At 39.3% G+C, this 60,948-nt stretch overlaps 2 protein-coding genes across 5 annotated transcripts; both read right to left on the bottom strand.

Annotated features, from left to right (window-relative positions):
• Positions 1–789: 789 nt before the first annotated feature.
• TCEANC (transcription elongation factor A N-terminal and central domain containing) lies at positions 790–13,563 on the bottom strand. 4 transcript variants are annotated; one of them, XM_050975732.1, is made up of 3 exons: positions 12,471–13,563; positions 9,977–10,077; positions 790–2,113 (listed from the first exon to the last, which is right to left on the bottom strand). In XM_050975732.1, exons 2-3 carry the CDS (start codon positions 9,987–9,989, stop codon positions 1,023–1,025), a joined length of 1,104 nt encoding a protein of 367 aa, XP_050831689.1. In that variant the 5' UTR covers positions 9,990–10,077; positions 12,471–13,563; the 3' UTR covers positions 790–1,022. The 4 variants fall into 4 exon arrangements, with proteins under 4 accessions (XP_050831689.1, XP_050831692.1, XP_050831679.1 ...); XM_050975735.1 differs by lacking the exon at positions 12,471–13,563 and adding an exon at positions 12,249–12,453; XM_050975722.1 differs by lacking the exon at positions 12,471–13,563 and adding an exon at positions 11,984–12,218.
• A 7,801-nt stretch (positions 13,564–21,364) lies between these two features.
• EGFL6 (EGF like domain multiple 6) lies at positions 21,365–52,472 on the bottom strand. The gene is made up of 12 exons (XM_030235205.2): positions 52,405–52,472; positions 48,612–48,721; positions 46,385–46,477; positions 43,486–43,605; positions 42,541–42,660; positions 41,727–41,861; positions 39,847–39,969; positions 32,425–32,751; positions 26,531–26,611; positions 25,278–25,364; positions 23,657–23,922; positions 21,365–22,484 (listed from the first exon to the last, which is right to left on the bottom strand). Exons 1-12 carry the CDS (start codon positions 52,470–52,472, stop codon positions 22,389–22,391), a joined length of 1,626 nt encoding a protein of 541 aa, XP_030091065.1. The 3' UTR covers positions 21,365–22,388.
• Positions 52,473–60,948: the final 8,476 nt, after the last annotated feature.

The following is a 60,948-nucleotide window of genomic DNA, read 5'->3' as shown; positions in this document are numbered from 1 at the left end:
CAGTTCGCTTACTTTAGTGAGATTTTTTTTTTTTAAATAAATACTTCTAGTGAATGATGAGTGAGAATCCTGTTGACTCTGGAACAAAAATATGTATCAAAACTTTAGCTATTGGATTTCCTTCTATTCATTGTTTGTGGGTAATGTGTGCCATATAGAAACATTAATTTTCTCAGTTCAGGACAGATGTCCCAGTTCCAGAGAGGATATCATGCCTATTAATTTTATTTATTAAATAAACATACATCCAATATTATTTTTACATAATATTACATGAAATGATGTAATATTTCAGTATGTTCTGAAATAATTGTCTGATCCTGCACTAATTTCTTTGCAGTAGCAGGACACACCATCTTACATTGTAAATCTAGCCTGCATACTGATAGACTGTCACAAGTCCTCTTTTCCTTCTAATAGCTAAAAACACTAAAGCAGAATCTCATTCTTGCTTTCATTTGCCAGCTGCTTTCTACCCCCTTTAACACTCTGCTTTTAGTTTCTTTTTCCCCTTTTAGAAATCACCTCTCAAATCAACTTAATAATCTAATGCTTGCAAAAAGTTATTTAATTAAGGAGTGAATCCATGCTGAACATTCTGCAATGCACATAAGTATGTGATGTGCAGTCTTAGAAACAGTTTGTTTATTGTAACTGAAAGTTATGTTCCATGAAAGAACTCCTCCTGAAGTTAAAAAAAAATTTCAAGTATCCTGTCCCTTCAGGAAAAAACTCAGCACTTGGAATAATTTTAATGGATTTAGTAGCAAATGTGCTACTCAGATACAGTGTAACCATTTTTTTCCTTTTACCCTTTATTTCTTTACATATTTACATTACTTAAAAACACGCAAGATCCATTCAAGCCATCTTTAAAAATACATCAACAGTTTTTAGAATTGATATTGCAGTTTTTAGTGGCAGCACCCACACAATATCAGCATAGAATTTAAAATTACAGAGTTTCAACAGAGGTAAGTTGTCATACACGTTTCCAAGCCCCTTATTATAGAGGGACAGCGTTACAAACAAATCCATCTGCTGTGATACCACTGTTCTCCACATTCATTACAAATAACGTATGTCAACATTTGTTCATCTGGATTTGTGTTTCGCACCCATGCTGGAAGAAAGAGAGTTCCTCTGGCAATCATAGTGACAGTGCAATCAAATTTTTCACAGCGTCTGCACTTTATTTTGTTTGTCTGTGTGCCATTAATCACCTGTGGAAGCTGATGTTCCTGAACAGATGATTTTGTGTACAAAGCCCTGAGCTGTTTCAGTTCATCACTGGCCATTTCCATCACTGTCATCTCAGCAAACACCTTTGGGCTCAAAGTTCCCGAAAAAAGGTTATGCTTTAAGTGGCAACTTTTAGGGTTCTTAAGGTTAGAGACTTTACTTCTGATGCAATTTTTATACTTTTTATCATTTTTAGCATGAAGAGCAAAAATATGTTCTTCAATTTCTTTAGCTAACTCTAGCCATTTAACAGTTTCTTCTTCATCTTTGGTAGAACCAATCAAAGCTTTGAAAAGAAGATCCACACACTTACACCTCAGAGCTCTCATCAGGTCCTGCTGCAGGCTTGCTTCACAACCAACAGATTTAGAATCTTCATGAACAGTGTGTTGCTCCTCAAAAGAAGAATGCTGATTAATACTGATTTCTGCATTGTTATGTACCACATTTTTAACAGTTTGTGATGGGACCAAAGTGTTGGAGCTAGTACCATCTAATGCCTCCTGCTGACATTGTCCTTCAGACAGCAACTGCTCTCTAGGAACTACACTGAGATGCTCAATTTCTTCTTTCACATACACAGAAACTGACTTTTTAACTTGCATTGACTGAGCACAGTTATTCTTGTAAAGTGTTTTCCACCTTGACAATAACTGCTTTGCTTTCTTTTTCAACTCTCCTGAAGGGCAGCTCTTGAGTACTCTATATACAGCCTTGGTAACTTCTGTCCTCTGAAGATATTCTACAGTCATATCAACATCTGCAAGTTCTTTAAGATGATACTCAATATCTTGCAAATTGTTCTCAGACAGCAGTGTTTCAATACAATGGGTTTTGTGTACAATATCTTTCAGATCAGACATTTTTAAACCTGGAAACAAACAAAAAGATCATCACTTTTCGTGCAGTTACAACATTAATTCATCTTCTGTATATTCACACAAGGTCTTCTTTTCATTTTATGCTATTTTACACTATTTTATTTGTATATATCACTGGGTTTCCTATAATTTTCTTAAAAACACCATTCTGGTTTGTACATGACCCTCAACTTTTCACTTGCTGTACAAGAGATCATCTCTTTCAGAAGTTTCTCCTTACAGCTAGCAGAGAAACAAGTCAGTGTCATGACTTTTACCTGAGGTCCCACTGCTGCCCTTCCCCTCACAGTGCTAGCAAATACTAGCACTGGCATCATATTACAGATGGATTATCAAGATGGGGCAGCTCAAAAAACAATGACACCTGCAGTGTTTCAAAACACTGACATCTACAAATTTTGAAAATTCTTAAAGGTTAAAGACAGATCCCCCTATATTTTCTTTCAGCTGTAGCATTATTAAAGCATGCTCCCATATATTCTCACACATAAAGGAATATCAAACGGGGTCTTCAGAATGCACAATCTCATGGTTTCAATAGTATTTCCTTTTGATTCCTTTTCATTAAGCCCTTTGATCAAAAAATGTTCAGTGCATTGTTATTGCAAATTCACATGCAAAAATAATTTTATATTCCTAACATTATTATTCTTCTTGCTGAAAAGGAGAATTACATGTAGAACGCAGAAATTATTTGTGTGTCGTGTTGTGTCCTTCATTTCTGCAATTAATCTAAGTTTATGCACAAAATCAGTGTTTTGTCTGAAACTGCATCCATCCTGATTCTACTCCAGAAAAACTCCTCTGCCTGACAGAGACAAGGCTAGCTACACACATCCCTATGGGAAGAAGAACTAGGACCTCAGAGCTCCACAAAAGAAAAGGACAGAGAGGATAAGACTTCATTCTTTTCTACAGGAACAGAACCAACCCATCCTCCATATTAAATGTTCTGAGCATTCCCTTAAGCTATATTTAAACACTCTTCTCTTACATTTTGAAGTCCTGCAAAACCTCAATAATGGGACTTCAGAAACCAATTTATTACTCAAGAAGTTTCAAACTCAGAGAAACAGGATGCAGTTTTCACATACTTAAGTTGAGCCCTCTGCATCATCATACTAAAAAGAATGTCAGTGCATCCACTACTCTGCTCTTCTACAGGAACACAGAGGCTGTGAACAGAAAGAAGAGCTTTGTCATGTAGGAGAGCCAGCAAAAAGCAAGAACAGTTTCCTGTCTCCAGAATACCAAGAGGGAGAAACTTGAAATGACTGATGTCATGGTAATATTGCAGTGTATTTTCTAGCCAAAGCTCACTGGGAACCCAAGTATAGCAAGCCTGAGTTCTTCCCTGCTCAGACTCCTGTTCTTTGAACCATGATGTTTCTGTTATAAATCAGATAGAACAGTAAGTTGGGAGAAGCCCCAAAACCTTTTGAAGAGAATGAAAGTGTGTCACAGAAATCAAGCTGCAATTCCAAATGGAAAATTATTCTACCACTTGAGGGAGCTGTGGCATAGAAAACCCATGGAATCTTTGGAAACATGCATGAAAAACTCGAGCCTGTGGAGAAAAAAGACAAAATAATTACGCTATGAACTTCAGGAGACTTCACATTTTTAAGGTACATATTTGCCTCATTTTGGCAAACAAACCGTTCAGAGTCCATAGATGCTGGGATACAGACAGGAGGGAAAGAGTATATCCCTTAAACAGTTATTGTCTGTACACTGAGCTCTGTTTTTTTTTAATTTGGAATTTGACCGCTTTTCTATCTGATTTAATGCAATTTGACAAATGCTGCTGAGCAAATATTTATAAAATTAACTGAATCAAACTCAGTCAGCACTGTTCAGCTGTGTTCCTAATTCTAAGAGACAAGAAATGTGAGAAAGACTACTTTTTTTCTTAAGTTACAAAATGAATCATGCATCTTTGTTAAGGTGGAGCTGCAAGAAAAAGAACGAACAAAAAATAGTGTCACAATTTTGTGCAGTAGAAAACAAACATCCTCAACCCTCTCACAACTGCACAGGGCATTTCAGTTTAGCAATGACAGAATCACAGAATGGTTCAGGCTGGAAGGGACCTTAAAGAACACGTAGTTCCAACCCTCCTGCAAAGGGCAGGGATGCTCAGAGACCCATCTAACCTGGCTTTGAATACACCCAAGAATGTGGCAGCCACAACTTCTCTGGGCAACCTGTTCTAGCGTGTCACCACCCTCTGCATAAAGAATTTCTTCCAAACATCTAATATAGATCTGCCCTCTTTAAGTCCATTGACATTTGGTCTGGCACTATCTACCCATATAAAAAGTCCTTCTCTCTCCTTTTTATAAATACCCTAAGGTACTGAAAGGCCACAGTAAGGCCTCCCCAAAGCCTCCTCTTCTCCAGGCTGACCAAGTTCAGCTCTCTAAATCTGTCTTATTCATGGGAGAGGTGCTTCAGCTCTCTGAGCATCTCTGTGGTCCTCATTTGGACCTGCTCTAACAAGTCCATGTTTTTCTGGTGCTGGACCCCACAGCTGGATACAGCACTCCCAGTGGGGTCTCATGAGGGTAAAATAGAGGGGGAGAATCCCCTCCCTTGACCTGCTGGCTGGGCTGCTTTGGGTACAGCCCGGGTGCCATGGGCCTTCTGGGCTGCAAGCGCACACTGCTGGCTCATGTCCAGCTCTTCATCCACAGGAACCCCCAAGTCCTTCTCTGCAGGGCTGCTCTCAGTGACTTCTTCTCCCAGCCTGTGCTCATGTCTGGGATTGCCCTGACTCAGGTGCAGCACCTTGCACTCGGGCTTGTTGAGGTGCTCATGGGCCGACTCCTCAAGTTTGTCTAGGGCCCCCAGATGGCATCCTGTCCTGCTGTGGTGCCATCTGCAAGCTTCCTGAGGGCGCACTGATCCCACTGCCCATGTCACTGATGAAAATACTAAAGGGTGCCAGTCCCATGAGCATCCTGAGGGACACCACTCACCACTAGTCTCTACCTGGACACAGAGCCACTGACCACAACTCTCTGGCTGCATCTATATAGCAACTCCTTATCCATTGAATATGAATGAGTCCATCCATCAAATCCATGTCTCTCCAATCTGGAGATAAGGATGTCATATCGGACTATAATAAAGGCCTTACAGAAGTCTAATGATGACATTGGTCAGTCTTCCCTTGTCAACCCTGCTGTCACTCCATCATAGAATGCCACCAGATTGGTCAGGCGTGATTTGCCTTTAGTAAAGCCATGCTGGCTACCTTGAATTACCCTCCTATCTCTTCTGCGCCTTAGCATGTCTTCCAGGAGGCTCTTCCTAGGCACAGAGGTGAGTCCCACCAGTCTGTAGCTCCCTGGATCTATCTTTCTCTCCTTTTTAAAAATGGAGGTAACGTTTCCCTTTTTCCAGTCAGCAGGGACTTCACCTAACTGCCATGACTTTCCAAATATGCATGAGAACATCAGTTTGAATTCCAAGCTACACTGAAGGTTACAAGGCTCATATTCACAATGATACTCAGTAATGCTGTGCTGATGAGGCACTTTCTTGCCAAATCATTACAAGCTCTCACTCTGACTGCACTGTATAATGAGTCACTTGTGTGTACAAGAATAAATGATGACAATCAATAAAAATCTTGTAAGCCAGTTTGCTTCCAAAAAAAAAATAAACATCAGGCTACCTCAGGTTTAAAATATGGCCATCCTGTAATAATGCCAAGTTGAATCAGAACATTTTTAAACAGTAAAATGACTAAGTAAGACAAACCAACAAACAAACAAAAAAAAAAACCCAACCCAGCCCGAGACACTTGCTGTTAAGTGCAAATTCAATCCCTGGGAAAACACTGCCTTCTCCAAAAGCATTTGGGGTGCTTTGTCTTTGCTTTACACCTTATCTTGTACAAAGCCATAGTCCATTTTGTCTTAACCCTGAAAAACCAAGACAAACTCAGAATGCATCCAAGCAAGTGTATATGTATGTCTTTGAAGGATGAACACCTGTCCTTTTCTCCCTCATTCCAAACTCCATTGTAGGTGAGCTTTTCTCCAAGAAATTCTATGTAATTGGAAAAAAAATACAGACCACAGCCCAGACAAGGATCAGAAGTCAAGTATTCCTAACAGTGTGTCCTGGTTTCCTCTGGGTGGCTGGTATGGGGCTGTGCTTTGGATTTGTGCTGAACACAAGCTGATGATATGGAGATGTTTTTATTATTGTTGAGCAGGGCTTACACACAGCCAAGGCCTTTTCTGCCTTTCCTACTGCCATGCTGGCAAGGAAGCTGGGGGTGCATGGGAGACTGAGAGGAGACACAGCCAGGACAGGTGGCCCCAACTGACAAAAAGGATATTCCAGACCATCTGACATCATCTTCAGCATATAAAGTGGGGGCAAGAAGAATGAAGGGAGGGGACATTCGGAGTGATGGTGTTTGTCTTCCCAAGTCACTGTGACACATGGTAGGCTTTCCTGGAGTTGTCTGAACACCTGCCTGCCCATGGGAAGTAATTAATGAATTCCTGGTTTTGCACTGCTTATGTGTGCAGCTTTTACTTTTCCTGTTACACTGTGTTTATCTCAACCCATGTGTTTTCTGGTTTTTACCTTTCAGATTCTCTCCCCAGTCCTGCTGCTGGGGCCATGAGTGAGAGGCTCTGTGGGGCCTGGGGTTAAACAATGACACAGGGGAATAAATGTTCTGCAAACATTGTGTTAAAAAATGGTAATGCTATAGAAGAGATGGTGCATAGCATAGTCCTAGAAACACCAGCTTACTTTGGGCAACCTAAATCCCATATAAACAATTAAAATTACTGAATGCTATTTTAAATTCAAGAGCCTAAGCTGAAATCAGAGAATTCTCTCAGCCAGCTGCCAACCCCAAAAATATTTCTTCATCCTACCTACAGTGGCAGAGCAGGTATCAGTGATGTCACCAAGAAACTATTTACTGTAGCTTTTATTTCATCTCAGCAAAAATCAGAACTCTTCCTGCTTCTCCACAGGACTGCCACCCACACCTAAAAAATTTAGAACTAGACAGAAGTTTATCTTCAGAGAATAGCCACATGAATAAAGCTAAGTGAATACAATGAGAACTGAGGCAATACAACAGTATAATTTCCAGCTGTCCATGACCACTGACACCTCACTGACCAAGAGTCACCTCACACTCACAGATCCAGAAGCACTGGAGTACACTGTATTAATATGGAGAAGTAGCTTTGTTCTCCATCTTTTACATAGTGACTCCTTGAACTACAGCACTCTTAACTAATCTGGAGCTATATTGTCTCAACCCTGTGTCTCCCAGTGAAATCCTTCTCCCAAAGCTTTCCTCCCAAATTAGCAAGTTTGAAGAAGAGAGATTGTAGAGTGTATCACATTCATGTGAAGATGCACATGTGAAGAGTATCCTCTTTTACAAGGCCAAATTTTAATCCTTATTTGGAGTTGCTTCTTCTAGACCCCTGAATTTTTAATTAAAATTGAATTCTTATATTCTTAAAAAAAAAAAAATTAAACAATCAATAGAGCACATAATGAAATTCTCAAGCCTCAGGGATCAATCCCAAGGCAGAGCTGTCAGCACATTTTTTCTAATAAGATCAAACATGCATGGATTTAATGAGACTGTTAAAGAAAACTTTTGTCCTTACCAGACTGCTTAGCCACTGGCTTCATTTGACACCAGTATGTAAGCCAGAGCTCATGAAAAGGTTCAATATATTACAGCTACACCAGAAAAATTAAACTCTGACTTGTTCCATGGCAAAAACAAGATGAGAAAATACTTTACAAATTGAACAGCTACAGCTGTTTTGAGTTCTAGGATGCTCTGCTGATGTTAGAGAGGATGCACATCCCAGCAGACATTACCTTGCTAATAGCTCCTTTTAATAATTTCATTTACAGTTAAACTGATTCACACTGGATGATATTTTACCTTTCCCTTATCCTGTCTTCCTTAGCCATGTGAATTTTTCTACTGAATGAAGTAGTTAACTACTTGAAACACTGAAAATGTTACAAGTAATGCATTAGTCCACTGACAGGAAATCTTTATTTTTACTGATATTGTTGACCTTGTTAATAAAATTTTATGGAGTTAAAAAAAATTACAAAATTTACTTTTAACAAGTTACAGGTTACAAGTGTCGAGTGGAGATATTAGCTAACCTCTTCCACAACTGGACAGATATACAGACTCACAATACATTCTAATACATTATCATTCAGGGGGCAATAATAAAATGTATATATAGTTCTGAGAGATTTGTCATCAACAGTTCTATTGGTAATTATGTATAAATAAAGTGGGTGTCTACTTGCTTAAAAATTTCTACCATTTCACATAAAGAAATAGGGTTTCTCTAAGGTACAACCAAATTATTTTTCAATATTAACTAACTTTATTCTAAAATCCATTTCCTAGTTTGGGCACAAGGTCACAGAAATGTTCCATGGAGTTCCCTGGTTTTTCAAATTTTCAAAGCCTTGTCAAAGCTGGCAGAGGAATCCCTTTTCTCTCAGCCACTTTCCACTACTTGTCAGTATGAGGTACTAGCTGGGGCTTCAAGCAGGTCAAAAGTCAGGCTTTTGACACACAGGGCACATTTTCTAAACATGAACTCCCATTTTGGCCTCAAGTGACAATACATAGGAAAAGAAGTGTGTTGAATGGAACTTCAGCAGATGACTGAGACATGACTTAATGCTGCTACAGTAAAGTTTATCATGAGATTCAGGCTTTTGGGGCAGCTGCACACAGTTTTCAACAAACCATACAGTAACTTTAGTGATTATATATTAACAGAGTCTCCTGCAAGCTAAAGAGTACAACTTATTATCTGCATAAAAATCCAAGCTTGTTAGAAACACATTTGGCATTTTCCCAACACATCTCTATCATGAAGAGCAAAACTTAAGCTGAGCCAAGCAGAAAATGCTACTATCAATCCTTTAACATCACCTGCCTCAGTATTGAACCAAAACTCACTGTGCAAAAAAGAGTTCTTTGCACTTTGTGAAACTACTGCTTCATTTCCTAACATTCATGTTTTTTCAACTGTAACAGAATTTAGAAAAAAAAAAGAATTGTTACATCTGACAGACAACATCAACAATGTTGCTCTATTTTCCCACAGCAAGAGCATACTATAAATACTCTCCCTCAGTCGAGAAACATACCTGGCAATAGAAATATAAGTGGATTTGTGTAATCGTTTATTAAATAACTACTTTTATGCAATATAGTTTCATCTTCTAACTGTTCATCTGGATGGATGCAATTGTTCATATTCGTATTTCCAATCACTTCAGACAGCAAACTAGCCAAAAAATTCCAGGAAAGCTATGGCATCTCCAAGTAGAAGCCAGCTTCTTCAACATACCTTAACAGTATTGCCTTATACAGGTAACAGTTTCAGTTCATTGTATGTTTTGGTGTTCTTTCAACACCCCTGGAATTGTATCACTCAGCTGCTCTGCTCCCTCTACTCAACGTCTGTGCACAAGAAGCATTTGCAACATCGTCCCCCAAAGACTAGGAAACCATAATTCAAAATCCCTTATACATTGAGATTGGCTTATACACTATGATGCTCTTAGAAGGAAAAAAAATGGGAACTATTCTGCATTTCTCGTGAAGTTGTAAGCCTCTAGTCTTCCCATCTTTCCACTGCAGACAAAATGATTGGGAGTTTGCACCTTTTTTAAAAGGAAAGGTTACAGTATGCACAACATGCCTCCAGCAGCCAGTACTTGAAAAAAAATCCAGACTTTTACATGCTGTATTATAACTATAAAAGACTGAAAATCCTTTCCCTGTTTCCCTATAAAGACATTACCTTTCATGTTCATCTTGGCTTTGCAACTTTCCTCCACTATTCTGTAACTTGGTCTTAAAGTCCTTGTTCATGTATCCAAGGAGAATTAGCACTTTTTAAACCTACAGAAAAGAAAAACATGTTGTGAGCTGTAGGTTTAACATTGGCTTTTAAGTGAAAGATCTCATCAAACTTTCTTCCATCTATTTTTTAGTCTCCATAAATATTGTTTACATCCTTTTGCAGAAGTACCTATTTGAGACCTGGACAACCTCAATCTAAACAAAGCTTTCCTGAGGTGGATCACACTTCCTTCTTTCACTGAACTCTGCACCGGGGCACAGAAGTCCAACAAAACAGACTGTCTTGAAGACAGAGGCCTAAATCAGGAAGTAAAAATGTACTTAAGACATATCCATCCAAAGCACATTTGTTAATGTACTACTTCAGAATGAAAATATGAGCCATTTTTGAGAGAAATAAGCAATGCTTTCTCTTGAATACATTTCCTTGACAAAATAGCTTTCAAGATTATTCTTAATCATATACAGCTACCGAGGAATTAAATTCTAGCACACTATAAGCAAAGGCAAATATTTAGTTTGCAATGTCTTTTTATGAAAATTGTGTTGACAAATTCATATAAAAATGGAACATGTAAGTAATAAAGACATGCTTTATGAACTTCTGCAAGCTTTTCATTATTTGTCAGATGAACACCATCTTTTCATTACTTTAATATTAATTTTTTTAGTTAAGTCTTGGCTCTACACTATTTCTATTTTTTCCATTGCTGGGGCCATACTTAGATTAAATATCACTTTGTTGTTGTTTTACAGGTTTTCCACTGAAAAATTATAAAACTTTTTTCCTTTAAAAATAAATTCTTTGTATGCAGAAGAGTATATATGCTCCTGAAAAGGCCATCCATTCTGAGTGGATAAAGAGTATGATTTAAACAAATGGTATTTGTAAAACATTATTAGTGTCTACTGACATTCCTTATACTAAAATATGAACACTTAAAAGTGAAAGTACATAATTTCTTAATACTTTATAGAGTCTTGATCAAAGACCCATGATGTACTGGTTCAAGCAAAGGGTGAAACACACTTGAAATTAAATGGATTTATATATATATAACTATTAAAATAATACTACATTTAAAAACATGAACTCTAACTCCTTTATTTATGCCAGCATATGTCTTATTTCAAGACATCAATGCTGCATGGAGACCAATATAAAAAAATACATAAAGAATTCCCATAATAGCACCATTACAGATATCCATCCTGCAGCTTCCAATTCAAGGTCAGCCTCTTCTGTGAGTGCAATTACAGCCACTTTCGATATAAATCAGAAAGGAGGTTACAGCAGCTGGGAGCAGCAGCCCAGCCGTGTGCATTTGGAAGCAGTCACATTCCCTCGGCGCTGAAGCCAGCCACAGGTGACAGTTTGTGTGGCCGAGGTTGGGGTCAGGCTCATGCCACCAGCGGCTGAACATCACCACTGGAACCTCCATCTCGGTCAGCAGCCCACGAAACCTGGGGGAGATCAGCCTGCAGATCTGCCCATGTTCACTTCCCAGGAACCGGGTGGGCTGCGCACGCCCTAACGGTGATCCAGAATGTCAGGGGCACGCTAACTCTGTGGGGTTTCCTCCAAATTCTTCATTAAAACTTCACAAAATCATGGAGTTCATTAGGTTGGAAAAGATCTGAGGACATCGAGTCCAAGCTATGAACATCACCTGTCAATCAGACCATGGCATTGAGTGCCACGTCCTCAAACACCTCCAGGAACGCTGACTCCACCGCCTCCCTGGGCAGTCCATTCCAGTATCTAATCACCCTGGTGAAGAAATTCTTCCTAAAGTCCAGCCTAAACCTCCCCTGGCTTCTCACACCCGTTCCTGCTACACATCCCCAGACCCGTCTAACTTAATTCTGACCCACTGCTGTCCTGCTCAGGGGCGAAATGCTGCCCCCATAGCCGGGGCAGGAGGAAATAAAAGCACAGCCCTACCTACCAACTCCCCGCTTCTCAGAGCGCTGTTCCCCGTTCCCCTGGGTCCCGAGGGCCAGCCGGGGCTTGCACTGCGCCGAAGGGCAAACTATGGCTGCGGAGCAGCTGGGCGGTTCGGCTTTCCCCTGACCTCACCGCCAAGGCAAAGACGTCGGCTCCCCGGGCACTACTGAGGCGGGGAAGCCGCACTCCTGCTGCCCCTGGCGAAACACATAGCGCTGCTCCCCCACCCCCCGTGCCCCGGCCGCCGAGCCGGCGCCCTCACCTCCGCAGCGGGGCCCGACATGGCGCCGCCCGCCCGCTTCCTGCTCCGCCGCCATCTCTGCGCGGCCGCGGCCCAGGCGGCTGCGCGCTGCTCCCGCCGCTGCCGGGGCCCTGGCGGACAGCGGGCTCGGGCAGCTCTGCTGCGGGCGCAGCGGAGAAACCATGGTGAAACCAGGAAAGAGAAACCACGTCCCGTTGTAGCGGGAATACCAGTACCACGTACCGTTGTACCAGTGCGGCCAGCAGGACTAGGGAAGCGCTGCACTCGGCACCGCTGAGGCCTCCTCGACCACTGTGCTCACTTCTGGGCGCCTCACTCCAGGGAGGGCACTGAGGTGCTGGAGCGTGTTCAGAGAAGGACTGGGAGTACATGTCCGATGAGGAGCGGCCGAGGGAGCAGGGGCTTGTTTAGCCGAGAGAAAAGGAGGCTTGGGGGTGACCTTACCACTGTCTACAACCACCTGACAGGAGATAGTAGCCAGCTGTGGATCGGCCTCTTCTCCCACACAACTAGTGACATGATGAGAGGATATCACCTCAAGCTGTGCTAGGAGAAGTTTAGTTGTACATTAGGAAGAATTTCTTCACAGAGTGATTGGACTGGAATGGACTGCCCAGGCAGGTGGTAGTCACCGTTCCTGGACGCGTAAAGGAAAATCTGGATGTGATGCTCAGCGTCATGGTCTGGCTGACAGGGTGGTGTTGGGTCAGGGGTTGGACTTGCTGATCTCAGGTATTTTCCAAGCAAACTGATCCTGTGATTCTGCTGTGGGATGTGTATTCCTTGAGGGCTCCTGTGCTGTCCCCGGGGCTGCCGCAGGGTGAAAACACTCCCGAGAGGGCAGCACCCGTGGAAATAACTTGCTGTCCCGGGCAGCCTCAGGTGTGAGGGCACAGTTTCCACGGAGGCTGACGGCTCTTTCGGGCATGGATCTGGCATGTGATGTGGCTGTGGGGCAAAAGGGACACCATGATGCTGCCCTGTGGCCCTTGTGCAGGGCATGGCCTTCCTTTGGTATCTCTCTGTGTGGCTGGGGGAGCCCCACCATGCTCCTCTCAGCCCTAAGATGAATGAAAAATAAGTGACATTCATGTGATTTTAACTTCAGTTGTGATATGGTCCTTCTTGAGTAAACATGGCTTGGAAAGGCAGTGTGACACAAAGTAAATGAGTATCAGGCCTAAGTCTCACACAGAACAACAACAACAACAATAACAAGTTGTTGAACTTCCTGGTTTTAATATAGTACTGTGTTATTTCTGGTATGACCAACTAATCTTTTGGATACTAATGGAACTATTGTATACACAGAGTTAAAGAAAATAAATACAAAATTTCACAAGGTTACAGCTTTTTGATATAAAGTCTGCTGGACATGTCTGATTATGCAGTAAATGTCTAAAAGTAAATGTAGTTTAGTTAAAATAAAGGTATTTGTTGTTGCCTTTGTTGTAGTGCTTTCCTCTTTCACATGTATTTCCTCTTTCATGTATTTCTCATAGGTGTTCAAAATGATTTTTTAAGAGATTACTACTTCCAGAATTTTTGCTCTACAGCAAATCTGTAGATGATGCTGGGGTTTATACTCTGATACAGTAAAATGCTTGTATGATTTTTTTGGATACATTTTTGGTTTTATTCACTAATGAGGTCTGTGTTGCCCTCTGTTGTCAGTAATCTGATTTTACCTACCTGAAGGCGCCAAATATGTTTTGGCAAGAATATCATGTACTACAGACCTCTTTTTCCTTATTTTGACATGATGAACATCACCATTACTAACCACACAGGGGAAAAAAGCCTTGCATTGTTGTATAGGATGTAAAAAAACCTAGATAAACAATTTATTAAATTATCATAGTGAAGAGTTTATCAGTGCTCTTCACTGAATGATCTCAAACCTTTCCTTGCTAGTGCTGAAGTTGTTGCATTATACACTGATTGCTAATGCTGTTCAATTCTTCACTCACAGTGTGTTTGTGCCAGACTCATGAATTCATGACTGATTGAACATGTGATACAATGAGTAGCTGAATGCCACAGTTGAAATTACATTTCCTTTTTGCCTTCTCTTTGTGTCTCACACAGCAAAAAATGTGTGAGACAAAACCTATGCCAAAGACTATATGAAACAAGACATCAAGAATTTGAATCATGAGTGTCCAGAAATGGTGCAGTAACGTGCTAGTGGAACAGGATCAGAACCTTCCAGGTTCAAATGTGGCATGTCATCCAGTTGCCTGTGTTACATATTTTGAAGTATTTCTGCAATCTACATATGTCAGGAATTCAGCAGCAGCTCTCATTGCAATATCCAGGAGTTTGCAGTTTCATTTTAGTTTGGGGCTCCAAGGCTTTAAATGCCAGTTTTGTTTACTCTTTCTGTACCTGTGTGATTATGAGAACAGTACATACCAGATTCCTTATGTCCTCAGCTGAAAGTGCCTTGCCTATTACAGAGGCACAGAGCTCCCTTGGCAGGAAGGCAAAAACAAGAGTGGCTTCTTCCTTGTGATTAGCACTTCTTTGAGATAGGATCAGAACTGAGGATGCTCCTCCTGGAGACTGGTTTCTTTCTCAAAGGACTGTATGGACATCTCCATTAAATTGCCTTTGATCTAATGACTAAGGGATCATTATTCCAGTTTCCCATTTATAGAACAGATGCAATAATGCTTTCTCAATTACCTCTGAAGTAAAGCAATTTTTTTACAATTACTAAAATTATACACTCAGTAAATTTATACATATATGTACACATGTGTGATGATATATGTGTATGCCTTTGTATGTTTTCCAGGGTAGTATCAGTGCTACTGTAACAGCGATAACTTCCTTGAAACTTCAGTATTGGCTGTGATAAGTACCTGCATTTCTAGAAACACAGGCTTCTATTCTACAGATGGAGATATTCTGCCAGCTGGAAAGTATTGGGTATCCAGAGAACTATTTGGAAAAATGTTGGTCCATCATAAGGTTTCTGTAGAGAATAGTATTTGCTTCCAATAAGCCTCTGTAATTTGTTTTTTCTTTTTCTGAAACAATTGTTATTTTTAAAGAAAAAAACCCAACAAAACCAAATACATGGATATAATATATTCATAATTTTTAAAAATATTTTTATTTTTAAAATTGTGTTCTATCTTGATGTCATAATGTTATTTTGTGGTCCGCCACTGTAATTCTTCCTGAAGAGCTTTATTCAGTTCATGGTTTCTTTGTTTAAAGATTATCCTGTCAATAAGTCTAAATTTGTATTGATTTTAGAGTTCCCAGAAAAAAAGCGCCAAAATTTAGAAATATGATTCTGTTCTTGAAAAGGCTCCCTACCTTGTACTAGCAAATGAGGGAAAAAAACCCCAAAAACCATAATATGAATTATGAAGCAAAGCATTATAATGAAATTAAATTAACAACACCAAAGTGTTTTGAACAGTCATCTCCATCTATCCTTGATATGCAGAAGGAAATCCTATATAAATGTCATATTCGTATACTCTGAAAATCCAAGAATTGCGTCATACTTTGGGACTCAGATTTCATTTCATGAGAGCACTTTCAGTCACAGCATTTGAAGTTTGTTGATACACCCAAAGAGTGACTTCTTGGGTAGCTGTTCATTTCAAAAGTCACTTTCACATTTTAAGGCTCTGATTCAGTTCTGAGAGGGAGGTGGATGAGGCCCTGGATTTCCTTAGGCTGATGTTGAACTGATGCTGCTTCTGTGTGATGAGATAAAGCCTCCAGCACTGAGCAGTGGATGAGCTTGGCAGTAATGCTGCTCAGCTCTCCTGATATGGCAGCCCATGCTATTTATTTCCATGGCTTGAGATGCCTGTGCATTTTCTGTAACACTGGAATGTGCTGAATTTAGGATTATGAGGATGATGCACATACAGGTAACTGGGTACATTGATGAGAGATATTTCCCATGTGTTTCCTGGCTCCTCCTCCTGGCAGGAGTTTCAGTACATGGTGGGAATATCACACCACCTGGAAGACCTGAAATTGAATTGCCAGGAGGATTATGAAGAAATTCTGCCAGAGTCAGTGGAGTGTTATGGAGCCATCTGAGTAACTTCCTTAGTTAAGCACTGAAGAATACTTTATTTGAGGGAAATTGAAATAAGCAGCTCTCTCTGTGTCTCCATTTCTGCTATGCATCGGCAGTGAACCAGTCTGGTGTTGATGAGTCAAATATGAATTTGTTGTGGCAGCCCTGGGGTTGTTTATATACACACAGTGCTCTTGAAATAGTTACATCTGAAGGAACCAGCAAGTAGATCAGCTACAAAGTGATTCTGTGTTCCACCACTACACAACTTGGCGGACTGCAATGCCAGTACAGGAAATATGAGAAAAATCTTTTAGATCCTTTTCAGTCCAAGCGAGTTTCCAGAAGAAAATGCAGTCACTCTCAGATAATTTTCCTTAGAGGTATTAGCTAATTTGGAGGCAGTGATGATATTGATGTAAAGCAGATTGATTGTTTTTTCTAATTCCATTACTTGTGGTGACCTGCAGTTAATTTTCATATCCCATTTGCTTGCACAGTCATTCAGTATCACAAGATTCTTTGCAGCCACTTTTCAATTTAACTCTTTTGAACCATGAAGGCAAATATTATTATCTTGCTATTCACACCTTCACATGCATTTTCAATAGTGCACATACTTGAGCTAGTCTACAAGTGCCCCCTTGCCTCTACGAAGGGTGACTGTTTTAAAATCCAGGCAATTTCAAAGAAGACAAAGAAAATTAGGACTCCCATATATTTACATCCTGGGCAGGAAGGTGATGCTAATGATTAACTCTCTGTAAATGAATATGTGGCTTTCTTGAGTATTTCTACGGTATCTGTTCTAAAAATCAGCTGATTTTTAAAATCAGCTGTTAACATTACTTAGTTTAGAAAAAAATTAATGCTTGAGGGGAGGATAGTTTTTTTGTGGGTGATTTTGAAATATATTGTTTCTGATTGCTTTATGGCATGTATTTCTAAAAGTTTTTATCATTATTTTGTACCATTTTATCATATTTGTGACTTCTGTTTTTTTATGTTATTGTATAATTGTAAATTGAGGGATTTTTCAAATGGGAAGACAAATCCTTGTGCAGTACACAAAAATACCATGATTTAAGATAACAAATATAGGAAGAAAATATAATACTGCAGTGAGTCAAAGCACAGAGATTACAATAACTGTAATAACCTGAAGTGAATCAAACCCAAGGATTTAACATTAAACTGCTATCAATCTGAAATCAAAGCCAGACTCTGGCTGATTGTTTTATCCACCTAAGTCAGATTTACTGAGTGCTTCCCAGAGGTGTCCAGTTCAGCAAGCAGATTTTGGGCATCAAATTTAAGCAATGTACAGCAGCAGAAAGCAATGGAGCAGGGCGGTCAGCTCTGGACAAATATTTTCAAGTGCCTGAATGAGCTGCTTTGCTACTGTCTTTCCAAAGAGCAAACGGCAGAAAAATAAACATCACCTCCTCTACACAACAAAAAAGTGGCACTTCTGCACGTTAGCTGCCTCCAGGGAGTGGTTCTTGGAGCATTTTGACTCCCAAGCTCTTCATGGGAATCATTTGAGGGAGAGCTGGAGCTTGGCCCCCTCAAAACATACATGAGGAGCTATTTAGTGCTCCTGCAAAGCATCCTAGGTGTTGGAGAAGCACCTTCTTTTCATGGAAGCAAAAGGAAGCATATGAAAAAAAGAATTAAATGCGGTGTTAAGGCATGTCTAGAGACATGCTGTTTCCTCTAACTCAGACCTTATTTCTATCAGAATTAAATACACTAATTGTTTATCACATATTGTATTATTTTACATAATGTTTAACTTTGAAATATTTCCCTTTCATTTTAGATGAATTAATCAACCACTCTAAATGTGTGATTGAAGTTAGCTTTTATCTGAGGACCTCAAATGGACCTTTTAAAATGATTTTTAAATCTCTTGAAAGAGAAGTTTCTGCTCAGGAGTATAAAAACAAACCAAACCAGTGAATCACAGAAGGCTAAATATTCCACAGCTTAGTATTTCCCAAATAAAAAATTAATAATCAGTTTTCTCAACAGTTGTATAATATACCCTTCCTGAAAGATTGGGGAGAGTCCAAGACACTGTATGTCTAATTTTGTTGAAATGAAACTTTATATTCAGGTATTTGAGAGGTTAGTAACTGTTAAAATTAGAAATTCTTTTCTATTAAAAATCTTTCAATTGATGAGCTCCAATGTAACAGTTGCGCATATGACCAAGTAAATAAATCATGCTTCATTATTTACCTTTTCATTAATATATTGTCATGAGTTACAATACCTCCAGTACATGCAGTTGTATGAAACTGTCATTAACAATATACCAATTATGAAGTAAATATGAGCAGGAGGTATTGAAAACCTCTCTTAATTATCTTGATCTTTTTGATCCTGAAAAATTGCATTTGGGAATAATTTTTTTAATATATAAAATAACATCTAATAGCTGGAAAATGTTTTAAGTTCCTTTCAACTGCAGGTTAAAAGATAACCATCTTTTGGGAACATGCCTCAGCATTTCCATGTATTCACCATGGTCAAAATGAAATGCCTCTGTTAGTTCTTTTGGCAGCTGAAGAAAAGTGATTCAAACCTTTTCTTACAACATTTAAGATTAAGTGATCACATCTGTTGAGTAGCTTTTGAAGGATGCAGTATAGATTTGGGCAATTAGCTAGAAGCTCTCTTTTTTTCATTAACTTGCAGGCAGGGCAGTCTCTAAAGTGTATTATCAGACTTGAGAGTTACAAATGATGTTATCAAAGTTCAAGCCACTTGATTACAGCATAACTTTAACTTGCTGAAATACTCCCAGTGCAGTTTCCTTGCTGTCTAAAATAATCAAGCAGATAATGGATTTCACAGTAATGGAAAACTGTCAGGAACATTTTGAGGCATTAATGACTATTGACATAATATGTCCTTTTATTGTTTTCATCTGAAGGAGAAATATGTAGGTTTTGCCCTTAGCAGTTCCATCTTCAGGATGAATATTGCAAACAGTACCAGTTAATTTGCTGATGCACTGATGTGGTTTATATGACTGTCTGTTCAGAATGGATTTATTTTGTTGCTCTGCAGAAGCTATCTTTGAATTTATTCACAACAAAAAAAGGTTTTAGTTTTTCTATTCAGATCTTATTATGCTAGAATTATGCTATGATACAAGCTATCTTGTGAATGATAATTCATTGCAAACAAATGGAAACCATTTCTCCATCTACTACAGAAAGCCTTATGGCAGCTATTGCAATTAGTTGGTACTGATCTGTGCAAATAATTTCTTACTCATTCCATGAAATATAAAATCTTTTTTACTTGACTTTGGGATGGAATTCTACTACTGAAGTATTGATCCCAGTGATAATTCATGGTGGGCTATGATTCAACCAACAACAAATAAATATTAGCTCCATATTCATTGTCTTTACTCTCTGTTGTTTGTGTATTGAGCAAATACCCTCTAGATATTCTGCCTTCCACAGGCAATATTTATCTTTCTATGCCCAGTAACTGCCCATGCAAGAAATGCCCAGATGCACTTTTTAGGTGGACTCAGTTTGCTCCACATATATACATCATTTGCACTTCAAACACTGCAGCACTCAAGACTGTAATGATTCTTAGGCTTCTTAGTCTTTAGAGGTGCTACATAAGTTATTACTGTTTGAAGCTAGACACAGAATTTTACTTCAGTAAAATTGAACTTTCATTTTTTGATCTTCAATAAGAATAGTTCAACTTCAGTCAGACAAAGAAGAATGAATCCAGAAAAATGCTTGTTTCACTTTTCTGCCTCAGTGTGACCAGGATATTCAGGCATCCTGACATAATCACAGTCAGCATTCAATTTGATATTGAAGGAACTTTGCCCTCATTTTGAAGCTACCAGAGTCTTTGCTCTTAAAATAAAGAGAGTTTGCTTACCCAAGTCCATTTTCTGCAATTTCCACAGGAACTCCAAAGATACAAGGAAACAGATTCCCATGTCAAAGCTGAAGTCCGTGTACACTTCCCAGAGCATCTGTTTTGTAACACAAACCAATTCTCACAAAAAAAGCTGCATTTCCTTGTTGCATAGCCATTGTAAACTTTCCAGATATTTCAGTTCTGCCTACCCTTTCATCACCTGTGTGCACAGCACTAAAATACTGTATTTCAACAAGAAATCTCTCAAGCATTCCTTGCTTCATGTGTGTAATTCAAGGCATTTGAACTGGTGGAGTGTTTTTCATAAAGGCTGAATTCTTCAAAATTCTTCAGTGTTAGAGGACAAAATTCTATTCAGTCATTTTGGATGTACCCCTCTTCATACAAAAACTAAAATAAGAGGGTCACTAATAATGAACAGTGAGCAGCCAGCCTGGAAGGGGATACACAGAAGTAATTAAGAGGAAAATATGTGCACATGTATTTAACTGAACCAGGGCTTTTCCATGGGCTTCTCTGTTCTCTTAGAATCCAGACCATTAGGTACATTCAACAGAGACCACAAGACAAAAATAATGTTCTTATCTTTCACAGCATTTTTATTTGACGTCCTTCCAGAAAACATGTAACCTGGATTCTGGTCCCTCAAATGTGTATGTGTACATTGACTTGCACTTGTGAGCATGGGCAAGCATGGCAGTGGGTGGCAGCTCCTGCTCTGTGGGAGAAAGTTCTGCTCACCTTCCTGCTCCTGGGGATAGTGGATAATCCCCACTCTTTTTGTTGATGTTTAAAGGGTCATGAAGGAACTCACAACAAAGATTATTTTTTTCAGATGTGTAAGAGGAGACTTAGTTTGTGGCCACTAGGTCATACTGTCTCCTGGACAATGAAAATCATTCTTTCTCACCTCTAATGGGGTAAAGTAGGCCTGCAATCCAGCAGGAGCCTTTTGTTCAGTACATAATGTGAAGCTTCTTAAACATTAATAATGGGTCATTCTTTTTGCTCTTGTATTTCCGTGCCAGTTGGTAACATCATCTGTTAATGGTGAACATTAAATGCTTCTAAAACTAGAAAGGGATCATTTCTTATCACTGATTGGTGTGACTCAAAAGCATTGATGACAATCAAGGTATTTTACATACTTTATTGGTAATGAAAATATTCCTCAAAGACATGAATCCACTTAAAACTCTCTTAGCTCCATCAGAAAGGAAATGAAGGTCTTCACTTTCTTCCTACTTGTTCAATAGATTGAATATTTACCTCATGCCTAAGATAAATTATTTTTCAATAGAATTACTTTATTAAAATTTAGGGTCTGACATGCTTCAAAGATCACAGACCCAGAGGGGTAACAAAATTTGGGAGGAAGGGTGTGCTACTGCAGGACGTCCAAGATAAGAAGAAAACAAAGCCAGCTCAGCACAGCTCAGCAATAATAGTAAACACTTAGGGCCACCAGGCTGCCCAAGATAAGAAGCCAGCTCAGCACAAGTCAGCAATAGTGGAGTATTAAGCACTGAATATATACTAGATAAGTGGAATATATCAAGATTAACAACATATAAATAGTGGTCATCATTTCTGCTTGGTGTCCTGACTTTGCGGATTTACCTAGCACTCATCTTTGCACAAGTATTTAAGTAAACAAACATCTTCGCTCTGTGTCTGATTGCCTTACTGCACACAGGGTGATGCATACTGATTTTTGGAAGAACATAGCCACTAAGAAGTTTATTATGTCACCAGAAATAGTAACATTTTCTTAAACACGGCTTTATGTTCTTATGGAATAGAAGAAATTAAACAGAAGACTAATGAATAGCCTCAAGAAGATTTTTAAGAAATGAAAGCATGTGGAATTGTAAAATGGCTTGACAAATAATACTTCAGAAACCCTGACCTTGAATTACAAAATACAGTAGTATTACACTCAAGGTATGTACTAAAATTAGAAGAACTCACAAAAAAGTATAATCTGCATCTTGCACATCAGTTTTTCTGTTTGCATTATTGCATTAGATTCAAGGCACAATTTTATAGGTTTATTTTGTTTTTGTTTTTGTTTTTTTAATTAAAAAAGAATACAAAAAATACACTACTAATAAAGTGTGAAAAATAGGATTAAATCTTGTATACTTAAATGTCCATTATCAGGTATCTTCTGGGCATGGACCAGAAATTAGTATAACATTGTCCACTCCAATTTCTCCAGTTTTACCCTTCCCACGTTCTGATTCAAAAGTGACCTGTCATAAGAAAATATATGTATTAAGGGTGAAAATGTAGTTTATTCAACCATTTATTAGCTCTTAATTAGTTATAATGCTATAAATAAAGAATATTTTATTACAACACAGGACTTAATTACTTGAATCTTTGCCATTTTTAAAGCTTTTGTGCATTATTTGAACTAGATTAAAATCCTCTACACAGATTTACAATACCAGATGGATTACTTTAATAAGATTATTAACTTTTATTGTAAAAAATGCAAATTGAGTTAAATCCTCTTATAATAATGTAGTTTTATCACAGCATGTGATGTTCATGCATGTCATTTATTCAAGATATTACAACTGCTCATTTTTGATTATTTGGATCCTCAGGTTATGTGTGCCTCTTCTATATATATTTACACACTCTTGTATGTATTGAGTATAGTATGTATACTATATATAAAGAGGAGGATTGTTTTTATGAATAGGATGTCTGGGCTTTTTACTTTATATTCTGATTCCCATTTATTTAAGGGCTTTTCTACATCATTCCAGCTGTGCAAACGACCTTGAAAAGGGCTTGCATTTCCTTTACGTTCACTATATTCAATTACACAGTAGAAGCCTTTACACAGCACTGAAAATCTTCCATCACACAAATGGAAAGCAGGCCCCAGGATTTTGAGGAGAAACTGGCTGAAGTCCTGATTGAGGCAGTTTCTGGCATACATCAGTGCACAGTGTTCCTTGTCGGTACGCCCTGCTCCTATGGTGATGGCCCCCCTTTGATTATCCATGATGTCTCCTTTTGCTAGAATAGCCTGGTTTAGTGTGGTTTGAGAGCAACCTCTCCTATGAAATGAAAAATTTTAATTTTTCTAGGCATGTATGTAGGCTTCTGTTGTGTGAGATATTAAGGGCAGATTTTGATTACTTGTGTTAATTTATGATGTGATGCAGTGGTTTTACAAAATGACAGAATTACTGGAATCAGTATTCTAACCAACTGGGGCGATTCAGTTCTGAAATTACAATCAGGTGATAACTTTTATGTCCCCTAAAATGTGGGCTCCTGTTTCCCATATCAGATAAGCCTTTTGGTTGCTGATGCCTTTAAAACAGTTAGTGGAACACTCGAGAATTAGGAAATCAAACCAGCATGTTGGTTATGGTCATTGGCTAATAAACTGTGTTATACTTACACTGTTGGTTGTTTCAGCCCCTTGAAATATCTCTATTTTTCCAGTTCTCCACTTTTCATCTTTTCCTTTGTTCTCTTCCCAGGCAGGAGCAGTTTTTTTGTTTGCCAGGAACACTCGAAGCTTTCCCACTTTCTCACCAGCAAGTCGATAACTGAAAATCAGGCAGTAGCTGCTCTTTGGTTTGAGGTCAGTGAGGAGAAGTTTTAAACGCCCCATATCGTTCTTGTGCCCCACAAAAGCTGGAACTGCCATGTAGTAGCCATCACCTTGGAAAAAGAAAATAATTTTTAAAAAATTATCTTTAATGCAGTTGAGTTATTTATTAGCAATTTGAATACGTTTGCTAAGAAAATAAGGGGAAGCTGAAAGTAGTTTATTTGAATTATTTAAAATTACACTGGAGAAAAGCAGCAGGAAGTGTACTTAGCAAGGAATAAACTTGTAGGGTTGGAAGTCAGATCAGTTTACAGAGGAGATGAGTTCATATTTCACTGGCAATTACAGTCATTCTTCCTTGAATTATCTTTTGAAGGCAAAACCATCTGTTTTTCAAATGCAAGTTTAAAACATGCTGCTGTGCCTCTGTGGTCAGATTATTTCAGTACTTGAGCTAGCTCAAAATTCTTTCCACTGTCCTCTGCATTAATGACAAATTCACAAGGGAACTGACAGCTTATTTCCCAAGCCATGGAAGACCAATGAAGTGACAGACACACACAAAGTCTTAAAGGAATAAAACATCTGGGGCCATAAATGAAGTCACAATCAGCATATGTAAGTTTCAGAGAGACAGGATAAGGCCAGGGTAAGGTTTTCCTGGAAGTGACAGCACAGAGAAGGGATTTAGGGAATTATGTGGAGCAGGAGAGGAAGGATTAGTAAAGAGAGACTAACATGGAAAGACTCTCAGAGAGGAGGATGTGTGTGTGGGAACTGGTGTAAGCAGCCTGCAGGATCTGTAGGATCCACTGGTCACTACTGCAACAACTTCTGCAACATTTCTGTGTCACAGGGAAAGAGAGATGCTTTCAAACAAACTCGTCCAGCCGCACCTTTTTATGTGCACCCACTCAGCAGTCCCACATTGATCTCATGGAGCTGTTTCTCAGGTTTCAGCAGGCTCCCACTGGTACCTGTTCATGTATTGGTTGTTCTTCAATAGGCCCCTTGCCCTTGGCTTATTCTGAGTTTGTCTTGCAGAGTTTGAGATTTCTGAGCAGTTATCCCAGTGATATTTAAGCCATGTGGGTGACTACATTGCCACATCCATCTAAATGACAGATGTGTGATTGAATGTCCTACCAATCTTGGAGAGACACAACAATTAGTTATTAAGGTTTCCATTGCCTTGTAGTTTGCAATTCTGAACAGTTATGTTCTAATAATTTTTCTTACATTTTGATTTATTTGTGTTGAAATATATTGCTGATTACTGTTTTCTATTGGATATTTCAAAGAAACAATATCCATTCCTAGCATCATCTGCCTCTTTTCTTCTGTTATAAAGATAACCCACTGATAAAAAAGAAAAATTCTGGATTCTGTTTCCCCTCCCCCTCTTTTTATTGGAGGGGGCAAGCCATCAAATCAAAGCCTATCTAGATGGCAGATATCTGAATACCTCTTTCTCGATCAGCAGGATTCCAGTCAAAGTCATCATCAGCATCTTGTTTCCAGTCACAAACCCCTCGACTGAAGCTGCAATCAACTGAAAAAAAAATTGGCAGAGGTAATAGGAGCACTTAGGAGCATATCCTAAGTACTGTTAAATCATTTTGCTCTTTATTCATACAGTTATTAATGTACAAATCATTCTAAAATTATAATCTGAATTCAGATAGTGTTGACCGAGATGCAACAGCAAAAATTCAAAATATTATGTAGTAATTATTTCTTTAGCTCAGTGTCTTTTTACTCATATCTGCACATGAGTTTATATGCTGTGACTTCTGTTTATCAATGGCCTGCAAATCCCCAAGTATAGGTGGAGCTGTTAGTGTTAGTGTTAGTGTTTGTTAGTGAACTCTAGCATCAGGAATTGTTTGAGATCTGCCAGCTTTAGAGCTCTCCATTCTCCATTTGTTACACTGCTGTAGATGCAATCTGCTCAAGTTCCAGTTCTATCCTTTGAGAGAAATTTGCCTTTCATGAGAAGAATCCCTGACATCAGCACCTGATAATCCAACTACATGGAGCTGGGAATAGCCCAGATCAGCTGACCTTTAGCGCATCCTGAAAAGTGTGTCAGCCAGAGCACACCACTGCCTTCATGACTGTGCAGATGAAAAGCATCACACACACAAAGGGACACTGTGCAATGCAAGCATGACAGATCAGATTAAGAGTAATACATTCAGACAGACTCTTACTTTCCTCAGAAAGAAGCATTATTCTTGTTATTTTAATGTATTTTATCATGAGACAGAGACATGCTGTATATGGCATTTAGAGAGCTTTGTTGTCTAAACCCAATGTTTCTGAGACTACTGCTTTCTAAATTGGAAAAAAATGTCAACCAGCACATCTATTTTGTTTAAGATTATTGTGTGCTATGCAACATGTTTTCATTTTATAGACAATAGAAGCTACTATATTTTTTCATGACTGTGAAATTATTCAAGTGAAATTCAATTGCAAGTCAAGTTCTAATATGGGGAAACTTTCTGTGCATGGGTTTTAAGCAGTAAAATATGCTTGGAAAAGGACACGTTGGAACTGGTAGCATAGTTTGGCCAGATACTGTCTCTAATGTGTTCACAAAATCTTTGGTTTATGTTAAAGGCTTTTAAACTAGTTCTGACTTGGCTAACACAGGTTGTCACAAAAAGATACAATACACAGGAAAATAAATACTGTACGATAAAAGTAAGCCACCTTCTTGCTCTGGTCTCGACACTGGAATTTTCCTCTGTACCAGGTGAGGGCCAAAGGCAGCTGCTTCTTTTACCTTGGGAGCTAGGGAAAACAACTTGTCAAGTACTGAGTCATCACAGAAACAGAAAATGGAACTTTATTCCTTTATACCAGCTGACATAATTTATTTAAATGAGTCAATATATGTATTTTCCACTCCACCACCAAACCTATACTCCTAACAGCAATTAGATACTCTGAATTTTAAAAATTTGCTTAAATTGCTATTTTCTACAGCACTGAGCCTTCTAACTCATAAGCACTGGAGCTACAGCTCCATTGAATTACAGATTTACAAGGTCATAAAATGGTGATCTTTCTTCAGAGGCCTGATCTGCTTTCTTGCTATAATGATCAAATGAAACTGAACTCTACCCGACAGCAGAGACAGAGACATTGACTTGGCAGCAGTTTGCCAACAGCAGCCTCAAAAAATGGATAATGTCAGAGACTTTGTAAAAGTTAGGGCATCAAAGGCCCACAGATCTGCAGTGAGGGCAGTGATAGCTGGGGCTGACTGGAAGAGTCAGAAAAGCAGCACCAATGAATGTTAGGGACGTTCTCTAAGACACTGGTCTGAAAGAGGTGGTTACTCAAGAAGCATTATTTCTCAGTCTCAGAGACCAAGGGAAATCCTCTACTGTCTGGTGAGACAGAAGATTCCATATTCTTGTTTATGCTAAGTAATCTTTAGATTACTATAAGTCTTTTAAAATTCTATGATTAAGTTGGTTTTATTTTAAGTGATTACTAGATAAATGCAACTCACTAAAAAAACAATCATAAGTCTCAACTTCTTTATGCATATCCTGTGTAAGTAACTAATCACACATGAGGTAAGGGAAGGATCTGTTTTCACTGGTATTCTATCATTTGCAAACATATAAGCAGGTGATACCTGCAATATATTCATGGCCACCTGTGAAAACAGGAGAGATTAAAATGCCATTTTAGAGGAGTGAGGGAGAAGCCTTTGGATTACTGCTTACAGAATGTATTAGGGGAAAGCCTGAAACAACTGAATTTCACTTTCCAGCCCCATCCTGTGGGCAGCTGTGCTAAGAAAAGCTATGAAAATTAATTTCCCTACTCAGCATTGCATCATATATGCATATGCCAAATATTTTAAAAGTCATTATTTTCACATGGATGCACATTTGTTCAGAGGGGAGGTTTTTTTCCCATGAGTTTGACTGAGCTAGGGCTTCCATTTAAATACTCCAACAGGCTCACACATACTCAGTTTTAAAAATATACTCAGAAGCAACTGCAATCCAGAGCCTCCAGGCACCATAAAGGCTATGCCATCCACTTAACCTTTCTTCTTTTTCAAAACTGTGAAAAATTGCTCTGTGTACACCAGTGAAAAAACACACTAACAAATTGGAGAAGATTCATGCAATCTTATGAGCTTTCTGATGAATTTCCAGGAGCGTGTTGTCTCTTGTTGTCCTTGCAGCTTCCCCCTAACCCAGTCCATTGCTTAGGTCACCTGGATAATATTCATACTTAAGGCAAGTGTTAATATACATCTTTCTCCAAATTAATTTTTGTTTACATATACACATTTTGGAATAGGCACATCCAGATTGGTGTTAAGTTTACTTTCAAGCCATAAACTTGGCCTTGTACTTGGAGAGGCTCAGGCTGTGAAAACCTTTGCCAAAATGAAGACAGCTATTAAAATATGATCAGTTCTGGAAAGAGTGGAGTGATTTAACAGAAGACAACAGCTGCCAGAATGATTTATTTGTTAAGCTATTGAATTACACTTGAATTCACTTGAGAGAGATACGTGCAGGTGTAGCCATGTGCTATGAAGTGAAGAACTGTTATGGGCAGAAAAAGAGTCCAGTTTTCTTTCCAAATCTATTTTTGTTTTCAGTCAGGCATTACAATCAGGTTTTGCACTCACTGAAAGGTATCAGCAGCATATTATGAGAAACTGCAAGCTTCAGCTTACAGAAAGGTTTCAAATAAACGTTACTGCTTGAAAAGTGCCTATATTTTAATCAGATCATCCTCATGCACAGCCAGGATCCAAAGTTTACTCCCTCATAAGTAATAGGCAGAAGTCATAAATTGTCTTTTTAGCTCTTCTGCTATCAAGTGGTCTTGTAGAAAGGCAGATGTCCTCTCTACGCTCTCACCAACAAAAGCACACATATGTCCCACTCTAGGCACAGAGTCCCTCTTTCTTTCTGTACTGTGGATGCCCTCCCATCGACTTACATGCAGCAACAGCTGATATGTAATCTCTCCATCCAAACCCCTTCAGATCATGGTGCCACATGTTCTTAACCACTGATTTCATCAAACCCATTAAAAACAACAAAACCCGGAAAAACAGAGTGGGCACTGTAAAAAAAATCAAGCAGAATAAAAATGTAGTAAATTTAAGAAGAGCTTCCTATATATATGGTGTACCATTAGGCTGGAATCACAGGAATATCCCATTTCTCTGCTACTGCATCCTGCTCTGAAAGAATTACATTTGCCAGAAATCTGACATGTATAGCTATGATCTAAGCTGTGGTCTGAGCATTAATAGCTCACAGAGTGGTGTAATTACCAGAAAAGAATGAGAGCAAACATCATGATTAACGGAGGAAATTCTCTTGTTCAGCATCAAGAGCTGTGAAGCCATAAGGGAAACAGTCCACTTTTAGTATTGCCAAGTACTAATCCCTCTTTATCATTCTTGATGCTATCAGAGGAAGTGTCTCTGTACAGTAAAATGGCTGGCTACACGATGCTACAGGAGCTCTAAGCATGATGTGAATTTCATAAACTAATGAAGTACAGAATATAGAATTTAGTTGCAGTTGCAATATCATTCTGAATTACCAATGACAGCCAAAAAGCAATAAAATCATAGAAACTGTCAGAATGAAGGTTGTGCTTAATTATTTCAGTGGAGCTTGAGTGTAGCATCTCTGCAATCCTTGCTTATATAACCAAGTACTTTGGCCCAGCTCTCTGTGTCTTCTCCCATATGCAGAAAGGGCACTTCTCATGTAATATGTTTACTCTCATTTCTATTAAACTATTTGATAATAATGAATAAATAATTAATGATGAATACTCATATCAATAAATAATTTGTCTATCAATAAATAAATACTCTTATTTATTAAACTGCATCTTTCACAAGAGGACAGGTCCTTCCTTCACACTGGCAAGGCAAGAAACTCATGGAAAACAGTAATTTGAAGTAATTTCAAACCGTATCATAAGATACAAAAAGATAAGAAAAAAAATCTAAGTTTTCATTGATGACCTTAATTTTGAAATTTCTTACATGTTGTGGGCTTCACTTTGCTGTCTTTAACTAAAGACAGCAAAGTGAAGCCCACAACATGTAAGTGGGTTTTAAAAAAAAAAAATTGGTAAATAGCAATCCTCACAAAGGTCCAGTATTTTGGTAGTTGGGCCTATTTTAATAATTTCCATGTGCATATATTTCTCTTTTTTCCTACAATGTTTATCTATGGCTCTCTATGTATTTATTATGTAGTATAACTACTATGATAAAATAATACATCAATTTAAAGAGACTTTTCTATTTTTTCCTAATTAACTACTCTTCCTGGAAGACAAACAATACCAATATTAATAATACAAAAGGCAGATGCTATGTGAATACTTGAGGGGATTATATGGAGGAATTTAATGCTGTAGTAAAGGAATCTGCTGAATAGACATCAGCAAAGAAAGGAAAAATGTACAAATTTATGAGCTGTAAATTGAGCTAATGATGTTCTCTGAAGGATCACTCAATATCATTAAAATTGAAAGTGTTTTTAAAGCCAAATGTTAAAGCAATTAAGTGCCTGAATCATTACTGAATTTTTATGATAACAAGGATCAAGAACAGCACATGGAAATTTAAAAGGAAAGCAATGTATCCTGAAATGAAAATGGCACGATGCTTTAAGTTCTTGAATCACAGCTGGTGTCAAACAAGAAAGCCACAGATAATACAGAGTTCACAAAATTAGTGAAACTACATCCTGGGCATGCTGCTATCTCTGCATGAAGTAGCACACCAACTTTCTGCCAGAATCCCCAAGCAAAATAAAATCTCTCTAACAAATTCAGCATATTAATCTCTGAGATCTATAAGGGAAAATTCTGGCCAGATGTGACTGGAACAAAGTCAATATAGGCAAAAATACAAGTAAACCACAGTGCTTTAATATTTTCAAGCAGTAATATTCATTCTTACTGCTGTCAGCTGTAGTGGTAATTATTGTAGAAACAAGTAGACTCTGCCTCTCTGCCTAGCCCAGGTATATAGTGTTCAAATCTCTTGGTCTGGTTAGGAAGGTCCTTGAAAAAGAATCTCACCAATCATCATGACAACAATATATTATTTGGATTTTCCTAGGGACAGAGAATTTTCCATGTGTGCCCTCACTCAAAGAGAAGTCTGGAAAATTAGTGAATTCCAGCTAGTGCAGCACAGACTACTTAACTGGAAGGCTGCATAATCCACCCTTCACAATTCCATCAGGTCCCACAGCCTGGTACAGGAGACGAGTTCTCCTTGCATCACCAGGCAGAGAGAGCAGAGCCCTTTGTCCTTCTAACCAAAACCCAGGGAGACCCTACCCAGAGGGCAATGTTCCTGGCAATCCTTCCTGACCTGTCCTAGCAGGACAAAAAAGACACCTGTTGTGATGTCTGAACTCCATCCATCCATCCATCCATCCATCCATCCATCCATCCATCCATCCATCCATCCATCCATCCATCCATCCATCCATCCATCCATCCATCCATCCATCCATCCATCCAGTGTGTCCTCATTTGTCTTGTAATGGGAAGTGCAAAACTTGCCTTTTACTGCAAAGCACCTTCCTAAGCACTCATCCCAAATCCATAATGTTGCATGAGGCTTTTCTCTCCCTTTCCATCTGCTTTTGTTGGACTTCATATTGTTCCTGTCAGTCTACCTCCACAGCCAGATCCCTTTAATAGCAGTGTGCCCTTCAATTAATGGGTCATTCTCCCCATTTTGGCATTTTCAGCAAACTTAAACATGCCATTAGAACTCAATGTTAATATTTGCAGGAAGGGAGGAGATTGGTGAGCAAAGTCCTGATTTTGTTCTGTTTATCAGCTTGCTAGCATAATTTGAGGAAGCAATATTAGTCTATATCCTTAATTTAAACTGAAACAGGCCAGTTACCACTGAAAACAAAAAAAGAAGATGATTTTAGGAGAATGCCTTTGGCAAGGAAGCTTGTATTCTCCACTGTATTAAGTGAAAAATTACATTTTTTCTTGGCTGTCTTACAGAATTACAATTACAGATCATTTTTTCCAGAGGACTTTAAAATTATCCTTCTTTTAAAAAAGATATACTTATCTCTCTTTCCAGGTTAAATAGCAATAAACTGAATGTTATTTAATTTTTAAATTTTATTATTATAATTTTAATTGCTATGGGATAGTATTTATTATTTTTCTATACTTTGTAAAGAGAAAACATAATGAATGAAATATTGATAGTGTGTGTTCTTCATTGTAATTATTTTTGTCACTACCTTGAAGAATATTTGACTGAGACAACTGTACTAAAAACCAATTATAATAATAGAATCACTTGGGTTTGAAAGGACCTTAAAGATCATCTAGTTCCAATAGGCTGTACAATTTCTTGCTGTGTTTTTAAAGGTCTTCAAATGTATTTTCAAAAGCATTAACTAGAACCTAACCATCCTATGATTCTATGATCCATTTTCTACAAGTAAATTCTGATAAATTGTCTGTAACGTTTTGTGATGATTTTTTAGTGTTTAGACATATTTCCATTGAAACCAGACATTTTAAAAAACAAACAAACTTACAAAAGACATCCCCTCTAAGGCTTCGCTCATCAATTTGATTTTCAAAATCTTCCTTCTCCTCTTCATCTGACTCTTCAGCCTCCTGTTCTGCAGCAGCTGCAAGTTCTTTCTCTTCCTCACTGTAGCTCCCACCAAGATCAATACCACCTTCATAGTCCAGCAACTGCAGGTGGGTCTTAGAAGGTGGGGTCACAGCTGCTTCTGGGATTGCATTCTTGATTGTTTTATGCTTTTTCACACTGCTTTTTTGTGCAAGAAGTTTCTTAATTGTGTCCTTAGATCTTCCAGGGCTTCTTGCGATTTCCTTCACTGACTTTTCAGGGATAACTAGAACCAAGAAGAAAATAGAAAATATTAATCTAAGGAATCATTCAGCAACTACAATGTTTTCAAATGGGACTGTGGTGTCCTTTACAAGGTCCAGAGAGCCTCAGAATTAAATTCTCTCCTACGAGAGGTAAGTTCAGTTCTGCACAGAACCGAACACACATGCACATGTTCAGCTCTGTACTACTGACAGCTCTGAGTTACAGTGAAAAGACCAAAGCAGCCCTCAGTAATGATCTATTTGGACTCCTGTGTAGCATAGGAGTAACACAGGCCATAGAGCCCCTTACTTAAATTATTTTTACACTGGAGCTCAAGCAAAAAACCCAAAAATCCTTCTTCAATTTTTGGACTAAAATTGTCCATGGAGATGGGATCCCCTCCACAACAACTGCAGCCTAATAATAGTAATGAGCATTTCTCTTGGCTGTCTTTTGTGAACTTCTCTGGTCTACTTTTCCTTCCATGGCAGGCTGAAAACTATTGAAATGGAGGATATTTTGAGAAGACATACATCAAGCTCCTCCATCATATTTCTTTTAGCTCTTATTTAACTGTAAGAGGTAAACAGCAAAATTCAGAGAAGAATACAAAAATGCCAAATTGTTACCATATTGCAATCCCAAGATGGACTAGAACATAAATGTAATGTGTGCTGAGAATTTACCATTTTATGACTCCTCTTGGATGTGAAATACTGTATCTTATAGTTTTGGTTAAAGTGATGTTATTTAATTATTCTGGAATTATACTTTCGGATACTGCTATCAAATGTTGTGCACAACCATGTCATAAATGACTGAGAGTTTGAGTCTCTAATGTGAACTACCTAGAAAACAATGAAAGCTGAGCAGTTCCACTGTGCTATAAAAAAGCTTTCATAAAGAGAAACTATTTTCATTAGTGTATCAGAATAGTGCTTCCCATCTTTGATTCTCAGTCTGTATTGATGCTGCAGTGCCTACAGTCCTTTAGGATTAAAAATGATGGTGAAAGATAGCTATTTTTATTTCCTCCTTCTGCTGTATAATGATTACATTATCAGGGCAAGAATATATTCCTATTTTGCTCCTCACTATGTATTTATGAAAATTTTATAGTAGTACTTTGAGACAGATGGACTGGACTAGGAACTTTGGGTAGTACTATTTTCTCTGTGCCTCTTTTCATGGAGACACAGCAGAAGAAAAAACACCAGTAAATAAAATGGAGCTGCAGTCTAGTAGGAAAATAGGAAAGTTCCCTGAATTTATATTCACTTCTGGAAAATACAGTCCTATCACTGTGAATTTGTCACATTTCATTTATGGCAAGTGCAGCTACATGATATTTAGTATGTCAGGAGAGAGTCAGACTCTTGATGTGCTCACTGTAGCATTTGGGTGTTTTTGAGATTGCTGTTGGAGTAAACAGATGCCAATAAAATGAAAGCCAAACTTGAGGATTTGTTCTTCCTTCTTTTGGATAAAACGTATAGGCTTGCTTGTCAAATACTTGCAAATAAGCTCTTTACTAATACTCCACTAAGTATCCTCTGGAGGATGATGTCATGAAGGATGTAAGGTTCCCTAGGTCTAAACTCAGAATTCAGCAATAAAAATTAACAGGAAAGCTTAATTCCAAACAAATTTCCTCTTGACTATCAGTAACAAGAAACTTTTAACAGAGAGGCTATGGGGATTTTCAAGGCAACAGGACTGACTGCTCAGCAAACCTGAACATCTGCTTTTAGTTTCTGCTTTGAAGTTTTCCTCATGAAATGGAAAATTCTTACAGTTCAACATAATAACCTCTGTGGTGTTAGAAAACCAATCTCCTTGTGTGTGCAAAATTTAGCAGAGTGGAAAATCAACTGAGAGGAGTGACAAAAATAGGGGGATGAAAAAGTATAAATTCCCATGTGCTTGCAGACTCCAATTTGCTGCTGCACTATGAAAATCTCCATGCTTGTGGAGACAGAGACTCTAGACACTAAGCATATTTTAGGACACAGCACTTCCAACTTGCATTCATTTTTGGAGTAGCCAGAGGTACTCTAAAAATGAATACATATCATGTCTAGCCATAAATTGCAGGAGGACCAATGCAATGTAAGGATGCACCACTTAAACTCACTCTGTTCTTTTGAATCCATGGCCTGGGGACTTGCCTGAATGGGCAGCTCACCTTCTCTGGGGTGCTACACCTGAGGCAGTGATTTTTCAGGACCCTTTGCCTCAAAATATGTACATAAATGCAGACATGGTCACAAACATTTGTGCACTTATCTGTCTGTGACTACAGAGAATTTTGGAAAAAGAATTTTGCAAAGAAATATTTTTTTTTTGTATTTTTGAGCATTCCACCTCAGTTCAGTTCTTTCTCACCTACATTTGATCTGGAAGCATGCAGTTTCTGTTTATTGCCCCAATATGAAAATATTTCAGTTTTCAAAGGTATTTTCTTTCTTTGAATTAGAGAGAATTAAGGCAAGAAGTAGAAAAAACAAAGGCAAACAGTGGCTGAGGGCTAAAAGTAAAACTTTTCTGTCATCAGAAAAACTCACAGAAATTATAAAAAAATTATAAACCTGCAGAAATAGATTGGTGTAGGATGTCTAATGACCAAGTTGTGAAAGTTGAGCTGAAAAAAAATGCATGAAGAGTATATGCCAACACATTGACTCTGTGCTGGATTGTGTAAAGGGAAGTACTCAGGGGATGATACAGGAGAGGGACAGACAAGGGTCTGTTTTCCTTCCACACACCCTGTGACTGCAGCTGCTGCTGGCCCTGACCATCCAGGGGATTCAGGAGGAGACAGCTTGCTCTGCACTCCAGCAGGCACTCCACTGCTTCCACCCCAACACTTCACAGAGCATTTAAAAACCTGGTGAGAGACAAGCCTGGGAGACTGGCTTACAAATCCTTTTGTAGCTCCCTTTATAGCTTCTCCATATAAGAGTTGAAGAAGTGTTGAGGGAGACAGACAACAATGTGTAGGTGGAGTCTGTAGATGTGAGTAAAGATTAGATCAGTGTGACATACTTCCAGAAATAATTTCTAAACTTATCAACCTCTTTTAGATATTCTTAAGCAAGTCTGAAAGCTTTCTCACATAGGGTTAAAAGACAGATTCTGGGCTATTCTTTTCTTCTAAGCACCAAGGAACATTACCTACCGATATGTGATGCTACCCTATTTAATTTCTAAAATTTTTACTGTCTTATTTAGGGAACGATACTTTGAGAAATCAGGGCAAGTTTGTTACACTGGACCGTGCTTAATACATGATTACACCATCCACCAAGGCATCTAGTAGGAAATGTGTGGTGACAAAAGCCTAAGTGTTACTCTCTGAAGAGTGACAGTAGTATTTGACTCCATACTGATTTAAATTTTAAGAATATCACCAGCAATATGATGATCACAGAAGCTTTTAAACTTTATTATGTCAAACTAACCTCTCTCAGGATTGGCACGTTAATAAGAAAGCAAAGTTATATATAGGGTCTAAGGGTTACCCTATCAGCGAAAAATGAATGAGTAAGACAAGAGGCAGAGAGAGAGCCAACATGAATTTTTATTGACACTTAGATACCCAGCAAAGAATAATGAAGAAGAGTAACCTCTGCCTCTAGCTGGTCAATAACAGGAGTGTCATTGTTGAGCTCCTTAGAGTGATACCTGTAGACTTAAAGATAGTAATCCTTTTTCCTGTTATTTTGAAGGACCAAAAAAGTGAATCAAAAATAGGTTTTTGATTCACTTTTTTCCTAGTTTTTCCCCCAGGAATCTTAATTGCTCTTGGAACCTAGTGAGACTCTATTCTTAAATAAAAGTTGAACACACATGAAAGCATGTGGCAGGGGAAATGTGGGTTTTCAATGCACAATAGGAAATCAGGAAACACATGAACCTGAGAACAGGAACAGATTGCAGCAAGATAGGGGCCAGATGTGGAAAAGACTAGGAGCCTTTTAGGGATTGTTCAAATTGATCCATCTCTATGGATTCTCAAACGTGTGCTACAGACAGTTCAGAAATGGTCTCCAATGTTTCATAGATATAGGAGTGTTAAATGGCAAAAGGGTGCCTTAATAACCACAGGTCATATCCATACCAGCAGCAGTGTCAGCAGCTTTCTCCAAGTCAGTGTATTGACATACAAATTGAATGAAAGAATTTCCACCACCTTTTTTGCAAAGGTCAATTATATACTATGTCACTTATTAGGTTATTTGGCAGCATGAGATGTAGCCACAGGAATTTCATTATCAGCAATGTGCTTAATTGCTCTCCTTTAATAATCTAAAAATTAAGTTGTATATTAAAACAGTTTTCAGTTTTTGAAAAAAGCAAATACTGCTTCCATGGTAGCCAGGTTTTTTTTTTATACTAGAGACAATTGCTGTTAAGAACTATGTTTTCCTGTGAAAACAGGATTCCATCTCTGTGGGAATAATTATGTGGAGTACTAGAGGCTAATTTAAGGGGGTTTTTGTTCAGCTGCAGCACAAGCCCTGCTAGGAACTGGAATGGGCCACAGGAACTGTAGCCATTGTCACCCAAAAGAAGTGTGAAGCCAGAGCCTTCAGCTCCTAAATGCTCAAGATGGTGTCCTCATCCCATTAAGCCCCATAGCAAATTTTCTTTTGGCTGCAGTAAAGGCAAAGTTTTTCTACAATTTCCATATGACCTGGAGAACACTTAGTGTTTCACTGTTGGCTGGTACATCCAATTGTTTGTGTCACTGTTTCAAAAAACTGTTTTCCTCAGTAGCAAGACATGTCCTGCCCTCATGAGTTACACTGGTCAGATCTTCTTGAGGATTGCAGTAAAAGTAAACCATTGAAACATTCAGAGCGAAAAGAATCTCCTCCACTTCCCTTTAAAATAAAAGCTACATGTGGGAGAATTACCACCAGAGAAACCAGTCTGTCACAGACATATTTTATGAAAAATCCTTTTGCTGGGATATTTTCTCCTGAGAAGCTGAGCGGCCTCAGAAATGAAATGTAAACAATAATTATCTACTGCTGTGGAATGCAATAGGTGCATCTTTGATTGGCCCCATGTTGGTTGCTTTTAATTAATGGCCAATCACAGTCCAGCTGTTTCGGATGCTCTGGTCAGTTACAAGATTCTATAATCATTCCATTCCTTTCCTAGTCCTTGCCTTCTGATGAAATCCTTTCTTCTATTATTTTAGTATAGTTTTAATATATCATTTTCTTTTAATATAATATATATGATAATAAATCAGCCTTCTGAAACATGTAGTCTCTTCCCTCATCCTGGGACCCCTGTGAACACCACCACACCAGTCTCTATTTAGCATCTCTACATTTCAGGGTTCACCTACCACTGACTGTATTTTAATTTTCCTCTATTGTTGTTTACCACTTTCTAGCTGGACCCTCAACATTTGACCTGCCTGTGGCTCTGATTGCTCTCATTACTGGATGTTATTCTTCTGCTCTCTCTTGTAATAAATCTCTTTTCCATTTAGTGTGTTCTATTCACTTTATGAATCACGGATCCTTCCTCTGTTAAACAACAAATGGATTTCGATAATTGGAAATATGACAGGAGGAAGTAGGCAGAGGGCTGTGTAAGAAAAACACATTTGAGAAGATAAGAATCATTTGAATTCAGAAATCATTTTTTACAGGGCTAGACCTCAAAAAAAGTCTCTTCATAAGTGAAAAAAAAATTGTTACTTATATTTAAGCAATCATTCTTGTTGAATTGTTTTTACTTGATTAAAAAGTATTTTATACATAGAATTAGTCAAAAAGAACATTCCCTGGATTCTTTACCTTCTCATTAAAAAAAAAGGCAAATAAATAAAAAAAAAACCAACAAACCAACAGATTATTTTTCTAAGACATGTATTTGTTTAACATTTCACCTGTGGTACATTTTGTTTTAACAAAACCATACCAAGATGTGTCCTGTCAGTTTGCTTTGGTATCTAGTCAAATGCATCCTTCCATTTCAGTGAGTTGCAGTGACATGTCACACGACATGTGGTCTAGCAAAGAACCTGGCTCATAAATTGAAGTTGAGTAGAAGAATGCTCTAAACAGCTCTGCTGTGGTAATATATGGCCATATCAAACCATTCAGTAACACTCAGATTTTTGCATATGCTTGCGTATTTGTGCATGTCAAAAGTCAACATTTCTATACTGAAAGTTGAAACTTAATGAAATGGTGCTCTCCTGTGCAGGCCCTGGAGTTGGACTCGTGGGTGCCTTGCAAATCAAAATATTCTGTGAAAATATTAATTTATCAGTGTGTATTGTAAGTTTCAATTGCTACCATAATGGGAGTAGGAACATGAACAAGAGAGGGACTCAGAGAACATCTATGACCATGAAGTATAATCATAAGACATAGCTGATCAAGCATTACTTGAAAAGATTTATATATTATGTAGACTTCATCTGCTACAGACCAAAACCTTTTAAATGTTTGAGCAGAGGTCAAGTGTCCTCTTGAGGAAAACATCTTTAATGATGTTGCAGGAGAAACATCTGCCAGGATTAATAAAGGTATAAATTAAAAGGTTCATTTTAAATATAAAGACAAGGACAGCCTTTCTTTCTTTCTTCTTGAAGGGTCATATTCAGTTAAAGTGGAAAATGACATCTTTATAGGACGTCTTCCATATTCAATAGACAAACAAAGTGAAAACAATTTAACAGAGAAGTCATAGCTTTTCTCCCTTTTCTCATTTTTGTTAAGTTAGCCTTCTGGGAGAGACTGCACATCCCTCCAAGGAGCTAACCTTGGGAATTCATTGAGAAATCACAGTAGATTTTTTTAAAACTGTTTTCTCTGTTTCATCAAGATAAATTAATTTCTCTGTTCTACTTGCAATTCTTAGAGATGAGACTTGAAAACTTCCAGGCAAAATTAATTTGAACAAGGGATACCTTGTATTGACTATGAGTCATGCAGTTAATATATTATTTTGAGGAGAGGTCTTGCTTTGTTGTTATTGCAGCACTGTTCAGCATGACTTTTCAAGGCTGATCATTCAGCCTTGTAATGATCAATTATTGGAGAAAAACAACAAAACACTATTCCTGCCATCCAGTGGTACTCACCAGCACAATCAAATCCACTTCCTCGGTAGCCCTGCTTACATTTGCACTGGAAGGATCCTTGGGTGTTGAGGCACTCTGCATGGAGGTTGCACCTGTGTGTATTTGTCACACATTCATTTACATCTGGGGGAAGATATAAATGCTTCAGTGAAAACTGTTTTGAAACCCAAGGCTCCTGAGAGCCTGTTTGTGCCACCCATCTCATCCAGGTACCGTAAGCACTAATGTTAGACCAAGCCAGTGCAGAGACCATCAGAGGCAGAAGGATCCACACTAGGACAGAATGCTTGGTGTCAGCTCCAAATGCACAGATGCTGGCATATGCATCCATGGAAAACATCCATCCCAGTAAAGACAAGATGAATGCAGTGATTTCCTGAGGACAGGATTCAAACTACAGGTTGCACAAGCTCTTCCATTAACAAAATGCACAAAGCACCAAGAGAATGGGTGACAACTGTTAAAAACGAGCTCACCAAAACATTCTCATTCTTTCATTCACTGTAGAAAGGATGCAATGGAAAGTAACTCTGAGCATGCCAAGATGTCAAGATCTTTAAGCTACCTCTCACATTCCAGCATATATATGATGCTGCATGAAAAAAGTTAAAATAAGGAAAATTCAGCAGAAAATACTACATTTAACTCACACAAACTATATAGGCACCAAGAGTATTTGATTTTGCTCCATTACAAAGATGTCTCTGATTTATCCCACATGAAGGAGTCATGTTGGGGCACAAATGTTTGTACCACTCACATTTTATCCAGATTGCATAATTTTTAGCAGCTGACAGGTCCTCTCATAATGTAAGTCAGCAAACATACAAGTAGCAGGAAGACTGACTCAAAAGTTTGGTGTGTCTGAAAGTGAGATTTAGGTTTGCAAATAAAATCCTCACTACTGAGACCATTCCAATTTTTCTCCTGTGCACACATATTGTATGAGAAAAGAAAATGCTTTTACCACTTGAAGTCTCTTAGGGTTTGCAGACATGAAATGCAAGCCTAAGTCTCCAAACCTGCCTTATGATCTTCCTCCTACTCCTTCCTACCAATATAAATTAATCATAAACAAATCCCTTTAATTGTCTTTTTTATGCATGTGTATTAGTTCCGACAATTCCAGGCCCTTGTGTAGTCAACAGTTTGAACAATACTCCTGCAGAACCTGCTGCAGTAACTTATATTTTGCTGTTCTTCCAGCATTCAGTCAATAGATTGAAAATGGAGTTAAGGGTGTTTTGACATTTGTTTTAACACCTGAGCATGTCAAGATAACTTTTTGCCTGTATTTATTTTTGTTAGGGAGAAACTTGGTCATACAACAGAAACCTGAAAAGTAATTGAAACCTACTATTGTCATTCTTTTTTTTCCTTAAGTTCTCTTCAAACCATCCAAATAACTGTTTTTACAGCCATGAAGACATGTACTTCAAATTCCTCAATAATGATATGAAAAAAGGAAAAAAAATATAGTAGGACTGTTTATTCATCACATTTTGAAAACAAGACAACAAAAAATGGTTCTTTAATTAAACCTTTACCAGAAGTAGCATTTTTTTAGTCAACAGTTGCCAACTTAGAACAAGCTCTTGCATACCTTGACTTGGCACAATGAGGCAATTTAAATTGCAAGTGCCAGTGATTTGATTTTTCATAAGGCTACAGAAAAAAAACCAAACCAAAACAAACCAAACCAAAAAAAAACCAGCAAAAAATTCAAAGTCCCATCAAGAATATTCTTAGTGTGACATCTTCTACCCATATCTGAGGCAGCATCCTCAGGACAGGACAATGTGCTGGGGGCAACCACAGGGAAGATGTGCTCTGTGGGAATCAGAAGAATGAAGAAGGAACATGCATGGGCTAGCTCCTACCTGCACAGCTGTAGCGGCCACTGGTGTATTTCAGCTCATATCCCAGCTGGCACTTGCAGTAGAAGCTTCCAAATGTGTTGACACATCTGCGGTTGTATGAGCAGACAGCTTTGCCAGTGGAACATTCATCAATGTCTACAGCAGGAGAAGGGATGCTGGTCAGATCCATGAGAAGGTAAAATGGGAAAAAACTCACTGGGTTTGAATGGGAGTGATTTGTTCTTGGCTGTCACAAATAAACCTAATAAATAAATCTTATAATTTCACATTTGGTGGTGGCTTTCACATGTGTTCTTATGAGTGAAGCAGTAAAATTTGAACTAACTTTATGAAAGAACACAGTACCAAGTATTATAACCAATGATTTCTTCATCACAGGAAACTCACAGGCAATGTTGAGGCTTCTGGAGAAAAACTGAGAAGTTTGCATTGTGGGTCACCACAATAAAAGAAAGTGCCAACCAAACAAAATCCCCAAATCCTATAATACATTATGTTAGCAGGGCAGCTTCCTGCAGGTAGAGCTCAGTAAATAATGGCCTCATACTAATAGGAGAAACCAAATCTGTTGATGACTCTAAATCATGTCAAAACATTGAATTATTTACTGGGGATGAGAGTTATCCAAAGAATTACATGGCCAATAGTTCAAGAAAAAATATATTTAGAAATTAAAATTTTACAATACATTGAGAGTAACAAGAATCATTATTTAAGCCAGTGAGGAGGGTTAACTACTTCCCAACCTTTCCCCAGAATCTTATGGCTTCAGGAATACTGCAGAAAAGAAGCTGAGTGAGCTCTCTAACCATACCAATGCATGTCCTTCCATCTGGTCCCAGCTGAAGGCCACCTGATGGACAGAGACACTGCACCTGGCCTTTGACTTCTTCACATCCATATTGGCAATTCACCATGTCACATGTCCTAGAACCTGAAAACAGTATTTAAAATAACAAGAAGAGCAAAATTCTAGGCAGGAATCATACAGTTTTAAGCTAGATATGGATAAACACAGAAATTAATCAGAACAACAAAAATCCATTCATTACAAAGAAAGCCGTTTATAAATTAACATATAAAAATTTCAGGAGTCCATGAGATATTTTCTACAAACAAAACTCTGTCACCAACAAACTAGAAACTTCCCCAGGTCTGAAAAATCAGGTTGGCTAAAAAAGCAGAATGCTTTCCATTTCATGCTAGCTTAAAAACAAAGAAGATAGGTATAAATACCTATTTTCATAAGTTTAGATAAGCCTTAGATCATACAGCAAATGTTTGCAAGATCAATTTTCACCAACTGTCGAAAGAATATTAATACAAATAAAAAAAAATAAGTAGTGGAGCACAGAAAGGTAAAGCAGGGAATAATGGCATGAAATGCAGCACAGTAAAAAGTTATCTGTATTGGTGCTTTGCTTGAATACATTCGGTCATCCTTATTCAACAGATGAACTGTCAGGAGTATACACTGAGATCATACTAGCTGTTCTTCATCTGAAGCAACACTATCAAAGACTTTTACTTCTATCAGGACCAAAACACCTCTGAAGACCAAACTAAAGGTATGACCTAGTTTACTTCACCCAGGAACTACCAAATAGGAAGCCTCTTTCAGCTGTGACAGTACCGGAGAGCAGGGGCAGAGACCCTATCCTGAATAAACTAAATCAGTTCATCCCAAGAGGAAAATCTGCTGGGATTAGATGTGATTAGATGATCTTGGTGTGCCTGTTCCATCAGCTCTGTTACTTACTTGCACATGTGCCATCTGGCATGAGCATGTACCCGTTGAGACAATAGCACTTGTAGCTGCCGTGTGTGTTCATACATCTGTGCTCACAGGGACGTGGCTTCAGTCCACATTCATTCAGATCTGCAGAAGTCATTGGAACTGAGTGAGTGCTGGGCTTTTATACTTATATTCATGCATATAGGTGGATAATATTGCCTAATGTGTGGAATTCCCCAGAGTGAAATCATCTGGATGGAAAATAAGCCAGCCCCTTGCAAGATGAGAGTTGAGCAGACCATCTGGCTGGAAGACTGCTAGTAAAACCAACATACACAGACCTCTACACTTGAAAAATTAATGCAAACTCTGGTCACATCTGGCAGCTTGTTAGGAAGAAGTGGAGGGGTGGAGAGAATCGTAGCTAATCTTTTTCTGGGAGTTTTTTAAATGGATTTTTTCTGGTTCTAGCCCTCCAGTTGACCTCTGTATTAGAAAAGCAAAAACATGAGACTAAGAATAGCAAAACAGTTTGAGATAAAGTGAAACAAAGATTTTTACTTTAATTTTTCTGAGCTACGCACTGGCCCCAAGGTTATCAGTAGCAGAAATGAAATACAATTTATGATAATTGACTTTAAAAGGATCTCAAAAATCTCAAAATCCTGAGAATCAAACATCCTAAATTCTTCTCAAAATCCAGTATTTAAAGGCTTTTCATAAAGTAAATAAATTTCAAATTCCCAACATCCATCCTTCACAGAGACAATGAGAATTCTAAAACGCTTATTTATGTGGTATAGGGTGAGCAGTGCTGACAATGATATTTGGCCTATGACAAGGGGACAACATCTGTGTTTTTTTGTTCCATGACCTGACACCTCTACCTCTTGTAGTGATTAGTGAATAGATGGAACTCATTTACAGACTGCACCAGCATATGCAGCCCACTCAATATGTGTTTAACAGCACATAAGAGCAATAACATAATTTCACTAAAGGAGCAGCTCTCCAGTCAAGCACTGAGCTTGTGCAACCCCACTTCCAATGGGAGAAGCGTCTGTTCTTGTGTCACACCCTGCAGACCACAGGAACAAAATCTCCAGGCCATTCAAAGCATAAACTTTGTGGAGGTGCACAAGTGCTTGTGACAGCTCAGTCCCGGGGAGAGAGAGGGTTGCATTCTATTATTCCCACAGGGTCTGTTTGAAAAATGACAACCTGTCTGCTTGCAAATCACACTGGATTTTTGTGCTACTGTGACTCCACTAAATAACTAAGACTCTCTTAACAAAGAAACTACAGAGCACACTAGAGAACAAAAGTTATTCCACTTAGGCCATACATTTTCAAAAGTGCTTATCTGTTCCTATCTCTCACAATGCACAGATAGCATACACAGGTCTAAAAAAGAACCTATGGAGATAAGGCTAATTTAGCTCAGACTTGGTGGCAGACTAATACAGTCCCCTTATCTCTGTTATTTTAGTTAGCTCATGTTGAGCTTGCTTAGCAGGACATTCTGCTGTAAGGACAGACCAAGGCTACATCTGCCAGTAAATTAGAAGTGGGTATTAACACTCCTGGCTGATGGAACATGACCACCTATACGGCTCTACTGTTGAAACAAACAGCTCTTGGACACTTCTGGCCTGTGCCAGCCACCACCCCACTGAAAAAGATCCTGCTTCTGCTTCAGAAGGTAGAAAAGCCCAGGACCTAACAGGGAGCCTGTGCAGTGCTTCCTCCAAGCCTCAGTCTCAGAACCTGCTGAAGTGCACAGAACTGGTCAGGTTGCCTATGGAGAGCATGTCAAACGCACACGGAATTACTGCACAGAAAGCACCTAAAAGCTGAGGGCTTCTCTGTTGCCTTTTAGCAACATTTCAGCTGCCAAATAGTTTTTGAAATTAAACCTCTGTGTTTAGAGGCTGAAGTTGTAACTGGTGCTTATGTATCTGTTGCACATAACCACAGCTGCTGTTTCCCTTTCCTCTCTAGTGGTACTGAGGAGTTAACTTCTTTCTCTGTGAGAAACAGCACAAGATGGATTTTTCCAAAATACTTAATAGCACATCTTTAGGGCATATTTTTTGAAAGATACTGTGTAATAAATGGGCTGTTTTGACTATAAAAAAAGTGTGTTTAGTGTGTCAATGCAATATTTTCAAGCAAAGTCTGCAGGAGCTTAGGAAGGTAGCGAGGACAGACCTGGTCATTTGTGTGGCCTTTATGTCATGTTTCCATCATAGCACCTACAGTTCACTCATTTGCCTCTCCATGCACAGTGACCTGATCCTTTTCATCTGACCCAAGACAGGGGATATATTTTGGAACAGGAGAAAAAAAAACAACTGTGTTCTTACCAATGTGTTAACTGAAATATTTTCATGTTGAATTCCAAATTTATGGGGGGAAATGGTGCTTTTAAAGTTTCTGAAAATGCAATTCTAAGGACTCCCAATGGTGGTTCTCAGAAATGCTATTGGCATATACAAATAGCCCAGGCAGATTGATAAATTACATGTCTACCATATAATTGCAAGTCTTTCTGATTAGAAGATTAACTTAAAAAGAAACATGGGCTGCTACTTAAGAAAATAATATGGGTTCTGGAATTGGATTCCATCTCTTCTGATATCTTCCTATAATCTCTCCATGCCTTAATCCTCTGACTATAAACATGAGTTTGCCCTTGTCACCAGCTCATAGGAGATAAACAATGTAGGTTCCAACTTTTGTCTGCTGAAGGAGGCTTAGAGCTTGTCTGGGATGCTGGAGATGCAAAAGCCTTAAATTCTTAAGTTCTTCTACATAAACAAGAAAACATCCTGGTTTACTGCTTTGGAAGATGACAAAAACCATAGTACAAGATAAGGAAACAGAAAACCAACAGTGTCCTTTCTGGAGCACATGTACAAACCTTGGTTACAGGTTTTCCCTGTAAATCCAGGGAAACATTTGCATTTGTTTGGTCCCATGCACTCGCCATACTTGCAACCATGTCCACAGGTAGCTGGTGGAGTCAGGCAGAGAAAAGAGAGAGAAAAATAAAAAGTTAGAAATATTCTATTTAAGAACTTTTGCCCTGCTTAGTTGCCTAAGAGGTTTTGCACAAGTTCAGCATCTTCCACACCTCTCTCTAGTGTGAGCACAGTAACTACTGATTAACACTTTATTTGGGCTTCAGAATAGTGGCACTAACATTAATTACAAGAATTTGGTTTTTTTCCAGGCTTGTAAAGACAAAAGGCGTATCCCTCTTTTTTTTTTCCTTTTTTTTTTCTGCAATGGTTAAAAGCCACATTTAGTTTTGTACTCTTGCCTTTTTCCTTTCATTAGAAAGCCTATGTGAGAAGCAGCTGGCCAGCAGCTTGAATTGCTATGCTTGGCATCTGGAGCAGGAAAGATGCAACAGCACTCTCCTAGAGCCAAAGGAGACACATAATCCTGTAACAGTTTACAGTCTTGGATCTCCTCAGTTACAGCTGAGGAACGTGTCTATCCCGTCCTGAACATCCAGAGCCCATCTGTCATCAGGCAACTGTCCTTAGCACACATCCCAGGGAGTATATTTGCATCATGTTTACAATAATTTGAGAGGGCTACATTTAACCTGGACACGTTAAAAAGCAACTCCAAGTCCTCTGGATTATCAATCAGAAATTAAATGCTGAATTTTATAAGCCTTAAGGCTCCTGAAATCACTTGAATTGTCAGCATGGGGGTTATTCAGGAAGAGCAAACCAAATATGCATTTATATCAGGACTGCCTCTGAAGAAACAGTGATAGAGTGTGCACCAGGATGTGAACCTCAATTCCTTATGTAGTTAAGCTGATCTGCAAACAATAGGAAAGTTTAGTTACTATATAGTAAAATTAATATTAAAATTAATTTTTGGAATTCAAGTATCTTCCCTCCATTAACAGATACATTCAGATGTACTGAAGGTACTAACTCTGCAGACTGAGGCATTTTTCAACACTTTTTCCAGCCCCGAAAGCAATGTGGCACACTGCAAGATCAGCTTGTTCCTCTAGGATCCAAAGTATCCCTGCTTGGGATGTTCTCCCATGGGATGAAGACCAGCTTGCAGTGTTAGGACCACATCTGGATTTACAATGCAGAATTACATTATAGGTAGCTTAAAGTGATTTGCCAAAGAACATCCTTCAAATTTTATGAAAACCTATTGCTTTAAAACAAGACAACCTATCCCACTGGCTAATCAAAAGTTACATTTGCCAGCTATCTCTCCAGGTATTAATTTGCATCAAAACTAAAGTGCAATTAAGCAATGAAAGAAATACGACAATAATCCCTTTTTCTTTTTTTAAAATGGCATATCATATATACAGAGCAGAGACATTTTACATCTTTCCCTTTTAGCATATGGATTTTCAGCAATGAATAATCTTAAGCCTTTATACAAATTCACTAGGTATAAAAGGCCAAACTCTCTGGGACAACAAGTGCAACATCTGAAAAATGTCTAAAACATATATTTTATGATTTTGTTGTGTTTTGACCAAGTACAATTGGAGACAGAGATTCCATACTGCATTTTCCTTAGGATACGTAGACCTTTCACAAATTAGAAGTGTCATAGAAGAGTCATTGTCTCTTCATTAAGCAAACAATCCACAGACCATAATGCTGGCTGGCTACCCAAGCTCAAGTCAGGGGCACTTATTGCTCGAGTTTTATTTGTATTTTTAGAAAGTTAAAATCTTCTGTTTCGCAGAGGCTGTGTAATCTGAAGATAAAGGATACCAACTGATATTAAATATTAAATAATTTTAGGGGTCCTTATATAGCATTAGAAAACACTACATTTATGGCATGTACTCAACAGCTGTAACAGTGCAGCCACTGACCAGGGCTGTGCAGGAGGTTAGAACAGATGGTGCCTTCTGGATGTAAGAATTTCTGAACGTGCAAGTTATGGTTTGGTGTTATTTACCCAAAGCTCTGCTTTTTTTTGAGGAGATGGTCTCTCAAGCATGTTTTATTTGATCTCTCACAGATTTAGAGATTTCACTCCTCAGGAGTTTTCCCTCTGTAACTTCTGGCAGACGTGTAAGAAACCTCCTTATTAGTATCAAGTACACAGCAGCAGAGAGGAAACAAGCAGAAAGCGAATGTTACCTTCACAGTGGCCCTTGTTCTTTCTCCAGCCAGGACAGCAATCCCACCTGGAGCCGTAGCGACACACCCCAGGCTGGCTCACAGCCCCCAGCGGCCCAAGAGCTCTCGAGCTGTGTAAGGAAGGACAAACACTAGCTCCAGCAGGAAAATGCTCTAGTCCATTCCTCTGCATACAACTCTGTGCGATTCTCTTATGTTTTATCCATTCTTATTTCACCAAACCTAGAGCAGTGTTCCTAGACAGGAGTGCAAGCTTCCCTTTGATCAGAGAAACTGGGATGATGGGAATGTTTCACCTGCAATAAATTAACTGTGTAAGGTAAACACTTTCTAATGAGAAACACAGAAAGGCAAAAAATACAGCCAGCTCCTTGCTAGAATGAGCCATCTTAATGTCAGTGAAGTCACCAGGGCTGCCTCAGTTTGTGTCCCATGAACAACTGGATCATATCACGCCATAACTGACAGCACTATTGCCTCGGATGGTGAAAGACTGATTCTACAGAAAAGCATGTTAAGAACATCAGTCAGCCCCATAAAAGCTAGTGACTTACAGGCTCATAGCCACTGCATACATGCAAAGTGATTGCATATAGTCCTGACAGTTCCAGGCACTCTGGTTGCATGAGACTCCCTGACCATACAAATTAATGTTAATTTCACCTGCCAATAAGCCCAGGGGCTTCAAAGTCATTGTGCAGATCAACAGCTGCATAAGTTGGAAAGCCTCCCATATAATTGCCAAAATTATAAATCTGATGGAAATTCACAAATGTGTAAATCTTCTAGACCTCCTCTGTGCTCCTATGAGTGCTGTGGCTTTAGTTCTCTTCTCCCTATGCTTGCTGTTACTTAAGTTGAGCACCACTACATGACTGTCCCCTTTATAAAATTCTTTCCTTTATCCAAAATCTTCTGTCCTCATTGCTTTATCCAAGTCATAATTTAAAATGCATTTTCTTCAGAGATTCCAAAGTGTTAGTTTTGACCCAGAAAATTCCTGTTTGGTGAGAGCTTTGCAGTAAGTGATTTGGGGTCCTGAGGGGGGACAATACACTGCAACAGAAATCTCACAGTGGGAAAAAAATGATGGAAAAAAGCCATCAGGCATGAACTTTTGCATTTTTTAGTCTGAGGCACAAAAAAGGTAATATTTTTCACATTACAGGAGTGCTTTGCATGTATCCTCCTGTGCTTATCTGTAACGGTTGCACTCACACCAAAACAGTTCCTGCAAACATCACTGAGGCAAACTAGTAGAACAAATATATGCATACACTTCAAAGACACAAGGTGTTACTCCAGAGTTTTCTTTAGTAGCTGAACCATTGGAACTAGAAAAGAGTTCAGAGGAAATGCATAAGCTCATGTATCTGAGATACTCTATACAAAGAGGTCTTCATGTCAGCTAACAAGTGAAAAAACATCAGTGCTGGAATAAATTGTTCTGAAGCCACCCAACCTTTGCCATCAACACAGTGATGCTGTTTACAGGAGTACATGTACTTGTTCATGAACATCTTCAGACAGGTGAAAAGGTGTTTTGAGCAGCTATAACTCCTCTGTGTCTGTGACAAATCAGCACCCTGCCTCTGCATCCTTATTTATAGACAATAAAATAACCTTTTTCCATTTTGTTATCCATATGCTGCTGCCTTACATCATTTGCAAGTATACAACTTGATGAACATATGTTCTGCTTGCAGACTAGAAAGTGGCCTTGAATTCACCTGGATAGTAAATGTACATTCTCTTGCATCTCAGAGAATCCCTTTGAATGCATCTGGATAGTGCTATGACTCCCCTGGGTGGTTAAAATGCCTAAAGCCTGGAGGAAGAAGGATCTCATTCCTTTCCAAAAGGTGCTCATTTTCACAGGAAAAACTGATTCAGTAATGTTTTATATAATAATTTATTTCAAAATTTTTAAAAAATAATGTCATTATAAAGCATACAATATCTCTCAAGATTTCAGAACAAACTTTCCTTAAAACTGGGAAATGTTCCATAAAGCTGAAAATTAAATTAACACAGCTGAACTGTGATATAGCCCTGGACAGGGTCAAAAGACTTGTTCTGACTTCCACAAGGAGCATCAAGATAAAACTACCTTTGGCAGAAGAAAACTACATCCCAAAATCCGGGAGGAAAACCAGCTTGCCAGGTTAGTCCCTCTTACCCATGAAGAATCAACACCCATCAGCTTAGCTATTTCTAACAGGAGATCAGCATTTTAAAAAAAGTTTAGAAAGAGGAGATTCTTTCAGGCAGGCAGACCCTTTCTGGGAGAATATCACATGAACCTTCCTAGATACAGGGGAAGAAGTAATGTAGACTGGAGGTACAGGGCACTTCAGATCCCTCCTTGTCTGATATTCCTGTAGGAATTCAGAGGAACTACCTAAAGCACCTGAGTGAGATAGCTGGATTTGTCACAGTCTGCTCAGTGTGCAAAAAAATCCTGGCCTTGAAGAATCTGCAGCCAAAATATGTGATTGAAAAGAAAGGCAAGAGAAGGCACACTATGCAGGTCAGATCACAGTGCAGTGGAAGAGTGCTGTGTGAAGAACTCTGTCCTCTGAGAGGCAGCACTGGTGCTAAAGGGAACAAGTGGCTGCTTAGCAGTCCAGGGTGCCCAGGAAAGAGAGAAGTAATTGGTTTTATGTGGCTGTGGTATTGCTGACAGCACTATGAGACATTTAGCAAAGAACAGTGAGGATAAATAGTAACCACAACACCCCCAATTTCTCTTCACCCTTCCTCTAGCAGCAGGATGGAGATGAGAACTGGAGGCACAAGAGGCAAAGATTGAAGGCTGAGGTGAAAACAATTTACTGGAAACAGCAACTAGATAGGGAAATGAACAGAAACAGCAACAATACTAATGACAGAAGGTAGAAGAAAAGAAACATTTCACATGAGAATACCCCAATAATAGACCAGACAGGCTCCCTCCACCACATTTTGTTGACTGGAAGGAAACCCTTCTTCCTGGAGGACAGCCCTTTTCCCTTGCCCTCGCCAACGGTGTGAGGTGGTATAGAATAATAAATGTGATTTCTCTAAAATATAAGAGCAGGTCTGGAGTTCATGAACTTCCAGTTTCAGAGGAGCTGACCACTCAACAGCTCGCACGTGCTTGAACAGCACACTGCCACTTATCGATGACAAATGGTTCCATTCATAGATCTAATATTAAAGAAATAAAACACAAAACAACTTGAAGGCTTCACATGCAGTTGCTGGAAATTCTCCCCTTACAAGCCATTCCCTTGCTGCAGCACTTCTGCTTCTGGAGAATTGGGAGATGGAACACTGGAATGGCTTGGTCTGGAGTAAGTGGTTTTATTGATCCTCTCTCACAATCTCGTTCTGATTCCAAAGCATACCATAGAACCCAGCATCTGTGATGACTGGCTGCTGGTGCAGGGCCGTTTATGCTGGCAGACCAAGAGCTGGGGGTGCCCACGCCTTTCCACAGGTGGTGCAGCTACTCCCACCTTGGGACCGCAATTTAGGCTGCCGGTTTTCCCAGAGCCCGCTTACCCAGCTCCGGTGTGAGTAGCTCGGGGGAGCGGCTCACACGCCCGCTGGAGCGCACGAACCGGGCGGGCGCCGTTCAGCACCACGGCCCCGGGAGCGGCCGCCGGCGGGGCGAGCCCCGGGGACACCCCGGGCACGGCGGGAGCCCCCGACTCCCGCGGGGCCGCCGGGGAGCAGCGGCGCCCAGCCCCGGACCCGCCGGCAGCGGGGCTGCCGTGCCCGGGCCCCTCCCGCCCGCGTCCCCGCTCACCTGCCCGCAGCGGCCAGCCCGGCGGCGAGCAGCGCGGCGAGCAGGGCGCTCCCGGGCGCCGGCACCATCGCCCGGGCACGGGCGGCGGGCGGCCCGGCCGCGACCCCGGCGCTGTCTGTCTGTCCCTCGGGCCGTCCCTCTGGCCGTCCCTCGGCGGCGCGGCGGCAGCGCCGGAGCGCGGGCGGGCGGCGGGACGGGGCCGTATAACCGGGCGGGGCGGGGCGGACCCGCCTGGAGACGGGGCGGGCAGAGCCCGTGGTGGAGAGGGGCGGGTGGTCCCGGCCGGAGCAGGGCAGGCTGCCCCGGAGCCGGCCACCCAGCCGCGGTGATGCTCCCCCGGGGAAAGCCGTGTCACTCTAGCGGGCGGTACGAACCCCGGCCCGGCCTGGGACCGGCCGCTGGTAAATCGGTAAATCGGTAAATCACCATTGACCAGTGCCACAGCCGGCGTGACCACGGGCTCTGCCTCCGCAGGCACCCGCCGGCCCCCGTTGCAGCGCTGCGATGGGTTCCCAACACCGGGAAATGCATTTGCACCAAAAGCTTTCCAGGCTTTGCCCTGAACAAACTTTTCCCAAGCTGCTAAGTACTTAAATATTAGGAAAAATCTTATTTAGAAAAAACTTCTGCCGAGTTGTTGACATATCTACTGCTGATTTCTTCAGACTTCTGAAAGTACAGATGCTCCTCCAAAGTACACTTAAGTCGCCTTGTAGAGAGGAGCAGCGTGAAGTCAGAGTTACCAAAAGATGGCAAATTTAGCCCGAGGATTCAAGTGACATGCGATTAAAATCCAACCTATTTAAAAGAAACAAACTTGTGCAATACTATTTATGTGTTGCACAGGATGGTAAAGACTTTTTTTAAAGTCCTGGATGCTGGACACAAAAGCCATTGTTGGTTTGCAGCTGTGCTGCTGTGTTTCTGAAATGCAGCTCCATTCATTAGACTTGTCTTCCTGTATGGGAGGAGTAGTCTTTTGATTTTAGTTAAATCAGCACCATGTAGAAAGCATAGTAATTACTTAAAACTGAATTCAAAGACTCGTGGTTTTTATTATGCACATTTATTCCAACAACTAGATATGAGTGTATCAGTTGAGTCTGAGCTTGCCAATAAAATGTTGATTGGTGTTCAAGATGAATTTTTTTGGTCAGAAGACAAATAATTTCTGAACTGTGATGCTGGTAGTCTGTTATGAGCTATAATTATTTCCTTTTTTTTTTTTTACATTTTTTTTTAACAGAGTAACCTGTGGGTAGGTCTGTCTGCCCTGGTGGTCCCTAAGTAGTATTTCACATTGCCTGCTGAAATGGGCCTGGCCCTGTGTCTCCCCCATTCCCTGTGATTTATTAGGGAAATGTTTATTGAGGCTGCAGTCATGGCTGTCTCCCAAGTGAAAGCTAGTGGGCAGTTTCTGGACTATTCTCCCAACCTTGCTCTGAGCTCTCACAGGAGCTCTCTTATGCCAAGGTGATATAAGAGGGGCCTGTGGCTTCTAGGATCATATATAACATGACTTACAGGAGTGTCCCTCAGCTTTTAGGAAAACCTTTTTGCACTTTGTACAATCCTGATCCCAAAGCACACCTCATGGCTGCTGTTGTTCATTTATTTTCTTGATATCTAGAATGCAAAATGAGAAATTAGTGGGATGACAACTATAAATCCTATTTCTGAACTGAACACAGTTTTTGTTGTTGTTTTTGGGTCTTTGTTATTTGTTGTACTCCAGTTTTTAATCACTGGACCAAAGTGAGCCCATGATAATACTGCTTTGCCCATTGAAGATGCCATTTCCCATTTGGGGTGAATGGACATGAAAGCTCTGAATTTGTGTGTTTAGGGGGGAGTCCTGCTCATCCCCCCTCGTTTCCTCCTTTGCCTGACATGCCAGATTGTACCAACAAGAGCATCACCAGCAAGCAAAGATGAAGTAATTGGCCCTCTCTATTTATCACTTGTCAAGGCATACCTGGAGTACTGTGCTTAGGTTTTTCCTACTTGTCTCACTTGGTACTTTCTGAAAGTTACTGTGGAACAGCTCCATAGACTCATGGACCCTGGAACTTCCATGCAGAGGAGGAGATTCAGTCTCCAGAGCTTGCTGAAAGTACATGAAGGACAGGCCCTGACACAGCTCTGGCTCTACCATGATTTAATATGCTTTTTTCCTCTGAGGCAGTAGCTCTACTACTCAAAGGGATGGAAGGGTGGAATGGAAGATGGTCTACAAGGCCATGGAAGAGAACTAGATTTGCCCTTCTTTTCCACACTTTGAGTGTCCCTTCCCATGGAAAGAAAGGAGTTACATTTTCAAATTAAGCCTTGAACTCTGAAAGTTCTGCAAGTCTCCTATGAGGAACCCAACACCAAGTATCTAATACATAATGCCCCATATATGGGCCCTTTTTCCCCACCTGGCCAATTTAATTGATAACTGCACAATCCATGTGTGCATCAGGGATTGCCTTTTCCAGCAGCTTTATGAATGAATGGAATAGGAGACCACTGTGTGGTTTTCAGGGATGAATTTTATAGGTATAGCTTCCTGGCTTTTGATGTGATTTTCTTTCGTTTCAGGTCTCCTGCCAAAAAGATTTAGACATTTTTTCCCTTTCCTCATATAATTTCTCTACATACTAACACACAAATCTTTCATTGCTTGACTACATTACCCTATAACAAAAATAATTCAGTCACTGGAGATCCTCTTTATATATAATACTTTCCATATGGTAGCCCAATAACATGGTGCCTCTTAGTAGCTTTTGGGTTTTTTTCTGACAGAAAAAACCCATAGTGATTTTATAGTTTGTTCAGCTATACTATGTATATAAAATGTGAAGTTCATGTAATCCATACCTTTATTTTGTCATATTAATAAATATTAAATGTTAATTGACTATCCTGTAATTCAGCATTTTGAAGCTTTAATTTTGATGGGTTTTCCTTTTTATTTGAATTATCAAAATGTAACAGTTGGCAGGTGGAAAGAATAAAAAAAATTTGGGATTAAACCAGGTAGGATCTGGACCTATCATGGACTAATTATGGGTCCGTAGTTGCTGCTTTTCAGCTTTTGCTAATTTGCTGCTGCTGCCTTTAGAGATTACTGTATGGAAAATGGCAGCAGATTTCTGTTCTTTGGATCCCAGGTTTTATCCTCGTTTGTTCCCCTGGAGCAGCTCAGTACTGGCATGCTCAGTAACAAAGCAGAAATCTTAGCCTAGTGGGGAAGCACACACTGGGTGTGACTTCATGGAATCAATAGGAGGATCCTTGTGGTTTCACATCACAAAGGTACTTGGTCCTGAATTCTCAGATTACACTTCTGCTATCATGACTTCAGGTTTTCTCTGTGTCTTGATGGTTGGAGTAGGTGTTGCTGTAAGACTCTAACTCTTCTTATGCTGTAAATATGAATTATTCAATCTCTCTTTAGGAATCACAAAGGACTGATGAAGTTGAAATATAAATGCTTCAGCTAAACATTTACATTAGGCATAGATAGAGTAAAAAATAACTCAGAGCATTAAGGACTGCAATATTGCCATAATAGCAATCATAGCTATATCCCTTTTTTTTAAGTGAAGTTCCATTTATACTGCCAAGTAGTTTCAGATCAAGTTATTTTATAGGTTTTTCATGGAGTAGTATAAATAGAGAAATAAAAGAAAACCATTATTTTTTTTTCTCATTAATCATTTTATCAGTTTTAACAAACTATTTTGAAACAGTAAGAAGTCATGAATGGGATTTCTGAATTAGAATTCCTGAATAGAATCATGATTATAATATCAATAAAGCTTTTTTTTTTTTTTGTTTTGGTTTGCTGAGTATTGCTTCAGAATATCTTGAGAAAGAAAAACAGGTTCAAAGTTGAAATTCTTGCAATTATTTGACTATAATCTGAGGGTTTAAGAAAATGATCAAATATCCAGAGATTTATGAGACCTGGTAATATTGCATGTGAGGAAAAGTTGGCAGACCAGATTGTTAAAGGCAGAGCACCAGGATTAACAAACCTTTGCTACTAGGAAAATTTAGCTGTAACCTCAATTTACTTTTTAGCTGACACTATAAAATACTCTCAGAAACTATAAAATACTCTCAGAAGTGGTCTGTTTACATTCCTTTGATATTTGATAACATTTTTCAGATTTCTACCATGGTTAAACCCAGCCCTGTGGTTCATGGGGCAAACCTTGCTGTCCTTTGTGTAGCAGAGAGTAGGAATCCATTGACAGGATCAGCCTGGATCCCAGATATCCCTAAGAAGGGCTCAGTATGCAAGGGTTTCTATGAAGGAATCCTTATTTCTGCTCAAAAGTAATTGCAGGCATAAAAGCTCAGTGTTTAGAAAATGCTTTGTATTGTATTAGGTTTAAATAATTAAAAATCACGTACACAAGATCGTGGGTGGCCTAACACAGCATGAACAAGAGCCTGTAAAAATTATACCATCAGGCTGGAGATCACTTTTCTAAACATATAAGTAACAGGTTTCACATGTTGGGTTTATACTCCACAGCCTGGAGTTCCAAGCAAGGTTTTAAATTTATTTGGCAGAAGAAACTGAGCCAAAGGATATTGGTGCCTGTTTGATGACTGGTTCAGGAGAACACGAAGAACTCAGCAAAAGCTGATGAAGTTTATTTTGGCAGTTAAGACAAAAATCATTAAATGAAAGGAAGACAGACAACATGGAACTAATGAAAAATCTGAGGGCATCATAGATGAATATATTCATGGAAATGTCAACCCAAAGTTTTCTTTGCTGACATTTGGTTCTCTAGCATGGATGTTCATTACTGGTTCAGTTGTGTCAGGTCTGCTTTTGAAGGGTATCTTAAGGTTTCAGCTAAAATCCACAGTCCATTTCATATGGTCCATGAACCTAAGCATGTTGAACAGCCAGTCACAAGATTTACTTCCAAAGTGCAATTCTGATTTGAATTAGGAGGTGGATGTAGAAACACCACCTGTGCTTGCATTATGAACCCTACCGGTATTATAACAAAGAAATACTGGCTTTTTGGAGAAAAATCTTTCCAAAGGGACTCAAGGTCTGCACTGTCTGCACTTATTTTTATTTTTTATAAGCTCTTTTCTGTAGACCTCAATCTTCAGTGCTCAAATACTGTGGCTCAGTATTTTTCTGAAAATACTCCCCTCCAACCTCTGCTCCTAAAAGAACCCCCTTGCCTCATACATGTGTAGAAAGTGTTTTTTCACATTTAGATATCCTCTAGATGAACATTTTAGTCTGTTTTCATTTTTGTCGAAAAACAGTGTCTTTTACCATATGAGAAATTATTTTCTTATTTCGCTTCTTCTCTTGTTGGCCAAAGTAATCTAGATATGGCTTTTACTTCAGTGATCATCTTTCCACTATCTAGCAGCCATACAGGAATCATTGAGGAGTCTGGAGTTCATTCAAATATGATACTGAAATGCCAAATGAAAGTTTTGGAGGACATGTTCTTACTCTTCAGCTGAACTGCCCGAATTTCGTCAACTTCCCTGAATTCATTTTGTCAGTGTCCTTTACCTCTTTGTCTCATAAAAGTTATGAATACACTTACCCTCATGCAAATCTTAAGAGAATCCAGAGAAGATTTGACAAAAAAAATAGTATAGCCGAATTAAGTTAAATGAAAAAATTGCAAAATACGTAGTATTTTATAAAACTTAGTTTGTTTTTCAGTACTGACTGTTCACATAAACGTTTTGTGGATACAGTTTCATATTTACAAGTGCACATATTTCATTTTTTATGTGTTGGTGCTTTTAAAACTGTTAGCATTGGTTTTGGTCCCAGTCTGAGATCCAGGTAGATTTTTGAGCTGTGCTTCTTGCATAATCAGAACTGTCCTCTTGAAACTGATCAGCTATTTTGTTTCAAGGGCTGGAAATCTTTACAGGTTTTTGGAGTTGAGCACTATTATTTTCTTGGGTGATGCAGACATCTTTCACCACCCAGCACTTTTGTTCCATGTCCCTCTCTTTTCCAGGTGGCACTTAAAACTCATTTCTGCATTTGAGAGGAGGCTCCCAAGGACCCTCATTGGGGTTTTTCAATACTCAAAGGGGGATCCTAAAAAAAGAGGGAGAGTAATGCTCTACATGGACAGACAGTGAAGGGACCAGGGGAAACAGTGGAAAACTAGGAGAGGTGAGATTTAACTTGAATATTAGGAGGAAGTTCTTTGCTGTGAGGGTGGTGAGGCACTGGAAAAGGTTTCCCAGAGAAGTTATGGATGCCCCATTCCTGGAGCTGTTCAAGGCCAGGTTGGATGGAGCTCTGAACAACCTGATCTAGTGGGAACTGTTCCTGCCTAGGGCAAAGGGGTTTGAACTAGAGGATCTCTTATGTCCTTTCCAACCCAAACCATTCTATGATTCAGTGATTTGCTTTTCTGAGAAGACATCTGTCTTTTTGATTTTACCCGTTCTGTCTTGGAACCTTTTCCTTCAGTGTCCTTTTCCTTCAGTGTATTCCCCTCCTTTAAATTCTGCACATGACCATTTATTTTCTAAGATTATATGTGGAGATGTATTATTACAGATATTTTTAAAAATAAACATCTGTTTAACATCTCTCTGCTGCTAATATGCAGTGTAAAGTTAAGCGTATGCCTTAAGTCCCTCCTGGAAAATAATTTGGCTGCTTTTCTTCCCCCTTCCCAGCTGTGTACATATTGTAAATAAATCAATACTCTGAAGCCATAGTATTTATGTCCAACTGCCTTTCTCTTCCCTTCCCTTCCCTTCCCTTCCCTTCCCTTCCCTTCCCTTCCCTTCCCTTCCCGTCCCTTCCCTTCCCTTCCCTTCCCTTCCCGTCCCTTCCCGTCCCTGTCCCTTCCCGTCCCGTCCCTCCCTTCCCGTCCCTTCCCTTCCCGTCCCTCCCTTCCCTCCCTTCCCTTCCCTCCCTTCCCTTCCCTTCCCTTCCCTTCCCTTCCCTTCCCTTCCCTTCCCTCCCTTCCCTTCCCTTCCCTTCCCTGCCCTTCCCTTCCCTTCCCTCCCTTCCCTTCCCTTCCCTTCCCTTCCCTTCCCTTCCCTTCCCTTCCCTTCCCTTCCCTTCCCTTCCCTTCCCTTCCCTTCCCTTCCCTTCTTTCCTACTATGCAGAAACATCTGCTTTCTGTTATCCTCTGTGTCAAACAGAAAACAATAACAGTGCTCATTAAGAAGTTTCCATGTTTAACTTTTGCAAGGCAACATTCAGAGAAAGAAGACCTCCCAGTTATTTTCTTGGAGAGCTTTGTTATTTTCTTGCCATAAACTCTCCAGAAGGCTTTTGGCAGCTCTGTCATGATGCTCAGTTTCTTGCCTGGAAGCCTGACCTCCTGAAATATCCCATCCTTACACTCTTCAGTCTTCCATCACATGGGGTGATGTGCTTACCACAGTAACTGCTGGAAAATGACTGCTCTTAAAATAATAGCTGTTGTTTCAAAACATATAAAGTATTTCAGAACCTCCTTGTTGACACCCCTAACAAACAGTTTGTTCCCATGAATGCACAGTATGGTTCTCAACTAGTCCAGGCAGATAATACAAGCTCAAAAGCAGTTGGTGTTTCAGCCTGCTTGGTGTTCATTCATTTCATGTGCAGTAACCTGTGGACTGATTTCAGGAAGATGGAAAAGTTCTGCTTTTCCCTGTTACCCAAGAAATGTGGAATATGTGTTATACAAAAAAAATCCTGAATGGGAAAATAAGTTAGTAACATTATATTGATGAATATTAATTTTTAGATTGTTTTATTATCTGGTTAAAGTTTTATTATCTTTCGAACTCTTTTAAGACCTCATAAGAAAGGTCACCCTTATGGATGTGGCTGTATGGTGTTAGTATAGATGTTATACAGAGAAGTTTGTTGGTAGGTGATATAGCTAAACAGGTCAGGTCTAAAAGGAAGGGAAAGGTGAAAATTGCTTGCAAAAGCTCTGAGTGAGTTGATTTTACTCACACTCATTCTTACCACAAGCACCAAGTGTGCCTGAGTAGTCTGACACCATGTGGGATGCAAAGGACCAGAGAAACTGGCTACTGAGCCCTTGTCACAGCTCTGGGGTTCTTCACTGGGGTTGGCAGTGATGAATTACTTTTTAAAGAAATATTTCATATCCATTTAGGAATAGTGTTTATTCTCCTGTTGTGATAAGAGGAGGGAATGGTGTGTATGATGTTCTGCAGCCTTGTTGCCATCCATTCCTATGTTCTCAAAATGTCTTGCACTAATGAGTAATTTCTGCTGAGTTCTTATCACAATGTGTGTTGTCTGGGGTGACACATTCCTCAGTGTGATTGACTGCCTTGCTCATGACATTATTTCTTTAACCCTTGTTCTGCTGTTTTCTTCTAGTGCTGTCTCTTTTTCTCACACACATTTCCATTCATAATTAATTCTTAGCAACCTCAAAACCTTGGATACAAGTCTTCCCATCCTGGTTACAGTTCTAGGAAAACCCTGGAATTACAGCTGTGCAGGACTTAGGCAGTGGGAATAACTGGTGCTTTCCCCATATCTAGAAAAG

Source organism: Serinus canaria, chromosome 1, assembly GCF_022539315.1.
Source record: "Serinus canaria isolate serCan28SL12 chromosome 1, serCan2020, whole genome shotgun sequence".
NCBI classification, from domain to species: Eukaryota; Metazoa; Chordata; class Aves; order Passeriformes; family Fringillidae; genus Serinus; species Serinus canaria.
Note: the sequence above shows the minus strand (reverse complement) of the source record. Positions and strands in the feature narration are given on the sequence as shown.

Excerpts from the sequence above, each read along its gene's own strand:
- EGFL6 (XM_030235205.2), bottom strand. The coding sequence starts at position 52,472 with ATGGTGCCGGCGCCCGGGAGCGCCCTGCTCGCCGCGCTGCTCGCCGCC. Across the intron at positions 43,606-46,384 it reads AGGGAAAACCTGTAACCAAG|ATCTGAATGAATGTGGACTG; the intron begins GTTTGTACATGT and ends TGACTTCTGCAG. Across the intron at positions 26,612-32,424 it reads CCTTAGAGGGGATGTCTTTT|CTCCCAAGGTAAAAGAAGCA; the intron begins GTAAGTTTGTTT and ends TGTTTTCCCTAG.